This window comes from Microtus oregoni, unplaced genomic scaffold (genome assembly GCF_018167655.1).
Source record: "Microtus oregoni isolate MIOR12 unplaced genomic scaffold, Mior012 000008F_ref0000371, whole genome shotgun sequence".
NCBI lineage: Eukaryota > Metazoa > Chordata > Mammalia > Rodentia > Cricetidae > Microtus > Microtus oregoni.
In genome coordinates, this window is record NW_024543067.1 from 17,176,950 (window position 1) to 17,248,309 (window position 71,360).

General features: G+C 46.3%; 2 protein-coding genes across 2 annotated transcripts; both read left to right on the forward strand.

Moving 5' to 3' along the window:
• Positions 1 to 1,245: 1,245 nt before the first annotated feature.
• Cdh17 (cadherin 17) lies at positions 1,246 to 52,208 on the forward strand. Its single transcript, XM_041657359.1, has 18 exons — positions 1,246 to 1,374; positions 11,005 to 11,074; positions 14,721 to 14,819; positions 21,058 to 21,189; positions 21,976 to 22,114; positions 24,049 to 24,207; positions 24,305 to 24,504; positions 25,846 to 25,977; positions 26,259 to 26,406; positions 29,330 to 29,545; positions 32,872 to 32,948; positions 34,647 to 34,838; positions 38,043 to 38,287; positions 42,419 to 42,549; positions 44,872 to 45,111; positions 48,548 to 48,664; positions 48,796 to 48,909; positions 51,309 to 52,208. The coding sequence occupies exons 2-18, from the start codon at positions 11,027 to 11,029 to the stop codon at positions 51,407 to 51,409; spliced, it is 2,490 nt and encodes an 829-aa protein (XP_041513293.1). The 5' UTR covers positions 1,246 to 1,374; positions 11,005 to 11,026; the 3' UTR covers positions 51,410 to 52,208.
• On the forward strand, positions 39,942 to 40,538 carry LOC121451664 (translationally-controlled tumor protein-like). The gene has a single exon (XM_041657360.1). The coding sequence runs from the start codon at positions 39,957 to 39,959 to the stop codon at positions 40,371 to 40,373; it is 417 nt and encodes a 138-aa protein (XP_041513294.1). The 5' UTR covers positions 39,942 to 39,956; the 3' UTR covers positions 40,374 to 40,538.
• Positions 52,209 to 71,360: the final 19,152 nt, after the last annotated feature.

The following is a 71,360-nucleotide window of genomic DNA, read 5'->3' on the forward strand; positions in this document are numbered from 1 at the left end:
GCGTTCTGCGAGGGGGTGGGGGTTCTGACTGATTGATTCCAGGAAGTGAAACAGGCTGAGGCTTTTTGATTTTGTGGTCATTTTATCTGGCTGACAGGAGAGCAGAGATGGTAAAAATGTGAGAAGTTCTTGGCCTGCTACTCTGACTTCTCCAAGCTCAGCGAGGCTGAGGAGGAAGGGCCGCTCCTGGACCCTGAGCTCCTCCGCAGAGGCCGCCACTGCTGTGTAATGGAGTTCTTTCCCTTCTAGGATGCTCAGCATGTAGCGACTGTCCGTCAGCGGTTCAGCCGACTCACACAAGCTGCTCAGGAGATCTTAGAGAGAGGGGGCTTCCACCAAGAGCAGGCCAGGACTTTCAGGGTCCTGAACCCAGCAAAGGAAGGAAAAGGCAATGGTAGCTCAGATGACAACCAGACAAGCTTCAGAAGGTCCCCAGAAACATGACAAAGTTTGACATATGGGACCTCTGACTGGTATGGCTTCACATTTTCAGGATGACTTCCCGGAGGCACTGAAGTGTGGGAATTAGTCAGAATGAAGTCTTGACTTAAGACATCTGTGGCATTAGTTACAAAAACAAACAAATAAACAAAACCCCTCCAAACTATTCTACAGCATTTTGCCTGGAATATTTGGTAAGACTGGAAGAATCTTAGGCAAGACTCTTCTCTGATGTGTGTATGTGTGTCTGTGTGTTTCTGTGTGTGTCTGTGTGTGTGTATGTGTGTGTGTGCGTGCAGCTTGTGTTTGGGGAAAAGCTTTTGTTGTCTTTGCATGGAACCCCCTTGGCTTTCAGAAGTCTACAGCCATGTGCAGAGCATGCCATCTGGACCATCTACACTCTCTCTTGCCTGTGGCTGTTGGGGGACTGCATTGTCACCAGACTTGGTACCTTGCCTTTTGCATATGCAGGAAACCTATGCACGTATCTGTTGCAGCGTCTGCTTTGCAGGCACTACACTAGCGTTGGCGTGAAAGGAAAACGACCCTCTTGGATGTTGCAGGGATCTCACTCCAGAGACAGCTGAATACACAGCTTCATCCTTCTAACTTCTAATTTGCTCACGTATTAAACAAAAAAACCAATTACAACCCAGCCAAGCAGTCAGGAGGCATGCTCAGTATGAATGGAACTTTGAGGCAGATAAAGTAACTTCTTTCCTGGATTGAACGTAATGATTCCTTTTATGGTGCCCAGTGTCTCTCAGGGATCAATAAACATGTCTGTGGTTAATGTTTCACTGACTGGAGGTGAAGGGAGAGACCAGAGGAACAGAGGTAGAGGAAGTGTCTACAGCGCTCTCCAGCTCTCCTGGTGTCTACAGCTGGATGGAAGGCAACAACTTCTAGGCAGCATTTCCTCACTTACAGAAGGTAGGGTGGCTGGTCTTCGTGGCTGTGTCAGTGATCTTTTTTTTTTTTTTTTTTTTAAAGAAGGATAACTTATGTGGTGGGGTGGGGGGAACTTAAGAAGGACTGGATACATGTATTCTTCAAGGTGCAGAGCTACACCTAGAAAAGGCCCTTGATCCTACTGTCGTTAGCTTTTGGGGAGGACACAGTTTCTTTCTCTGACAGTCCCTTCTCATGACTATGAGGTGTACATGGATAGTAACAGCCATTCTTTGTAATTAGCGTCTCGATTACAAAGATTGGCTGTTAGGAAGTGGAGTTAGGATCTTAATCTCATAACTTGTAATGTCGCTCAGATGTCTTTAAAGATGGTTCTGTCGACTCGTCAGAGAAGACAAATCTAGTGTCTGATTCTTGGGACAGACGGGGATGTGGTGGGAAGGGGAGGCACGGAGGAGAAAGAAGGCTTTTAAAGAAAATTCTAGAAGAAGAATGAAAGGAAGAGAACCAGTCCTGCCACACAGTTGGAAAAGGGAGGCTGCTACTGTGTGTGTGTGAGTGTGTGTGTGGTGTGTGTGAGTGTGTGTGTGTATTCATGAGTGAGTGTGTTTGTGTGTGTGTGAGAGTGTGTGTGTGTATTCATGAGTGAGTGTGTTTTGTGTGTGCGAGTGTGTGTGTGTATTCATGAGTGAGTGTGTTTGTGTGTGTGTGAGAGTGTGTGTGTGTATTCATGAGTGAGTGTGTTTTGTGTGTGCGAGTGTGTGTGTGTATTCATGAGTGAGTGTGTTTGTGTGTGTGTGAGAGTGTGTGTGTATTCATTGTGTGTGTGTGTGAGTGTGTGTGTGTATTCATGAGTGAGTGTGTTTGTGTGTGTGTGAGAGTGTGTGTATTCATTGTGTGTGTGTGTGAGTGTGTGTGTGTATTCATGAGTGAGTGTGTCTGCGTGAGTGTGTGTGCATTTGCATGTGTTGCCTTCTGTTTCCCCTCATGGCTGATGGATTATTTGCTTGTGAGGGACTCTTGAGATGTCATGTGTCACTTGGAATCAGTCTTTGTAGTTTTGGCCATTGCCTGTGTTTCTTGATTACAGGTGACTTTATAGATATGAAACAGAGGCTCCCATAGTAGGGTGTGCCAACCAGACTGTTCAGGCTGTGCCGTCTCTGACACTTTCCTGTCTTTATTTTCCTATAAGGATGTAAGTTCAGCAAGGCATTGTTTAAAAGAAGCAAGTACACATTCAGATGACAAGAAAAACAGGCAACATGGAGGTTTTCTACAGAAATGAAAGGGATCTTTTCCGGGGAATCTACAGTTGACTGCGGGACATAGCTTTATGAGTCTTTGGGGTTGGCACGGTTGGGTTGGGCCAGTTTCATCCTTGATTGGCTAGAGCCCATGAGGCAGAGTCCTTATGCCCCCTGAACCCTGATCTTTTCCATTTAGATAACGTATAGCCTGTCTAAATGGGGGATCATGATCAGCAAATACTTAGGTAAAGTGCTTACTGCAATGGTAGACACTCCGTGAACAGCGGCTAGGTCTGGGTAACTGAGCCAGGCCAAGCTGAGGCATTACTGTTTGCTCTTTAGAAGACAAAAGCAGTAATGCCACAGAAAACAGTCTTTTTAGATGGCCACTCACTGCTGTGGTGTTGGCCACCCTTTAGCTTGTGATTCTTGTGCATGCTGGGATTATAGGAGTGCAACATCACAACCTTTCAGAAAGATCTTCCTACATTGTGCACACACACATTCACACACACACACATGTACACACACAAAGTTATGCTAAGAACATGGGATCTGACATAATTCAGATGATAAAGTGATTGGGTTCTGATAGTGCACAAAAAGGTTAGAAGTCCCTCAGCTGCTTCCCATGTAAGTCTTGAGGTTTGGAGATCGCTCAGACAAGCCCTGAAGGAAGCCACTACTGTTGAAGACGGGCCATCACGTGCACAGTAACTTCTTTCTCGTATGAAAGTCAAAGTATAACTAGTGCACTACCATCAAAGGAAGGACCGAGAAAGAAAACATGCTCCACTCTGTCTAGAGAGGTAACTCTGGAAAGCAAAGATGGGCATTGTTTTGTTCTGTTTTCATAAGGTCCACAAGTAAACATGGCATAGAGGAGGGGAAATACTTATTTGTTGGTATAAGATTGTATTCATTCAGAAATGTCTGGTGTTTAATTTATATGGGTTTAGCCTGTCTCTGGCCTAGCTATTGACTACCTAAACAAGGGACAAAAATGTAGAGAATTTTCTTGAGGACAGATATAAATGCCATTTGTAAGTTACAAGAGCCAACGGTAATGCTTACTTCGCCTTGAGATACATTAACTTAATATAATCAGATAGTCACCCAGTAGCTCAACTATTAATTGTATTACAACAGATATGTTTCATGTAAGCAATATGTAACAGATTAGGCTACACTTGGTAGTTGTTTTGGTGGTGAGAGAAAACCTTAATTTTCTTAAAAATATTCCGTAATGATGGCAATTTGAATTTTATCCAAGATATTAAGATTCAATAATTTCTTAGCACATTTAAAAGCCTATGACTTCTAGGTATGTTTTTTTCTCTGATGCCAGGGGTTATATCCAGGGCCATGTGCAGGCTAGGCAAGTGCTGCACGCAGTTCTTGAGCAGGAGGGAATAAGAATGCTAGCTCTGGGTTTTGGAAGACGTTTAGAGATGAACGTCTTCCTCCTATGCCTGCTGCCTAGTGTGTGGCATGACAAGAAGCGTGTTTCTATGCTTTGATGTGGGCATAGAAACACGCTTCTTGTCAGGCAGTGGTGGCACATGCCTTTAATCCCAGCACTTGGAAGGCACAGGCAGGTGAATCTCTGTGAATTTGAGGCCAGGCTGGTCTACAAGAGCTAGTTCCAGAACAGGCTTCAAAGCAGGAGGAGGAGGAGGAAGAAGAAGAAAAAGAGAAGGAGAAGGAAGAGGAGGAAGAGGAGGAAGAAGAAAAAGAGAAAGAAAGAGAGAGAGAAAGAAAGAAAGATGTAAATTTAAATCACTTTTGGCTTCTCCAAGGGAACTACCTATCCTCTCGTGAATTCACGTATCTCATCCCGAACCTGCTGATAAAACCATCACTGCCAATTTTGGATGCTTAAGTCCCGATTCTCATATTTAGAAACCAGCTTATCCACACTGTGAAGTTTAGTGAGATCAAAAAGCTTGTGTTTTTGTGGGGACCTGGGGTAGATGTGGTCACTCCCCTTTCTCCCTCTTTCCTCCTTTTCTTTTCCTTCAGCTCTGAACTCACCACACCGCCGATTCTGTCTCGGGAGCATGAGTCTGTAGCGTGAGGCAGCAGACCCCATTTTACACCTGGGCGCTTGATTCTAGTTGATTAAAAGCTGTGTTAATTGGGTCCCCAATTTGTCAGGGGTGCAAACCAGTCAGCTCCTACTTACTGATGTAACTGGTGCTGGTGATTTGTGAGCCAGGGCAGAAGATGGGCGTGGGTGACCTCGACATGGCTCGGTGAGCAATGGTGTGAGCCAGCTTTCCATCTGATCTTTATTCATATCTGGCCTTGCCCTAAAATTTATGCTGCTCTTTGCAATATACATTGCAGCTGTAAAATAAACGATACACAGGCTACACGGCGCTGCTCGGTCGTGCTGGTGTTATGAATCTAGTCACAACCTCTCCTGCCCACACCACCCTGTGATAAATTCATTTCGTGTCCTTCTAACCATCCATCCTTCCTTCCTCCCTCCCTCCCTCCTTTGTTTCTTTCTTTGTTTCTTTGTTTCTTTGTTTCTTTCTTGCATGGCTCATTCCTCAGAGTTGGATGAGTTATTCCAAAGTCCACTGTGTTTCCTCTTCCCCCAAAAGCCAAATGAAACAAGATGATTGACCTTATTTAAGATTTGCATAGCACTTAGCTTTTTACCAGGTGTGTGTGTGTGTGTGTGTGTGTGTGTGTTTGTATGTGTGCGCGTGCCAATGTTTGCATGTTGAGTTTCCACGGCTTTGGAAGTTGGAGACCTAGAAAGTTCCTGTCACTACCCAGAGAAGTAGAGAAACGACAAGAATGTTTCCAATGGACAGAAAGCCTTTTAGAAGTGTTAGAGACCAGCAAGAGAACTGCTCATGCGGTGCTCCTAGTGTCATCTTGGGGATGCCATGATGTGTATAGTAATGTATTAGCACTAAAAAGTCTCCTTGGAGGCCACCGTATCCTCAGATGGCAGCACCTTGTTCTGTCAAAGTTAGGAACGAGTGACTGCACCAGAATCCATGCTTCTGGAGCTCAAGTTGAAGACCTAGGTGTCTGCAGGTTTCCTTCTGAGGTCTGTGGAGGAAATTCTTCCCAGGTTACTCTCCTGGGCTTGTAGATGGTTGCTTTCATGCTCAGATGGTCTTCTTTCTTGTCCAGGAATCTATGGCCAAGCTCCCCATTTTTATAGGGACAACAGCCATCTTGGATTAGGACCCACCCTGACGTCCTCATTTTGACTTCATTTTCTATGAAGAATCTAACACGAGATCACATGTCAAGGAAGCTGGCTAAGTTAGCACTCTGATGTATGAACTTGGGAGGAAGATACACTGTTCAGAGGATCACATAGACTTGGTTAAAAATTCAGAGACTCCTGGAGTGAGGCCCAGAGGGGACTGAGGAGAGAACAACATACAAACAATGTTCTAGACAAGAACAAAATCTCTCAGATTGACACAACCTTGGCCTTGGCACGGTATAAGGTGTGTGTTAGGGTAGGGTGAGTCACGTCAGTGTAGGAAGAGGAAGAACAATCATGAAGTACAAGCAAAATCTTTTTAAATTTGTGGAAGGGCGTAGTGTATGAAAGTGATTCTCTTGGGTAGAAGAGTCCACAGTCAAGAGTGCAGGCCTGGAGATGAATGCGGCAGTGTGGTGGCCCTGGACGAGCTTCTTATAACCACTCAGACTTTAGCCTCTTGCTCTTCTCATTCCAAATGATGTGATATCTGCGTCATAGGGTTCCTCTGGGGGAAAAAAGATAATTCATATGAAAGTCTCAGAGCCGAGTGGTTTGTTTCCAGTAAGTGCCGACTGTCTTTGTGCTGTGATCCTGTGTAGTCCGAGGGGATGCCTGTGACTTCTGGGCTAAGCCGGACTGGTTCCAATTCAAGGTCAAGGTCCTGATAAGCCACCTGCTGGGCGAGGTGACAGAGGTCTTCAGTTTAAAACTCATTAAGAGCCCAGAGCCTTTGACCTTTGTCACTGCAAGTAAGCTTGGCCTTTCAGATAGTTACCATAGGAACTGTCTGAACCGGTCTTTGCACCTGAGGGAGACCCTGACAATAGCCAAATTTTCAAGCAGACATTCGGCCATCCCTTCAGAGGAGACACCACGGGGGACAGTCAACTAAGTCCTGTTCAGGTGGTCTCTCTGAGTGTCCTGTGAGTGGATGTCAGGCGGCTTCAGTGGTTTCCGGTCAGAGTCCTCATGACCCAGGGTCTGAGAGTCACCCAGTGAGTCATGTTCCTGCAAAGAGGAAATAGAGCAAGACCAGTGTGAGAGAACAAAGCTCTTGGCGTAGTTCGCTCCAATCCTCTGGGGAAGGCTTCCACTTGCAGTCCCGCTGGTCTATCTGGGGGCTACGAGGGGGCTGTTGCTTGAGGAGTGGGGCAACCAGAAAGCAGGCTGTGAGAGGAGGTGTTCAAGCCAAGGGCGTTTAAAGCTCTGACTGAGAAAGCCCAGGCTGCAGGATGGCACACCCTGTTCCAGGATTAATCCTGACTCTTCCAGCTCTCACTGGTGAGCGAGGGGCCAGAGCCAGTGCAGAAGCCTGACCCCAGCCAATCAGTCTCCAGACTCCACGCGGCTTACAACTTCAGGGCATGGAAGATTGTCCTCAGATACATCGTGACACCCCTTACAGAGATGTGGCAAGTGGTTGTTCCTCCCTCCACAGGAAACTGTCCTGGGAGTGGCACTGCCGTGTCCAAATGACGAACAGGTGTCTTTGGATCACTATCCCGGACGATGATAAGAAGTTCATTTTATTAATGTTGATTTTTTTTTGTCATTCAACTTGTATTTCTTTGAATGATTCAAGAATCCAAAAAAAAAAAAAAAATCAGTTCAGTGGAAGAGGACATATTCCAACTGTTCCTCAACCATTTATTGGAGCAAAAATTATTATTGCATTTAACAGAGAAATAACCCCTTTCATCAATAAAAAAGAATTAATGTGCTATGCCTGAAGATTAGGCTTTAAATTTCAAATTAGTGAATAGTTATTTTTATGAGAATAATATTTATTCTGAAGGCTTATAGATGAGGGCAAATTAATAGGCTTTCTGTGTTAGGGAGTGATGAATACTGTAGAACCTAACCCACATCTGTTGAGATCTCACTATATGTGTGTTATGGTACAGAGCACTCCGGGAGGTTAAAAAAGTAGCAAGATCTCTACTCCAGAGGTCTTTACTTTTTATTAGAGGCAGTATTACCATTACCAGTGAATAAAGGATAGATAAATCAATCAGTCAATACATGATAAATAAGAAGATGAGGATGTTTAGAAGGAAGAGGCCTCTGTCTAAAGATCAAGGGTGGCTTCCTGAAGGGAGGATGAGCAGGGCCCAGCTCTGCAATGGCAGACCCATGCGTCCTATCTGGCGCAGTGAAGAAGCCTGGCTGAACATCTGTCAGTACACAGTGAGCTGGACGCTGTTGGCAGAGGGAGGGTGAGAATGGAGCTCACAGAGACTTTGTTAAGCAAATCCTGCTGTTCATTGTCTGTGCCCCAGGCCTGTGGCAGGTGGGGAGGAGATCAGTGTGCAGGACACAGATCTGGGCAAAGGGCATGGGCTGCCAGGGTGTGGGGAGGGAGTGGCAGATAAGTGCAGAGAGCGGGCATAGCCTGTGAAGGCCCTGGCTGGGGAGGAATTTGAGGACTAGGACTCCACGTCTCAGCTCGGTTTCACTTGTATCAGGAAACTGTAGGTTGATAACTGGCTGTGTGCATTTTGCTCATGTTAAACAGGAAGTTAAGCTTAAGAACACACACCCCTCAGTACCCGTGAAGACCCTTTGTGTATCTACGACTTCTACACATACCAGATCCGGGCCCTTAGGTAACAGGGTGCCATGTAGGTAACCACCCGCCTCCTCCTGTACACTCCAAGCCAGCTTCTAGTACCTAAACGCACAATTGGCTTTCATTTAAGAATAATTTACTTTTTTTTTTGGTTTTTCGAGACAGGGTTTCTCTGTAGCTTTGGTGCCTGTCCCATAACTAGCTCTTGTAGACCAGGCTGGCCTTGAACTCCCAGAGATCCGCCTGCCTCTGCCTCCTGAGTGCTCTTTTAAGGTTGGCTCCCCTGTTTTCCTTTCCCCTTCCTGTTGGTCTTCTTCACTGTACCACTTCACTCTACCGCCTATACCCCTTAAATCTCTTCCTTCCTCTCTCATAATTTCCTTTCTAATTTCATGACTTGCAAATACAAATACAGAAATACAGACACACATATCACTTTCTGTTTTGTTTTCTGTCTCTATGTAGAACTCTCTCTGAAGAGCAGGTGGGCCTTGAACTCCCAGAGATCTGCCTGCATCTGCCTCCCGAGTGCTGGGATTACAGTGTGCACCACAGCCAGGCGCATTGCATTTTAATACTAGATTTTGCATATAAGGGAAAACATTCAGCATTTGCCTTCCAAGTCTGCTGTCCTTGGCTTGACATGATGGTTTCTTGTCACTCACTCATGGCAATCTTATTTTTCAGTACCACACTTTCTGTCTGGGACATCTCCCTAGCCTGAGTGCCTGGTTGGTTGTAATGCCATGGAAATCATTACATTGTCCGGCTTTGGGAATGATAAAAAACAACTTTCTTATGTGTGTAAGGCTGACACATGCCCCTGGCCACTTCTGGTATTTTTTTTTTCCCTGTGGCTAGTTGAATCTGTAGATTAGGAATTTGTGGATGTATGTATTTTCTATCTTACTATTTCTTTGTCTTTGTCTTTCCTATCATACTATTCTAGAATATGGAAGACTCTTAATTTGTTTCAATGTTTTCCCAGATCAAATAAGCAGTCCTCAATAGTTAAAGAAACACGTTGTTTGTATTTAATTATAATGAGTTTAATCTAAAATACTTGGCATGTCTACCAAATTTATTCTGTTAGAAAAGCTAAATTTTAAACAGTCAAGGAATTAAGGAATCTAAGACTCAAGAAGAATCATAATTCTAGCTTTTTCTTAAAATAGCCATAGGAACTCAGGAGAGGGTGTTTAGTTGAGATGGTGTGTGAGGACAGTGCACTGTATAAATGCCTCCACCTGTGTGGCTGTGTGTGTCTTTGCCTCTGCCGCGTCACATACACATAGAAGAAGAAACAGAAGGAAGCTCTGGAGTTTTGGAGTCTGGAGTTCACCTCTCTTGTGAGACGTCTGCCCAGGCCACTTCTGACCTAAGGGGCTTCGGGCAGATTGCTCAACTTTGAGTCCGATTTCCTCATCCTTAACATTCCGACAAGAATTCCTTATTATTTTTTATTTCATGCCTGTCATTATGTAATCATGAGGCATTTTCCACATGAGGAAACTGGGGTACGGAGCAGTGAAATTGTTTACTTATGGTTGAGATAGGGCAGCAGCCTGGGCGGCCTGGCTATATGCCACCATCTGCCCCGCTCTGGGCTGACTCAAAGGGCTTTTCAACAAGGAGGTCTGAAGGTGATGACATATGTTGTTCTTGTCTCGCAGGGCTCTGGTGAGGCTAAAATGGGATAGCATGTTCCTCTTAAGGCCATAAAGTTTTAATCATTTTTCTATGCAATTGATATTAGTAATACATAGTCAACATAGAAATCCATAAGCAGATGAACTAATCAGGCATCATCTATAATCCCGAAGTATAGCAATGAACTGGCTTGGGATTTTAGTGAAACGAATACATGCTTTGATTTCTTGTTTGTTCTTTCAAATTTTATTTATTTTGACTTTGGCCGTCTGGTATAGTCATAGGCAGTCACGCTCCCTAGCAGGCCAGGTGGGGATTTTATTTGAGTACTGGAATCAGTTCGTCATGGCACATGTCAGGTGCAAGTTAAATTTCTGTGCAATGTGAGCTTTAAGGAGGGGTGGGAAAAGAGCACGGGTTCTTCAGGAGCAATGAAGAACACAGGCTACATTAATAGTCAGAAGACCGAGGAGGCGGCTGGCGAGGTCCCGAGGGTTGCAGACAGCCTTGGCCTCCCTGCACTTGAGGCAGCTCACGCATTTGCAGCTTTGAACCGTGTATATTCTCTGACCTAGCTCTCCTGGCATTGGCTGCAGCACATCTTCTTGTTTGGGGGAACAAATAAAAATCATAAAACAAAACGTGGAGCAAAAATGGGTGAAAGAAATATGTTATGCCTATGATTTAAGACTCTCCCGTGGAGAAAGGCAATTACAGAAATGAAATCACAGAGCCCATCTGGGGCATTGGCTGGTGTATTGCTTTGGACAGGGCTAGAGAAGTTTCTGGAAGAGTGGTCATTCCACACAGTGGAGAGCTGGCCTCTTGGGATGCTCTTTTGCTAGGCTGATGACAGGATATCCCCCAAAGATTCTGAGTGTTGTATAGCTATGATTTGACAGTCTGGTAGCTAACGTCCTTTATCTCTGTTTCCCTCCCAGGAGTCCAAGAGAAGATAGCAAGATGGCCTCCACCTGGCTCCACTTCCTGTGTCTTCTCACACTTTATTTGGTAAGCACAAAGGGAGTTCTTAGGACGTTTTCTGACGTCCTTCTGCTCCACACCATGTAAAGAACAGTCATCCCTGCTTTTTTTAAAGGTAGCCTATCAAAATTAAGTCATCGTATAGAATGGGTACGATATGTTCTCACAGGCTGTGTCTAAGAAAGGGTCTACAAGCCCCATGGCTGCCCATCACTGATGGGGACACGATATCCTCACTTCTTAGAAGTCAATAAACCCTGCCATGGGCATGGCTTAGCTCAATGTTTGTGGCTTTATTGGTTTATTTTTATGACACTGAGGCCCAAACCCAGGCCCTAGTATGCAGACAAGCATCACTGAGCTACAGCCCAGAGTTTAAACCTGACACACCCTTCACCGTTGCCTCTGCCTGCAGATTGGAATGGCAGCCATGTGTCTACCAGTCTGTCACCTAGTCTTTAAACAACCGTGAAAACGAGTCACAGAAACACATCAAAAAATTATCCCCCCCGTTCTTATGTTTCTATGCGCTGTATTTTTATTTTCATAAGTGGCTCAGAGGTTCCTAGTTAAGCCTGTTTTTAGCCATGTCTTGTGCTGTTGTTATTGTCTGACAGGCTTTGGGCGTGTAACTGAAAGGAAGCCAGGCCTCAACCATTGAGCTTGGGAGACAGCAGGAGATGGTCTCTGCTTTACTCGCAAGGTCCCTGAGGTGCAGAAGTCTGTCCAAAGTTTCACTGTCTCATGAGCCACGATTTTTGGGGCACTTTTGCTTTTTTTTCTTCCATAAAAGGAAGTTTTAGATTGCTACACCTAAAATTTTGCTTCCTTTTTTCTGGCACCTCAAACCAATAAATCAAATTTTAAGACTTCAAATGCCTCCAATGGCCTATATAGTTTGAATGTTTAATGGTTTTACTCACATACATTATACATAATGTAGATGCACATTTTAACACATGTACATATGTCTTTCCAGCACTCCCCCATGCCTACTGTTTTTACATTGTGAAATAGAACCATGAGAGCTTTCCAGGACCTCCTTCAAGGTTGAGATGGGGACCACTGCTCAGTCCCCAGGAGAAGTCTCAAGGTCACACCAAACCCCGTTGTCTGACCATGTTCTTCATAGCTTTTCAAATGTCCTTTTCTACCCACATTATCATAGCGGGGCAGTAAAATATGAGCCAGCTTCAAATTCATGGCTGCCATTTGTCCATGAAATGAAATGGACTGAGTCACTTTGGGTATTAAACCTCAGTTTTCTGTCCTTTGGAATGGGTTAATCTCAGCATTTGGATCAAAGAGCAGAGCAGCCTAAGCATTGAATAGGTACCAGCCATCAGCATCATGACATTTCAACGTCCAGCACCTACGGCCACATGGACCCTGACCTTCCTGCTGAAGGAGGTCATTTTAGCTGCCTTTGCAGCCTTAGCACCTAAAGCAGAGCTGGGAGCTGGGCTGGAAATGAATCACATGTTACGAATTAGGAAGCAGCATTGAGGTCGGAGAGAGCATGACACTTGATGGTGATACTCTGAGGTGACTTGCATTTCTCCTTCGGGATGAAAACTGTCTTGTGTTTTTGCCACTTCCACCAGGCCATGCATCTCAGCTTGGCGGTGTGGTTTGTTGACTCATAATGTACACATTCATTTTGAAATCTTTATGGCCCCAATAATCATATTAATGGGAGGGAAGGCAGATTTGCTGCTCCGATACGAGGATGCGACTTTGAACCCTGGACCTGGCTCTCCTTCCCTGCAGTGTGCTAGCTGGTCTATATGTGGGAAACGGAACCCGGCCTGTGAGCTCTGTGGGCTAATGAAGTTTCCACTGGTATGGGTAATTGCAAGGCTGATTGCTTGCTGGGTGGTCTGAGTGGAGCCTCGGAGCTTGCTGGGAGAGCTGCAGGAAAAAAATGCTGCCCTTGTCTTAGACCCACCTAGGTGACAGCGGACAGCTGTGCCCTCCCTGTCCTCCTGTCTGCTTCACCTTCCCTAGTAATGGGGCTGAAGGAGACCTGAGAAGGAGGGAAAGGTTCCGAAATCTCATAGAGGAGGAGGCGGCTGAAAGTCTAGAAAATTATTGTGGAAGTTAAAAATGCTTTTAGCTGCAAATAACAGGAAGTTGGGCTTAAATAAATGGAGGGTTATTTCTCGTAGAAGCAGGAGGTCCAAGTGGTACATTCAGGGCAGGGCCAACCACACCTGGTGTATCAGAGGCGGGAGGCTTTTCTCTTTGGCTCTCTATCGTTTTAGCTGGTTTGTCTCCTCACAGCTCAGGGTGACTGCTCCAGTAGCAGATCCAAAGCCAATTGCCTCTCAGAGGACTACAGGGCAGGGCAAAAATGCCAGCCATATCTGTCCTTCCCACCAGGAAATGAACACCTAGCCTCTTCATCTCCCTCCCCACATCCCCATTCCTGTCAGGAACAGGAAGTATGGGACTCAGCTTCCATCAGGAATGCTTGACTTTCCTCTCTCTGTGGTGGGAGACAGCAGAGAGACTGGCGGTGGCTAAGGGCAGCTTGTCAGAGAAACTGCCAGAGAAGCAAAATTTAAGGCCCTTGCTTTCGTTTGCCTTTGTAAAATCAGACCAAGCTAGGACCCTGAAATTTGGTCTTGGGTATAAGACTGATTGCCTCTCTACCCACTCTACTCTGCCCCCATGTCCCTTCAGGAGCTGTAGTAAGGGACAGCGGCGATGGCCCTTTGGCCTTGGAAGATGCTCCAGGGTTTGGAATGGTGGGAATCATACCTTCAGGCCCCGCCTGCTACAGCCAGCTTCCCTCCCAACACCTTTTCACCCCCTGATGGCAATAATGCCTAGGGTTGAGAAGGCTGGTTCTAGAGTTATAGGTTCAAATCCAGCTTCTAGTTCCTCTGTGGGCACACAACTTTTCCATGCCTACATGGTTCACTGCACTACCCTTCCCCAGTAGGTCGGGTCATGGCCACTTAGCACAGACTCCCGTGAATACCAGCTGAGCAACGGTAGGCTTTCCTTACCCTCCTGGCCTGGATTCCAGTGACTCTGAAGGCTGCTAAGATTCCTGAGATCTTGGGACTTTAGAACCGTGAGGGACCACTGTTTGAAGTAAACACTTTTTGATTTTATTATTTTTAAATGAACATAAAGTTCTGGTCAATTGTGAGCTCGCTTTAAGCTTTCCTTAACACCGCAGTTCCCATTTGACTAGAATTTGCCATGCGACCCTGTGCCAAGTGACCGTTACGCTAAACTATCTAATACCCCTCCCCCTTAAAACTCAACTGTCTTTGAGATGACTACAAACTCCATTCGGGATGCTGGGACTATGGCACAAACGTTGTCAGAGAATATTAGACGTGGTGGGAGGTGTTCCAAACAGCTGGCAGAGCCGTGGGAGTGGCTCCTGGGAGGTCACAGACTTAAGTTAGGTCAAAGCGCTAAGTCCCTGCCTCTCACACCCGTGATGCACTCTGGGCTTCATTCTTGGAAGTCTCCTTGGTAACATGGGAGTTGAGATTCTTCCCCATGGGATGGCAGCTCTCCTGGTTAAATGGGAAAAGGCAACGGGAAGTTCGTGGCAGACTACTGTGACAGGGTAGGACAGTCCCCTAATGAAACCCCAGGTGACCCCCATACGCTCACAGTAAGCGCTCATTTTCTCTTTCTTTCCTAACAGGCGGGCAGCCATGGCCAAGAGGGGAAGTTCAGCGGTCCCCTGAAACCCATGACCTTCTCTATTTTTGAAGGCCAAGAATCAAACCAAATCATCTTTCAGGTAAAGCTGCGTTTGATCTTTGCCACCTCGGCTTTTCCTGCCCACAGTGGACCTTTGTTCCCAGCTCTCTGGAACATCGGGAGTAACATGGAGGCTGGCAGCGCTTATCAGCGGTGACTTTGGGAGCTGAGTTGCATAGGTGGGTGGGTAGAGCGACCTGTGAGTTGGATCCGGCATCCTCACACAGGCTTCCTTAATTGTACCTGCGGCCAGATCTTCTGTTCCTATCACAGGGAGTTGGCACTGTGGTTCTACCTCTGTCCTGAGTGGAAAAGGTACTGATTTGGGGCGGTGCTGGCCTTTTGACCAATAGGACATCTGCACAACGAGCCTGGCCCATGAGATGTTGGAAGGCGGTTCGTCACTATGCGGCCATAGCCTGGTGTGCCCCCTGTCCACCTCTTCTGCCCACAGGCTGATGTCCTGGCCTGTGGGTTGCCCGGGGCATGCTGGACCGGTTATTCATCCTTTCTGCCACAGTGGTACTTTTCATTTCGTTTTCTGTTGTGACAAATGCCCTGGCAATTCAGGCAGCAAGGGTGTGTTTGGGCTCACAGTGCAGGAGAGGACATAGCCATCATGGTACGGAAGAAGTGGAGGAGGATTGAGATCGTCACAACACATCACTCTGTAAGCAGAGAAATCAGGAAGCGGGATCAGGCTGTAAAACCTCAAAGCCTCATCCTAGGGGCCCAGTGATGCCCTTCCTCCACTGACCTCTACCTCCTGGAATTCCCCTACAGTCCTCACAATCATGAATTTGATACATGAGCCCTTGGGCAGCATTTCACTTACAAATAACAATGGTGACCAGCTAGAGGGTGGAGGGCAAATGGCTCAGGGGAGAACAGATTTTGACTCAAGGTTTCAATCCCTGGTAACTTGGCTCCATTTTCTGGACCCGTGGCAAGGTAGGGCACGGTGAAGGAAAACTGCTTGGCCTGTGGGGGAGGGAAGCACAGGCAGCAGGAAGGGTCCAGCGATGACCTGTGTACTCTAGAGGTCACCTTCCAGTGACCCATTCCTCTGAGTCCCCACTTCCCCAAATGAACTCATTGATAACTTAGTCTGCTAATGATGTTCACACCCTTACAATCAGCACCCCGAGCTGGGGACCAGGCTTTGGCACATGAACCTTTGGGGCAGGTGATTCATAGTCAAGCCATAGTCCTGAGAGGTGAGTAGGTTCCCATGGAAAGCAGCAGGGGCCAGGGAGACGGCTCAGTTGATAAAACAGAGCGCTTGCCACAGAAGCATGAGGACCTGAGTTTGGATCTTCAGCAGCCACACACAGACAAAGCCAGGTGGAGCAGCTCATCCCTACAATGCCATCACCGGAGAGATAGAGCTGGGACAATTCCTGGGGTTTGCTGGCCCAGCTAGTCTTGCCAAGTCTGTGAGTTCTAGGTTCAGAGAGAGACTCTGTCTTGAAAAATAGAGTGTAGGGGGCATAGGAAGATGGGTTTAGGGGTAAGGGCACTTGTTCTGCAAGCACGAAGACCTGGGTTTGAAATCCTAGCACCCACATAAAAAGCTGGACATGGTCACAGGTGCTTGTAACCCTAGATTGGGGGAAGAGGGAGGCAGATCCTGAGATTTCACTGACTGGCCAGCCTGCCCCAGATAGCAAGTTCTGGATCAGTGAGAGACTGTCCCAAGGCAGTAAGGCAGAGAGCAACAGGCAAAGGCACCCACTGTTCTTCCCTAGCATTCTTGTGTGTGTGCAGGGGCATGTACACTGTGCGCATACATACACACTCATGTACATGTACCACATACAACATGCATCATTGAGATAATGTGAATAGTAAGAGAGACTCCTGATATTGAACTCTTAACACACACACACACACACACACACACGAGAACACGAACACAAAACCATATACACATGCACACACACACACACACACACACCACCCGTACACACAGCATCAGATTGAGGGTTGACCTGAAGGTTGAGGGAGGAACCGAAGCTCCTCAGGTCACTGAAACACCCTGGAAGCGCATCAGAAGGTCCAGGCAGAGCCTTCTCTCTACAGATGGGCTCTGTCTTCTCTCCCCATGCAAGCATCTTTATAACGTGGGACAAACAGTAGTGACCTTGGGTGGGAACAGCTTGGCTCTTAGCCTTTCTCCAGGACACAGAGTTTTGACTCTTGTGCTATTCCGCTCTCTTTCTGCCTCCTTGTCACAGAGTCAAGAGGCCAGCTCATTTCTGACAGATCTTGAGGACACTTGACATAAACATGCTGGAATCTGGGACAGGAGCCCTTCTTGCTCCCAGAGTCCGTGTTCAACAAGCTTAAACAGCATATGGCAATTCATCAGTATCCCACACATCACAAATGGGCTTGACTAAAGTCTCTGGTCGGAAAGATCCCTCCTCTGGCTGCAAGCTGGACAGAGCTGGGGAGAAGGCAGGGGTCTGCAGCACACGGCTTCCTCATTTTCCACCCTGCCAGGGAAGGGAGCACAGGTTAGGGTCCCCTAACATCTCTACTCATTTCCTTCACCTACAGTACTCTATGATCTGATGAGACATTTGCACATTAGGCATTTTATTCATTTTTAAAATTAAGCGTAAGCAGAACGTCTATTGTACACAAAGCCCCTTTCCACACGACAGGAGCACCAAAGAGCTCCTACCCTGTGAGCTTCGTGGTCAGCAGAGGAAGTGAAACTTAAAGCCGTGCGTGGGACAATCTGATGAGAGGCTGGAGGTCAAAGGGCAGTGGAAAAAAGTGATGAGTTTAGCTTTGAAGTTGACAAACAACACAAATATTTGTCATGCACAAGTATATATATACACACACACAAGTATATATATTTGACATATATATATTCACATACATTGAATCGATTACTATATGTAATATGTATCAGTTCAAATACCATTTGCAGAATTGATTTTCAAGGTAGTGGGTGACCAGGATGGTTTCAGCATCTCTGAAGTGAGTGCTGGAGTCAGAAGGTATAGAAGGGAGTGGTCACTGGGTCAGCAGGGTTCAGATAGTAGAGATGTTTGTTGAGCAAGAAGGTGACAGGCAGCCCAGAGCTGAGCACGGAAGCTGGGGAACACGAAGCCTGCAAGCTGCTGACTCAGCATAGGTTAGATTGGCCCATCATCCTGTGTTCGTTGGAAAGATGTTCCCTACATATATTTGTGATGGTACAGGCTAACTCTGTGATCCCGATGAGCACAGGCTGAAGGGGAAGAGTGGGAGGGTCTTGGGTGACCAGTAGTCCAGTGAGGAGCAATAGGGCCCTGCTTAAGTCAGTGCAAAAATGCTGATGCTTCTCCAAATCCATCTGCTGAAACTCCGTTCCCATGCGATACCATCAAGAGGTAGTTTTCCTAATCTTTTTTTTTTGATATTTATTTGTGTTTGAGTGTGTAGATGATGTGGGGCTGATCCCTGGAAACCACACAGAGGTGGAAAGAGAGAATCAGCGCCCCAAAGCTGCTCTCTGACCCATGCAGGCATGGTGCTGCACCCGTATCCTCCATCTCATCATACAGATGCACACAAATAATAAACTTAAAGATGGGATTATTATTCAGTGGTTTTCAGTGTCACAAAGCTGTGCCTACCATCACACCGTCAAATTTCAGGACATTTCACCAGCGCCAGGAAAAGACCTTGTGCCATGAACAATCCTTCTCCAGCCCTCCCCTGCCTCAGCTCCTGAAATCATGAATTAGTTTCCAGTTTCTAGAGATTCACCTACTTGGGTCTTTTCATGTAAATGAAACCATACTACACGTGTGAAACCATACTATACATGGTCCTCTGTGCATGGTTTCTCTACATACCATAATGTTTTTAATGTTTATTCAAGTTTTAGCATATGTCTGAGCTTCACACTTGAATGGCTGAAGATTGCATGGCTATACCACAGTTTGAACATCCTCGTAACAGCTGATGAACATTTGTTAGGATCTTGCTTACAGCTGTAAAGGACAATCACTCGTGTGCAACTTTTTATGAGAACAAGTTTTCCATCTTTTGGGGAAACATCAAATTTCAGGGTTGACATTTTTCCTTTTATTAAAAGTAGATTTCCCCACCCCTCGGATAATATATCCTCTCTCTACCCTTCCAAGTTCCTCCCCACCTCCTCTCCCAGTCATCCACACCCTTCCTGTCTCTCACAGACTCTGACTTTCATTCCATTGTGTAAATGAAAATTTTTTGGTATGACTTGTATCCTTTGACATTTTTCAAGATTGTATCACCTGGCATAAGATTTACCCTGGAGAATATTCTCTACGGTTTGCTTTTGTCGGATGGAGTAAGCTGGTGTCTGTAAGCTTCAAGGCTGTCTGCGGTGTTATTCGAGGCTGTATTTCCTTGTCCATTCTCTGTTTGTTCTATAAATTATTGAAAGTGAAGTCTTGAAATTGTCGGTATGACAGTTTCGCTATCCTCACTATTTCTGTTAGCTCGGTCTCTGATGCATTTTACGGGCCGTCATCAGACATGTAAATGTTTGCCATAGCTCAGTTTTCTGCTATACTAGCTGTGTATCATTTTTCCTTTTGAACAGGATCTCATTCTGTAGCTCTGGCTATCCGTAACTCACTATGTAGCCCAGGTTAGCAAGCTCGTGGCAATCATTTTTGCCTTGACTTCACCAATGCTGAGATTATAGGTGTGAGCCGCCCTGCCTAGCTCTCCCTTTGATCTGTAACAGCAAATGCCTTCAGCTCTGTTTTGTCTGATTTCATGGCTTCACTCCGCCCTCACTTTGAAGAATTCTTTTATTGGAGCAGAACCCTTGCTCACCAATCTTCCTGTAGCATTTGGAGTGTGGACTTGACTAAGGAACTCTTTCATTTCACTGAGAAGTTCTTGTGTGTCACGTGCCCTCAATTTGTTGAGTTCTTCCTGCTGTTTCCGAGAGTTTTTGTCTTTCAAAGACTTGATCGTGGTGATCTAGGACCACACGACTTTGGTTTCAGCCTTCCAGAGTTCACTGGGTCCTTAGACATGTTTGTGGGCATCTTCTTCAAACTTGGGGAGTTTAGACATTCTGTCTTCAGACAATCTCAGGTCTTCCTTCACTCACTGCCCCCACTTGGGACTCTTACACACGCGTGTGCACTTGCTTGGTGGTGCCCTGCTGGCCTTTCCAGACATTCATTTTTGTTGATATTGTTGCTTTCTTTTTTGAAATTAAGGTAGATAATCATCCATTTTTGAGTTCTCTAGTTTTTCTACTAGGTCAAATATTCTCAGTCTCCCTCAAATTTTTATTCCTTCAAGTCCAGAATTCCTATTTTTTTTTTTTAAAACTTGTGTCAGTATTTCCTATTTGGTAAGATGTTGTTTTAATGCTTTTCCTAGTCCTCTAGAGATGACTTTCCTTGGCTCTGGATCTAAAATAGGACACTTAAGATCCGTAGTGAGTTCAATGTCACGGCTTCCCCAGGGACAGTTTTATATTTACAACACGCAGCAGTTACTTAGTTGATGCCACACAGTTGTTTGCTGCAGACTAAGTATACAATTCATGTTTAAAAATTCCAAGACAAACTTTTTATAGCATTGTTTACCGCCAAAGAACAGATTTTGAGCCTCATGTCATTTCCAGAGAGGTTATATAAATTACACTCCATCAATAATATATGTATTTCTTTATAGTCTGATACCTATGAGATATACTTAAAATTATTAATGAAGTCAGGCAACTTTTATATATTCTTAGTTTTATGTAAAATTCCTACTTTTTAGCTATCGCCCTGAAAGGAGCTACGACTACTTCATGAGTAGTGGCTGATGGCTGATCAGTCTTTCCACATCATAAGAAGTCACCGTGAGAACGGGATTGCTTTCCTTAACTTTACCTTGCATCTCCATCTTGGTCATAACTTGGAAAGAGCTAAATGACATCCTCTTGTTCCAGCAATAAGGCCGCATTAGCAGAGATGGTTTTAGATTCTGGTAACATCATAGCTCTCAGATACTCAGTGAAAAGAATCTTCACCTCAGCCACAGTTTACGGCAAGGCAACCTTTCTGCGTTATGTTGAATAGTGCGATCGTTTCCTGGGAGAAACGTGTTCTGAACGCTACGTAAGGAATGCACAGCAAGCTTTCGGCATACACCCTTGTAAAGGGCCCGGGGCTTCTTATTCAGCGTTTGTATAAATAAAATACTGAAACCAGCGACTTTCTGCAGATTCGAGAATATCTGTTCCCTCAGGGTCTAATCGGTGTTTTTCTTTTTCTCAGTTTAAAGCGAACAGTCCAGCTGCGAAGTTTGAGCTAACGGGGGAGACAGATGGTATCTTTATGATAGAAGATGGACTTCTGTATTGCACCAAAGCCCTGGACAGAGAAACCAGGGCTGTTCATCACCTCCAGGTGAGCAGAGGCCAGCGCGCTGGAACTTTAGCACCCGTGCTCCTGGAGCCCCCCAGAACCTCCTGAAGTTACGGGCAAACTGTGCAGTCCTCATATGACCTTCCTCCCTCCCTTACACCCTCCCTCTCTCCCTTCTTTCCTCCCATTCTGCCTTAAAACCAACTACAGAGGGGTGTGGCTTTTTGACTAGAGTAATCCAATTTACAGGGCCAAAGTCCTCAGATGACCTTACTCATTCAGGTCCTGGGGCTGAACCCCAGCGATAAGCCTCTGATATGCCCTAGCGCTTGGCCTGTGGCTGTGGTGTGGGATCCACACCCACAATGAAGACAGCATCAATGCTGGGCAGAGCCACTGGGGCCCCAGAATGCAAGAGGAATGGACAGTCAGGCCTACTGGAAATACCCTTCCTTCCCTTTCCCCAGAGCCTCCCAGTGGTTGTCTGAATGGCGGGATGGCAGAGAGATAACTGAAAAAGAACAAGCCGGCAGTGGTCTGTCACCTGCTACGGTTCTGTACGCTGACCACTGAAACAGCTCCGAGGAGTCATGGCACACCATTGTCTATAGCAGGATGTGCCCTGGGTCCAGGACTATCGCGGCTGGAAAGCCGCTGCGGTCCTCAGGCTGACTGAATTGATCGGACCCCTATTTTAGCAGCACACACTGTGGGCTTTTGTGGGGTCTTCTCTTCTGCAGTCACCAGACCATTGGTCCTGAGAGTGATTCTGGGCACGTGATCTGAAGCCCAGGGACACTAAGGCAGTTTTCTTTTCTTCAACAACAGCTTGCAGCCCTGGATTCTCAAGGAAACATAGTGGAGGGCCCAGTTCCCATCACCATAGAAGTCAAGGACATCAATGACAACCGACCCACATTTCTCCAGTCAAAATATGAAGGCTCGGTGAGGCAGAACTCTCGTCCAGGTAATAGACAGGAGCCTGACTATGTCTGCGTACCGATGAAAGGGCGTGATTGAAGAGTGGGGTTGTGTGACTGACAGTTGCCACTATCCCTCCTCAAGAACCTCCTGCCTTATGCCCATTCTGTGGCGATCTGAGTGTTGTGTGATTGTACCTCTTGCTCTGGACCAGAGTGCCATCCTTGGTCCTGCTGAGGCTTGTGTACAGTAGGATGGCAGAACACCCCCCACTCTACACTGTGACAATAAAAATGTCTGCAGGAGGGCTGGAGAGACGGCTCAGCGAGGGCCCCGGCTGCTCTTCAGAGGACCTGTGCTGAGTTCCAAGCCCTCCTGCTGGGTGTCTCACCATCGCCTGTAACTAGCTCCAGGGGGTCCAGTGCCTTCTGGCCTCGGTGGGCACCCACATATGTGCACACGTGCTCACCCTCCCCGCATAATAAAAACAAAGTAAATCCTCAAGAGTCTCCAGAGCTTGCCAAACGTACTGTGAGGGGCAAAAACATCCCTCTTTAGCCAACTTTCAGACGCCATACAGCCCTAGAATACCCGAGAATTGTCAGGAAGAAACAAGCTTGCTCCTCCACAGCTTGTGGGATGCTTAGGGCTGCTGTAGGTTCCTTTTCTTATGGCTGTCCCCAGCTGTGGCCTACTCCGTTTGATAGCTCCATCAACTCCTATCAGTTAACCATTTGTGTCCTCAATCTTCTCCTTTTCTCAGTCTTCAGTACCCACGAGTAACCATTCAGGGATAGCTGTGCAGTCCCCGTCCCTTGTCTCTGGGTGGCATACCAACGACTCACACATGCAAACTTTGTTACACCAGAATCTTCCAGACAGTAACATCCCTTTTATCCAAGAATCAAATCTTCTAGAGAAGTAATTTTCAAAATTTGGTGGCTCAGGACTTCTGTGTTAACTACAAGTCGGGGGGAACTCACACAAACTTTTGAACCTGTGAGTTACACCTCATGGTTTCCTGGTCCAGTGTTTAGTGGCTGCCTCTCCCGGGGTGAGTGAGGAGAGAGTGGTTTGTGGCATTTGCAAGGCTTCATGATACAAATCCTCTACCCTGGCCTTTTCCAAATTATTGGTGCTATCAATAAATGAGTTTTATAGACTTTGGGTCTAGTTAGTTTTAGTGTATGATATTTTTATTTGCACCATTTTATAAGCAAGTTTATAAAAAATTTAAAAGTAATCAGCTCAAAAATTTCTGAAAATTCAAAATTACGCTCTCACACGGTGAGTCCAGTGCAGCACTGCGTGACATCTGCCCGCACTTACTGCCTGGAAACAAAAACACTTGTTTATTAAATAATTAAAAAGAACACAGAGAGTTTAAAGAAAATGTATTTTTCAAGACAAAAATAATTTGGTGAGAAAAATGACATTGTTTGAATCTTTGCAAATTTCTTTAATGTTTGGATGAATAAAAACAATTGGGTTAATGGTGTGTTTCTACATTCATGCTGTTCCCATATGCTATTCCTGTTGAAGTCATACGTGACAAAAGTTAGCCTCATACAGATCTGTAGTTTAAGAAAAATTTTATTTCAGATATCGTGGACATTCTTTGATTTAATACTGAAACTTGAAAGTGGATGTTTCTTATAGATAATTAGCCCCATTAATAATCTATTTTGTTCTATTTTACATTAAAACCTATCAAATCATCTTGTTCTTAAATGGGTCTTTCTCACATATGATTTCTAACATCATAAACATCTTGAACTATGCCCAGGGACTCCTGTAGGCTTCTGGACCATACTCTGAGGAAACCCTACTGCAGGGAGAGGGAGCCACATGAAGATTAATGCCGCCACTCTTAGGGACTCGAGCACTTCCTCCTGTTTGATCTCTGCATCTCAGGAGGCAAAATTAGATACAGACGGTTTAGGCTTTAATTCTCTTTCTCTGTGTGTGCTTTCTCACCAGGAAAGCCTTTCATGTATGTCAACGCCACAGACCTGGATGATCCAAACACTCTCAATGGCCAGCTTTTTTATCAAATTGTCATTCAGCTTCCCTTGGTCAACAATGTCATGTTCTTTCAGATCAACAACAAAACTGGAGCAATATCGCTCACCCAAGAAGGTAAGTCAAGGCCAGCCCCTCACGAATCTCAGTCAGGGGAAGGCCTGCCACCTTCGGAGATGCATCCTTTCTTCTTCTCCTCCCCTACTTACTTTAGGATCCCAGGAACTGGATCCAGCTAAGAACTCTTTCTACAACCTGGTGGTCTCCGTGAAGGACATGGGGGGCCAAGATGAGAATTCCTTCAGTCACACCACATCTGTGGACATCACTGTGAGGGAGAACATCTGGAAAGCACCGGGACAGGTGGAGATTACCGAAAACTCAACGGAGCCGCACCCCATCAAAATCACCCAGGTAGCGTCCAGAGGACATCAACAGCTAACTGCTGACGGTGATCCATACCTTGTGGTGAACAGACCTTTCCTCACTGGCTTCTTGTTGTTTGACTAGATACATTTTACATCATGTAATTACAAAGAAAATTAAGTAGCCAAGGCCCTACATCTCTGGAGTTTATCATCACCGGCAGGAAACACACGCATACACACACACACACACACACACACACACACACACACAGTCAGAAAGGAGACTTAACTCATACTCACTTTAGAAGGAGATGTAGTGTTTTATTGTTCACATCAAGTAGTGTGAAATAGGACTGCTTTGTAGTGGGCTCTGTGGCATGTGGGAAACTCTCAGTGTGTGTTGTCAGTTAACTATGTCAGAGAAGCAGGCACTATCTACGTAAAAGGTCTTACTATAAGAGTACTTTTGTTTTTAGCCGGGCGATGGTGGCGCACACCTTTAATCCCAGCACTCGGGAGGCAGAGGCAGGCTGATCTCTGTGAGTTCTAGGCCAGCCTGGTCTACAAGAGCGAGTTCCAGGACAGGCTCCAAAGCTACAGAGAAACCCTGTCTTAAAAAAAAAGTACTTTTTTTGTTGTTTATAAAATAACTCTGGGGATTAGCAGTTATTTTTATTCCTGAAGTCTTCCAGACTTAAATATTTGTAGATATGCACCTCGTTTATGCACGTGTCTCTACAAAATGAATGAAGAGTCTAAGACAGTAGTTCTCAGCCTGTGGGTCAAGACTCCTCTGGGGGTTGGATGACCCTTTCACAGGGGGCACACATCAGATATCCTGCTTATCAGATGTTTGCATCACAGTTTATAGCAATAGCAAAATTATCATTTTGAAGTAACAACGGGAATAATTTTATGGTTGGGGGTCTCCACAACACGGGGAACCATATTGAAGGGTCACAGCACCAGGGAGGTAGAGAACCCCTGGTCTAAGGCATCTTCTATTGGTCTTAACTCATCTTAACTGTGGATTCTAGCAGCTCAGCATGCATCACGGTTTAGTCTTTGAGTACTCCAGCTGTGAAGTACGCTCTGCTTCACAAATGGATGGTACATCCAGTTAGAGTTCTAGAAGAAAACAACCCATAGATGCTTCCATGTGTTTGCAAGGATTCTTTCACGGAGGGAAGAATTCCCTTGTCTGCTTGTTTTTAAAATTAGTTTGGGTTGAAGAATTGTAAAAGTTCAACTCAGTTGTCCTAAGACATCACTGACATGCGGACAGAGTTGCCAGTGTTCTGAAGTGAGACCCAAGAAGCTGTTTGCATCCCTTCTCAGTGTGCTTGCCCGTACACCTCTTTGCTCACCGTGCACGTTGGCCACACAGGTGCAGTGGAATGATCCGGGGGCTTATTATTCCTTAGTCAACAAGGAGAAGCTGCCGCACTTCCCATTCTCCATTGACCAGGAAGGAAATATTTATGTGACTCAGCCCTTGGACCGAGAGGAAAAGGAATCAGTGAGTAAGAGGGAAAGTCTGGCAGGGGACGAGACAAATCTTACGTCTGCTCACAGTTGAGGACAAAGTTAATTGTGCACTGAAAAACCCATGCTCTAGACCCTAGAAGTTAATGGGCTCTCAGAGATTGGCTAACTTTCCCACAAGCCCAGCCCATTCCACCCCCTCCCCTCCCCCCACTTCTCATTGACAGTAACGCCAGTGGGGGTGAACGAAGTATCATCTCCTCTTCCTATTCAAGTGGACGGGGAGGAGTCTTAATTCTGCCCTTGGTATTGCAGCACCTTTTCTACGCGACTGCCAAGGACGAGAGTGGAAAACTACTTGCATACCCTGTGGAAGTTTATGTGAAAGTTGTTGACATTAATGACAACCCACCAATATGTCCGGCTACGACTGTGTTTGAAGTCCAGGAGAATGAAATAGTGGGTAAGAGACGAGAGCTGTCCATGCCCGAGGCTGTGCACCTGTCCTCAATTCTTCTGTGAGCCCTTTCTAGCCTCAGAACGTCAGGTAGCTGCTCGCTGCAGGCCACTGTTCACGGCTAGAGCAGCACAGACTCTGAAGGTATCGGGAGAGTCATGCAGGCACAATGGTTTGGAATAAGCAGGATCTCCAGTCCTCCAGTTGGGACTTTTATGACTGCCGTTACCTGCCCCCCCCCTTGTTTAATGGCAGTCACCCTCAGTACTGCCCATAGTTCCATCACTGTGTAGCAACATCCTGGTGCATCCCAGGAGCGTCCCCTTGCAAGGTTTTCTTTTCGGTTATCTTCTTTGACTGCTAAGCAACTCACTGTAAAGAAAGATAAAACCTCATCCAACTCACTAAAAAACTTGATCATTTATATCCCCGGGCCAACACCCCACAATGAGTAGGTAACACCAAGTTCAACCTGACCCTGAGTCTCCTGTTCTAGAAGACAATGGTAACCGAGGAAGCTGGCAAGTGAAGTTAAACCCCAGTCTTCTTTGTCCTTTTGATCTTTCTACATTTGAAAAAACTATCTCTCCTGACGGTGTTAAGTTTGTATGGGAACAACACTATAAGAATGTTAAAGGTTTCTGAGTTCGTTGTCTCTTCCTGGATTTGGGACTTTTGTCTGTTTCCCTCTTGGAGTTGAGCCCTTGAGTAGGCTGTGTTTGAGTGGTGTGCTTTCTAGGTTTGTGAGGTTGGCAACTTTGTTCTCCTCGTGGGCGGGGTCTATTTGTCTAGCGATGGACATTCTCACCAGTGTCCTGGATGCTTCCACTGTGGTTGCTCCACAGCTTTGACACAGCAGCTGCTCTCTTGGTGGCTTAGTGGGTTTTCCTCCCTTGTGGTCATTCTTTTCCTCCCGGGGTTAGATGTCACACAGAGGTTACTGTCCCTTTGTCCTGTGGAGGTCTTCTTTGTTTTATTTAGAGCAATTCTTGCTTCAATGGGAAGGGTTGGATCATAGCTCGATGTAAGGATGATTGTATAGTGGTGTCACACAAATCAGCCAACAAGTACTTGTGGGACTATTGCTCTAATGAAGCAGGGATGGCCTGCGGTGCTGAGCAGAGGTGGCAAACCCTTCACAAACCATTGTAGGTGACACTGCACATCTCTTCATATGGGGCTGCACATATATTTGTTATCTTTTGCCACCTAACAAATTGTCCCCAAATCTAGCAGTTTAAAATGGCAGACACTCATTGCATTGCTGTCTATGAGCATGCATCTGATTACAGTTCAGTTGGGGCCTCAGATTCAGGGTGACAGGAAGGAGGAGGGAGAGGAAGGTAGAACGGCGATGTGGAAGTTACAGGGTTTCTCTAACCTGAACTTGGAGGTGACGTCCCAACATTTGGGTCACATTCATCTCATCAAGATCAGGCACTAGGCTCCACTCACGATGGGAAGGCAGAAGTCACGGGGCACCGATCCAGGAGATGAGGAGGGTCAAGGCCATTTGGAGGCTGGCTATTTCAAGGGGGAAGATGATAGTGTAGTTTTCTTAGACCAGCAAAGTCATTGTTAGTAAAACAAATTGTTCAGGGTCTCAGGATGCTACCTGTTTCTTGAGAGGTAAGAATTTGTTTTGAAGACTTTTGAAGGAAGTCTTTGAAGGAAAAGGAACTCTATTAGAAATCAACTGAATATATTTTCTATGTGCAGATTGTGAGGGGCATAGACAATATACCTCCTTCAGTCCCTCGGAGGCAGGGTACTCCTTTCACTCTGGTCCATCCAGAGCCACCCACCTCTTGCCAAGGGATGTCTGTGATGTCAACAGCCCTCACTCTGCCTCTGGCAGATGGGAGTTTCCTGTGAAGAGAACAACACCACGTTCTTAGCATCGCACGTGCTTACCTAGAGGAAATGGTCAGGATACTTTCCTTGGGAGGATGTATGCTGCCACAAAGTTTTCTCAGTTGTTAGACAAAATCATGACGGTCCCTGAATTTAGGCCATGTGCCTTGTGGGTGCCCAGCACTACTCAGATACAGTACTTCCCTGTAAAACCCACCCCTTTTAAGAGTCTGCATATGTCAGTGGGGTAAACTGAGGTAGGAAGGGTGTAATCCAATTCAAACACGACATTCAATTCAAATAAACCTCAGGTGGAATTCTTGCTGCGTGTAAGGAAACCCATAGTTCCTGTTCCCACTTCATGGATCTGGATGACCCCAGAATCTATCAGAACTTTCCCAGAGCTGGTGGGACACGGAATCACATCCACTGACTTCTGGAGCCCCTGAGCATGGAATACATAGGGCCTTGGCATGTGGGATATCAGGTGTGTGTGTGTGTGTGTGTGTGTGTGTGTGTGTGCATAGAGAGAGCATTCCCTCTACTGTCTCAAAGCAAACAAAAGAAAAACAACTACAAAAACAAGGTGGGTAGCTTCTGAGGACAGATGCCAAGGTTGCCCTCTGACTGCCACATCCACACATATGTACATGTACGCCAACGTACACACAGGCACGTAAGGTGAGGACCCAACGGTCGGCCTTGATCTAATCTGACTGGAGTTCCTGTGATAAATTTGGATGCCAAGGTACAGAGAGAAGATGCATAGGGAGGAAGAAAGAGCCAGGGAGAGCAGCTTGGAGGAGAGCAGCCTTGCCAACACTTGATTTCAGGTTTCCAGCCTCTAGGACTCAGAAAAAGCAGGTTTTTGTTAATCCTCTCAATCCACAATACTTTCTGCCAGTACTGGCTAATTAATCCACCGCAGTGTTCAACAAAGCATCCATGAGAAAATGCGAGGAACCAAAATAATTCTAAATGCCTTGTTCACTCCCCAAAGTGTCCCCTGCGTTTTCTAGGAAGCTGCGTTAACCTCACAGAGCTGGTGTGAGTGACCTTCCTTTCCTCTCCACAGGTAGCAGCATTGGGTACGTGAGCGCCAGTGACATGGATGAAGCCAACACTGTCAACAGTATTTTGAAATACAAACTTGTAGACCAAACCCCCAAAGTTCCCTCAGATGAACTCTTTCTCATTGAAGAATATGAGGGAAAGGTCCAGCTAGGGAAACGCTCCTTGAGGAAGCAAGACAACCCTCAGTACAACTTGACAGTAGAGGTGGCCGACAAGGGTGAGTGCTGCCCCCGTGGTTAGGAGACAGTGAGTCGTCCTCTACTTAAGAGTCAAGAGCCCGTTCTCATGCTTCTAGAACTCTCTGCTTCCTTTGTGAATTCGAGAAACCCAGGTGTGGCTGTTTTTACATGAGCTAGAGGTGCGGGTCAGGCAACATTTTGTTGCTTTTGGTCCTTTGAGAGCCAGGAGTCAAGAGGGATTTGGTGAGCATCTCAAAGGAGATGCCTTTGGGAAGAATGGAAGGGAAGCTGTGAACTCTTGAAGATCACCAGACAGCAACACTGGCTTGACCGCGATGGAGGGAGCACTGACGGGGATGTTCTTGACCGTGATGAAAGGAGCACTGACGGGGATGTTCTTGACCATGATGGAAGGAGCACTGATGGGGATATTTTGGACCAGGGACCATCTGAGGAGAATTCCAAACGCTGTCAGTTCTGCATTAGCTCTGGGGATAGGCCTGTTTTTACATCAATGCTAGTTCAGGAATTGGCTGGGGGCAGCCTATGGGGATGAGGCCTTGGTGCAAATGCAGTGTTGGGCGCAGCATAACCGGGCAGCCACCAGGCTGTTAGTCTGGTTGTTACAAGTCCGCCAGGTACAGTTTCCTGGCTACCAAAACAGAAGTGCGATCTCTCTTTCCCTGTCCTTACTTTCAGACCTAAAGTATCCGCGTATAAAAGTGGTAGAGAAAATGTCTTTGGAGAGTTGTGCCCTTTCTTGTCTGCTTCTCGGTGCCTGCTGCACAATACCGGGAGACATTTAATCCTTGTAGACTCTCAAAATGGGTGGCTCTTAACCTCTGTAGGAGCAGAAGAGTCTCATGGAAACTTCCCGTTCCCAAACCTATCTCCACATCCACAGACAAATGTGGCACCATTTCTGGGGCTCTCAGACTCCTAGGAAGTAACTGTTCTATGAAACAGTTCTGTAATTGTTTTATGAGGACCACAGCTTACACAGGTGTGGGGAAGAAAGAACATTGGTTCATATGTAGGTCTCATCTTTAGATTTTCTATAGTTGTGGATATCCTGGGAGAACTTGAGTTTAGCAAGCTCCAGTACAAAATGCCTGTCTTTCAAGTTCCCAGGAAAGCTAGTAACTCAACTCATAGTGAGGGTCTGATGCTGTTCAGCACTATGTTGAACAATGCAGGAAACCCCCTATCCGTGGGGAAGTGGCAGAGTCACACTATTGGTCTCTCACACTTTCAAGTGTCTGATTGTTTGCCTTGCCAAGGTACCACACAAGGCATTAGCAGTGCACAGATGAGCAAGACCCAGCATCTGTCCTGAAGAGAGTGCTTCTTTTGTCAAGGAGGATGGACATCAAAGCCAGCAAGTTGTAGGGACACACATAACGGAGCCCACGGATGAGAGAGAGCAGGCAAGGCTGTCAGAAGGTTAATTTACCTCACCCCGAAAGTTTAGGTGAGCTAAGTTTTGGAGGATAAATTACAGAAGAGTGGGGATTCCATGTGCAAAGATATCAGACCCTGAAGAAGTTTATACATGTGAGAATATAGAGGCTGTAGAGATGGCTCAGGGGTTAAAAGCCCTGGCTGCTTTCCAGAGTGACCCCTGTTTGGTTCCTAGGACTCATAGTGGGTGGCTCATAACTGCCAGTTCCAGAGGATCCAACATCCTTCTCTGGTCTTTTTGGGCATCCATCAAATGAGCAGGGTTTTGTCTCATGCATCTGTGATCCCAGGACTGGGGAATTAGAGACAACAAAATTTTCCCCAGGAACTCATGCCCTGCCTGCTTAGCCTACTTGTCATGTTCCAGGCCAGTGAGAGACCCCATATCAAGAAGAAGAAAGTGGATAGCCCCTAAGGAACGACACTGGAGGTTGTCTTTGTGTGTGCACGAACACGCATACACACACACACACACACACACACACACACACACAGTATGTGTGCATGTGCACACATTAAGAAGAAAGAGCCTGGTAAGCAGGAAGCCCATCGAGTCCCAAACAAGGCTTTTGCAGAGACTAGCACTAATAGGCTCCAAGCCCTGCACCAACCCATTTCTATCTGCAAATGTTCTGGGGATCAGCTCCAACTCTCATCACTATCTGTTTGGTTATAATCAGATTAGAGATTGTATTCAGCTTCCTGGTTAATGCCTTAAGCACAAGCTCCGGGGTTGATTATGTGGGCAGATCAGCGAGGACGACAGCTGGAAGAGGAAGGTTTTCTCCAAAGAGGCGGCCAGAACAGTTTAAAGGATGCACAGTGGAGGGAAGCTAACAAGAGGCAGGATGTGGGGGAGTGAGGGGTGGGAGTAGGGGTGCTTCACCACCCCGAAGCCTGAAAGGACTTCAGGAGACAGGAAGAGGGACATGCCACCTTTTTCTTCTTGTCCTTCCTCCAGTTTCCAGCCTAGTCACTCTGGCGGAGACCAGCTGTTAGTGGAAGGACAAGGATGTCACCGATAAGGTTCATACAGCCTGGATCTGAGCATGGAGCAGAATAAAAAGCTAGCAGGGCACAGGGAAGACATTGCGTAGATGAGCTGACGAGGCACAGAGACACACAGTGACACTCTCATGCCCTCACATTTCTGGGGTATGGAAAAGCCAGAATTCAAATAATGGGGTGCCAGAGCCGAGCGCATTGTGTTAGAGTTCAAAAGATGTAACCCCGAATAAGTTACTCTCTTCTGTCATTCTGGCTTTCTCCCTAGATGGCCTCCCACAACACACTTACCAGCATGCTCATCTACTCATCTTGGATCTAGGAGCCAACTGCTGGTTCAGACTGGTCCTTGACCTGTCAAACCACCCTCAGAGCCTGTGCCATTTCCCCAGGGTTCTGTGAGCTACCTCTTAGCCTCCCTTGGAGGTGAATTATGCCACCTTTTCCCTTACTTGAAGGAGAGGAATGCTGGTGGCCTTGGACTGCTCTACCGTGCCGGGTGAGGCTGATGCTGAACAGATGTATTCAGAGAAGGGAAGGCAGCTCAGCTGCATCCCTGGAAGGACAGTTTTGATTTGGACTTCAGAGAGTACATAGCATCCACCTGTAGGGAAGGGAAGCTGCTTTATAGAAAAGCAGCCATCCTGTATGGTGAAAAGGCCCTCCCTTGGATGGGGCAGCAGGAAGCTCAGGGATGCATCTCAGGGCCCAGTCCAGCTTCCACATCCCCTTGATGACCTGCTTGTGGGTAAGGTAGTGAGCAAAGCAGCCTCCATTTTCATGAACTGTGAAACCGTCACAATGACTGTCACACCATTTGCCAATATTTCCTTGCCAAGTCCTGATGCCAGTTGTATGCTTTCCAGTGAGAATTCTGTGCTATGATTTTGGTTTTCAGATTTCCAGACCCTCTGTTTTGTGCAAGTCCACGTTATTGATATCAATGATCAGATTCCCATCTTCAAAGTATCAGACGTGAGTAGATGCCACCATTTGCTTTATCTTTGTTTTGATTGCTGTTTGATTTAAATAAAAACATAGACAAAGTGGCGGGTAGCCTGGCCAATGCACCAAGCAAAGTCAGGTACCATCTTTAGCATCTTTAGTCTCCAGGGACACTAGGAATGTCTGCTTACAAATGCCTGCCAGCAGCGTCTCATTCCAAAGGCTGCTCAGATGCTACAGCCCCAATCTTCAGATTGGAAGGTGAATGGCTGCCTGTGGCTTGTCACAGAGTCTCGCATGCAATAGACAGTAGTTAGAGAGCCACTTGATCTTATCCAAGCATTTGGGATAAAAAAAATAGCATCAGAAATTCTGGCAACTTTAACTCATTTTGTATTTAATCAGGCAATAGGAAAGGGGAAAAGGCCCAAAAAGAGTATGTTCCATATATTTGCAAGAATTAGAATTGGGCATAGAGTCAGAAGGATCAGTATAGGAAGGACATCAAGGTGAACGCTGTAGTCATGGTGTACATTACCATCGCACCCGTAAAAGGGATGTCCTGGTTTATTTAGCTTAAGGGAGACTAAAGACCCTTTGGCTAGCTTGTTATGTTAGAAGTCAGTTTTGAGGCAGCTCATAGCCCTCTGATGATGTCCATTAATCAACACAGGGACAAGGTTGTGACAAAGGAGGGAATTGATTTATGGTAAAGCTCAGCACCAGAAGAAGTGCGATGGGACCTAGCTTGTCTAAAAGGCACTGGGGTTAAGTAAGCGTGAAATAAAGGACTCATTTCTTCTCAGCCTAGATCCTCCAGGGCATTTTATTCCTTCCTAGTGTTGTGACTGCCCTGCATTTTACCAGACAGTGGTCAAGAAGATTGAGCAGAAAAACTCTGCAGGGGGAGTTTAAAGCTCGGAGTTGCACTCCAGGCTGGAGAGAAAGAGTTTGCTTAGGCTGCTGCCAGCATCCTCTCTCTGACCCTGGCTGTTGCCATTTTTGAGATCATGATGTGGGAAAGAGTGGATCTTGGGGCTTTGGGGGAGTCAGAATGCTTTATGGGAACATGGGCTTTGAAGCTCTGGGTATGGATCACACCATGTTGTCCTGGGTGGGGCTGACCATGCTGGCCCTTGGCTCCTCTGTCAAATGTCACTGGTAAGTTTGTGCCCTCTAGGGCATTGTGCTGCTATCTTTTCTACGCACTGGCATCCTGTCTTCAAACAGTGGGTTACATTTTCTCTTTAGACCAGCGATCAAGCCTGTCTAGGAAGAAATGTGATAACTCGCATTGTTCAACTGACAAATAGCAAGGTTAGGATTTGTAGCCAACTCTGAGGTCAGTGTTTTGAGCTCCTAATGTCGGTTACTTAATTTATTGAAGCATTAGAAGTACCTGTCACATCAGAGACATTTCACATGCTACAGCTATTTATATCATGATTATCCAAATAGTTATAGTTCTTAAGCATGTTGGATGTTGGAGGGGAAATCTGTTTTAGAATCCTCCTAGAATGTCTAAGATGGTATGTTCCTTGGCATAGACTTCAGTTCACAGGTACAAACGATGTTAAACCACCTGTAACATGTTCATCAGGGGAACCTGTGCTGGGTGTTAGTGTCAGCTGTGACCTCTGTTTTGGACCCAGAGACGCTTGAGTTTGGCAGTTGAACTCAGTGATAGCAGACATCCTGTTTCCTTTCCCCTCCCCATTTCTTCCTCAGTATGGAAACATGACTCTCCCTGAAGACACGGCCATTGGATCCACCATACTGGTCATCGAAGCCACGGATGAGGATGAACCCTTCACCGGGAGCTCTAAAATCCTCTACAAGATTGTAGAGGGAGACCCCGAGGGGAGACTGGAAGTCGTCACAGACCCCCAGACCAATGCCGGATATGTCACCATTAAACAGGTAGAAAGCCCACTTGATTATTTTTTATTAATTAAATTTATTCAATTGTTTTTACATCCTCCTTCTTCTCTCATTCTCTCCCCCACATCCTCTCTGAGCCCCCCACCTTCACTCCTCTGTTTCTGTCTAGAAAGGGGCAGGTCTCCCATGGGTATCAACAAAGCATGGCCTATCGAGTTGCAGTAAGACTAAGCTCCTCCCCTTGTATTAAGGCTGGGCAAGGCCAGTTATGAGGAATAGGTTCCCAAAAGCCAGCCAAAGCATTAGGAACAGCCCCTGTTCCCACTGCTAGGAGTCCCACAAGCAGATCAGGCTACACAAGGGACCAAGGTTGGTCCCATACAGGCTCGCTGGCTGTCAGTCCAGACTCTGTGAACTCCTATAAGGCCAGGTTAGTTGTTTCTGTAGGTTTCCTTGTCCTTCACACACACACACACACACACACACACACACACACACACACAACACACACACGTGTTGGGAGCAGTGAGACCCCAGATCCTGAATTTCTTGTAATCCCCTGATCTGAGTGCCTACAGCTGTTCTGAGCACGAGACCTTCAGGCGTTCCTGATGGCAGGAGAGTGGTTTCTGGTGGGTTTGGCTGGGGCATGGCTATCTCTATATAATCTGCTCCTGAACACAATAAAGGGGGCATTCTTGGGGAATTCAAGGATGACCCGTGTCGCTCGCTGTCTCTCTGTGTGTGTGTGTCTTTGTATTTTAACCTCCAGCTCCCTTGCCCGAAGCTTGCGAACTGCGTGCCAGCGCACAGAGCGCAGACACCGGGGCGCGGTGTGCGGCACGCATGCGCTTGCACAATTCTTCCTCCCTCTCTTCAGCAGTATTCCCTGAGCTTGGCCCAGTGCTTGGCTGTGGGTCTCTGCATCTGTTTCCATCAGTCACTGGATGAAGGCTCTCTGGTGACAGTTGGGGTAGTCACCAATCTTTGAGTATAACAGAATATCGTTAGGCGTCTTTATGTTGACTTTTTTCTCCCTCCAATAGTGTTTGGTTCTATCCTAGGTCTCTGGACTATCTAGCCTCAGAGTCTTGATACCCCAGGCACCACTCTTGTGGTGAGCAGTCATTGGTTGGCCATTCCCACCATCTCTAAACCCCTACCCAACTTAACACACACAGAGGCATAGGCAGCATGGACTGTAGGTCAAAGTTTGTGTGGCTGGGCTGTCATCCAAATCTCTCCACTGACAGTCCTGCCTGGTCACTGCAGAAGGCCAGTTGTTCAGGCTACACATCTGCTATTGCCAGGAGTCTTAGCTGTGGACTTCCTTGTTGATTTCTGGGAGTTTGGGAGTTTCCCTTGTACCAGGTTTCTACCTCACCCTAAATGCCCTCTCTTTCCAGTTGACTGACTCTTTTAGTACTCTCCCCCTGCCCCCCAACGTGATCCCTCATGTTCCCATTCCTACCTGCCCCCAGGCTACCCACAAAAATTCTTCTGTTTCCCCTTTCCTGAGATCCCTATGTGCCCACCTTGGGCCCTCCTTGTGACCTAGACTCTCTGGGTCTGTGGATTGTAGCATGGTGATCCTTTACAGCTAGCTAGTAACCTCTTATGAATAAGTACCTTCCATGTGTGTCTTTCTGGGCCTCGGTTACTTCACTCAGAATGATCTTTTCTAGTTCCATCCAGCTGCCTTCAAATTTCATGATGTCATTTTTTTAAACAGCTGAGTAATACTCCATTGTGTAAATGCACTACATTTTCTTTATCCATCTTCTCTGAGCCCCACAGGGTAGTGGATGGTCAGGCTCTCAGGGCTGAGCTGGTGTGTCAGTAATGAGGAATGGTGTTTGGTATTGTTTATTATATTAGTTCTTTCTGGTACATTAGTAATTCCCCCGAGACCTCCTTTCCTGAAATTTGGAGTTTGCTTTGGTGCTTATTTTGATATGAAAGTTCGCCCCTTCCCTACTGTAGGTAGTACTTTTGAATTCCTGTGTCACGGACGTTGTAACAACTCAGGCATCAGCTGGAAAGTCAGCATGCACAAGGTTTCTGTGCAGTGAAAATGTGATGTGTCCTGTCCCCGACCCTTGGTCTCGACATGCTGTCTGTTCCCAGATTGAATCTGAACCTGCGGCTTCACCTTTGAGGCAGTCGGTGCAGAGGGACTCTCTGGACAAAGGCAGATTTCCGCTTCTCTGAAGAATGTGTCCCCATAGGTCTCTTCACTTGGCTTCCAGTCTCCAGTGCTGTGAAAGCCCGCGTGGATGGACTCAGCAGGGTTTGCTGAGTTGCTAATTTAGTGCCCTCCATTTCTAACTTTCCTTGTTGCAGCAGGTCTGGTTACGTGGTCAAGTCAGGCAGATGTGCAAGCTGGGCAGAGAGCCCAGCTGCTCAGCAGTAAATCGCTCCCTTTGCTCCGGTCCCCCCCCCCCCCCCCGTGGAATCAGCATCGAGGGACCACTTCTGAAACACGGCCTGACCTTGCAGGTCAGGAATAAAGCCCTAGGTCTCCGGCTTGATGTCTAGCGTCTCTGTCATCTTTCTCTTTTTGCCCATGTGTTCTGTTCTAGCACCACAGTGTCCCCTTCATCTGCAGATACCAGGTCTCACTGCCTTACCCCTGTACCTCTAGGGCTGTAGTGGTAGATGAAAAAACTAGGCAGGGACTCAGGGCTGTGGTGGCAAGGATGACGGCTTCCTTTGCCTAGGTGTGTAGACACTTGTGGGGTTGTCCGCTAGAGTCTGGATTAGTGTCCTTGTCACGGCAGGCTGGCCCATCAACTGGAGTCCCATCTGTTCTTGTCGTCTTGTCCTGACTTTCTAGAGGGTTCTTCCTTCCTGCTGGGTTTCCTGGGTTCATACCTTGTTTGGACAGCACTATTGTCACCTTCTGGCATTCGGAGAGATTCCCAGGACTTCTGAGCACAGAAGAGTCCTATTAGGTCATTGATCATTGGCTCACTAAGTCGTTGAGAGCCCCTGCCCGGCAATCAGTGGGCACTAGTTTCTATGACCAGCCTCTCCTCTCACATTCGCACAGTTAAACAAACCTCGTTGCTGCTTAGGTTTTACTTCAGGTGACCATGGCTGATATGATTCTCTCTCCCAGGTTTCTCATTGTGCTTATGATTTAGGGGTTTCAGGTAAGACTATGAGTGTTTAAAGAATTGAATCCTTTAAGTGATCTGTTCACTCCAAGGTTAATTTCTCCTCTTTTTCTCTCCTCCACAGGCTCTCGATTTTGAAGCCCAACCGGTTGCCAACATTGTGTTCAAAGCGGAAAACCCTGAGCCCCTGGTGTCTGGTGTATCTTACAATGCCAGCTCCTATGCCTCGTTCAGGCTGACTGTGACGGATGTGAACGAAGCGCCTGTGTTTTCCCAACGTATATTCCAAGCAAAAGTCAGTGAGGATGCTGCTGTAGGCACCAGACTGGGCAATGTCACTGCCAGGGACCCCGAAGGCCTGGCTATGAGGTAAAGGATGGGAGGGCTGTGCAGGCCGACTTCCATGCTGCCAGCACAGCTGGGGGACTAAGGAGGGCTGGGAAGGTGGAGAAGCAGTGTGTTCTGGGTGCATGACTGAGCCATGGAGCAGAAATCAGAAGCAAGGTCTCTGGCGTTGGTTCGGTGTTTCAGACACATGGCATCAGGTGCCATTCACTTTTCCCTTGATGCAGGTCTCAGCTGAGGTCTGGTAAAGTCAGGAGGTTCCCCCCACCCTCCAACCAGTCACTGTGTTTGAACTATTGGGGTTCTGGAGAAAGTTTCTGAGGGAAAGTGGATTGGAGAAGTAAAAGCCCAATCGAGTAGAGAAGGCCACCTTACAGGCCGAAGGGATTGTCTTAGATGTGGGGATCTCTGGCACCCCTTCCCTCCAGAGAGCTAGTCTGGGGCAGCATTCCCAGGGGGACCAGTCAGTCCTCGAGGTGAGATGCTAAGCATATGGACATATTTCTATCTCAACTATTCTCAATCTTCTCTTTTCATTTTTGGTGCAACAACCCCCACATGCATTGGTCTCAATAATGTACAACGATTTACTTACTTACCACATGCACATATATGCATTTGTATAATATCTATATGATCTTAAAGACCACATGGTTAGTAAGCATAGATAGGACTTGAACCCAGTTCTTCTGCTTGTATTGTACAATATTGTTCAGAACATATACGGCAAATACTTCAGCATGACTTGACTGGTGCATATAGTATCTACAAATGGCCAATATTTAAGATTCTCTACAATTCTTCCTTCCTAGTGAGCTGTTCTGTGAACACTTAGGTTCAGTTGTGTGGGCTTAACTGATAGTCTTGCATGGAGTGTATTACTGGCTTGCTTACTATGATAGAAAGTGTGAAGCAGGTAACTTTATTCCAAAAGGCAGTTTATTTAGCTCATAGCTCTGGACACTTATGGGCACAACACCAGCACGGGAAGAGTGTGAAGGCCTTGCGTGGTTATTAGCAGAACAGCAATACCAGCAAAGGGAAAGAATCCTACTGCAGGCAGGAATCCGGAGCCGCTTGGGTCTCACAGTGCCGCAAGAAGGGCATATTCCCCATTGACCGAAGGACAGCCCATTTGGCCCTCCCTCTCAAAGGTCCTGCACATGACAAACTCACCACCTGAGAAAGAGGCTTCTAACACGAGAACTTTTGGGGGGGGGCAATGCTCACATCATCCATATCATGCTAAGGAGCCCTCACTACCAGCTAGTGAGGGCTACACAGCATTATTCATTGTGGAAACGAAGCCATTCTTCTGAGTCGCAAGTCATGAGGGGGTCCAAAGTACCTAATTCCACAGCCCATCATTGTCTAAGAGATGACTTACATCCTTCATGAGAATGCTACAAAAAATGATTGGTAGTAATTAAAAGATAAAATAAATTAATGTAATTACTGGTCAGAGGTATGTGCATGTCAGTACTGAGAAAAACACATTTTAAAGAAATTCCTCTGGTGGATCAATAACTGGTTTAGGGGCTCCCCCCTCCCCCCGAGCGCTGCACTGCGCTCACGCCGTGCTGTCAGGCTAGCGCCGCCGTCCCCAGACGCCACCTACCGGGACATCATCAGCCATGACGAGCTGTTCTCTGACATCTACAAGATCCAGGAAATCGCGGAGGTGGAGGGCAAGATGGTCAGTAGAACAGAGGGTAACATCGATGACTCACTCATTGGTGGGAATGCTTCCGCCGAAGGCCCAGAGGGCGAAGGTACCGAAAGCACAGTAGTCACTGGTGTTGACATTGTCATGAACCACCACTTACAAGAAACCAGCTTCACAAAAGAGGCCTACAAAAAGTACATCAAAGATTATATGAAATCACTCAAAGGCAAACTTGAAGAACAGAAACCAGAAAGAGTAAAGCCTTTTATGACTGGGGCTGCAGAGCAAATTAAGCACATCCTTGCTAATTTCAATAACTACCAGTTTTTTATTGGTGAGAACATGAATCCAGATGGCATGGTTGCTCTCCTGGACTACCGTGAAGATGGCGTGACTCCATACATGATTTTCTTCAAGGATGGCTTAGAGATGGAGAAATGTTAACAAATTGGATCTATCACCTGTCACCATAACCGTCTGCTGCTTCCCATCCATACAACACCAGGACTTAGGACAAATGGGACTGATGTCACCTTGAGCTCTTATTTTGACCATGATTTATCTGGAGTGGAGACATTGTTTTTTTCTTTTTTCCTTTTTTTTTCTTTAAAGAAAAAACATGTCATGTAGGTTGTCTAAAAATAAAGTGCATTTAAATTAAAAAAAAAACTGGTTTAGGACATAAAACCACAGAGTTGCAGTCAGAGGATGAGGTGGACAAAGGGAGACAGGGAAGGGGTGTTCTGTAAAGTCCACTTCTGGACAGCAAACGAACGAGGCTTAATCAAGTCAGCCCAGATACACACCGTGGGCAAGATCTAACTTTACAGATTCCAAAGCTGTGGACTGAGATTTTCAACTCTCCAGCTGGGTACCCAGAGAGCCCATCAGCACCAACAGACCCAGTCCAGCCCAGCTTCCAACATTATCGACCCCTTTGTTGACACGGATCCAGAACCCAAGTGTTTCTGACTACTTCCGGTGTGGTCCAAGGCGTTGCTATCTTTTCTAGAACCCAGCCTTTCCCACCAGCCCCTACCTACCCATCTGAGTCAACTTGTGCACCGCTGCCCACAAGGGCCTTTAAAACAAAGCAAGTCAATTGTCCAGCTGCTCTCCAGACCCTGGCTGGGGCTTCTGGCTTCTCTTAGGGAGAGGTCCCAACTACCAAGGAGCTCTCGTTTTTCACCCCCACACAAACATGAACACAGTACTTGACATATCCAACATGCTAAAAAATACCAAGGAAAATTAATTTGACTAAATATAAAATTAAGCATTCTAATTCCTGGACATGTGGGCTAACAGAATTTAAAAACGTAAAGAAAATGTTTTGAAGCCACACATGCATGCAATGCTTTAACTCCTATTAAGTTTTTATTGAGGTGACATTTCCAGGCCTGGGAGTAAGTGGCATAAGCTGTAGACGGTCGTGACATGACACTTTACAAAGACTACACTCATTGCTTCTCCTCAGGCAAGACTTGCTTCTCTCAAATTTATCTGTCTACACCTACCAGTGAGTTCTCTTGAAGACGCAGTTCCAGCCAGGTCACCTTCCACGCGACACAGCCTGATTGCTGCCTCTGCCTTCTACAGCCTGGCTCTCCCCACCTCTGTGGCCTCATCTTTCTTGTCCCTGCCTGCCCACGCTATCCACACACTGTGTATGGATCAGGATGGTCCTGGTCTCTCTTCCGTGGCTGACGTAGCTATGAGACAGCCTCTTGCCCGTGTCAGCATCTCCTTCAGAAAGGCTTTCCTCCGTCCAGTCAACCTTCTCGTGATTCCAATCTCTTACACGGTCTCCACTACACTTTACAGGAATTATCTGTGTGTCTGAAGTCCACTTTCATCAACTCTTGTCTTGGTCCTGCCTGCCTAAACTGATGTTTCTTTAGTGAGGGTTCACTGGGCCACCAGCTGTCCTGTCTCCCACAGAGAGCTGCTTAGGTTTCCTTGGGGGGGGGTAGGGCGTGGGTGTAGGGCGTGGGGGTGTTGTACTGAAAGATCTTAGAAGACGATTACTTGAGTTTGAAACCTTTGTTGCCAGGAAAATGTAACTTTTCTGCCAGTTTGTCACTCTGCCATACATAACAAAACAATCTCAGCACCATGTTGTAGAACAGGTGTGACTCCTCGTGTTGTGGTGACCCCTGACCATAAAATTATTTTCGTTGCTATCTCATAACTGTAATTTTGTTACTGTTATGAATCACAATGTAAATAAATATCTGTGTCTCTTGATGGTCTTAGGCGACCCCTGTGAAAGGGTTACTTGACCCCCAGGGGGTCACAACCCACAGGTTGAGAACTGCTGTAAAGACAGTTCTTCCGAAGAGAGACATGTAACGGAGATGCTGATTCGGTAACTCTGCCCCGCGGTACACCCAAATGCTAACGTTATATTGTCGTAGTATAAATGCACAGACTACCTTTCGTTTTCACATAAAGTAACGTGTTTTCTTCTGCTCTTCTCTTCATGGAAGATACTCCCTGAGCGGCGATAAGAGAGGCTGGCTTAAAATCGACTCCGTCACCGGGGAGATATTTAGTGCGGCTCCGCTGGACAGGGAAACAGAAAGTCTGTATCGGGTACGCGTGGTGGCCACTGAAATAGGTGAGCAAAACCAAGCTGAAACAGATCATCAGGGAAAATACCAATAAAAATGAGAGGGAAGGCAAGAAAATTGATGAGGTTAAAAACCACGGCTGAGTACAACCCTAAAGCCAGGTGAGACAGGCACAAAGGCGCGCGTGCACTCCTTAATGGCTGTGATAGAGAACGCCTGTGCTAATCTGCGTTTCTACCAGGTGAGTTACTCTGAGACTACCAGGGTAACAGGGATACTGCCATCTCTAGCTTCCTGCAGGGACTAGAGTCACTTCTAGGAAAGTTCTAGAGTTCTTGGCTAACCTCTCTCACTACCTCCTCAAACGGGATTGAGGGCTTCTACGAAACAGGCAATTTTCTGACGCGGAAGGTATTATACAAGGCTGTCCACCAGCAGTGACCTAGGAGTCCATCCTGGGGGATTCTGGACCACCAATAGGTGTCGGGGATCCGGGGATCTGCTCCTTGGATGAGGCAGGATAGTTTTGAGAGGGAAGGCAAGCGCACAGATACGGCAGATGTTTGAGCCATCCCTGCGATATCTTTGCATCCTATTTAATTCATTTGTGATACAAGTTGTCCAATCACTCTGGACATGGAGTGCCAGGAAAATTTTCCCAATTAAAATTAAAATCAAGATAACTCACAGGAATAGTAAGCTAACCAGGAAAAGGGCTGGTGATTAAAACATTGAGCATCTTTAAATGGAATTTTCCATCCTACAATAGGAGTTCTGTTGATCTTATGCTGGTCAAGGACTCTAATTAGCTGGTAATGTGTCTGCTTAGCTTATAAAAAAGATGAGAGTGGAACAAATTACTACCCAACAAACACAGTTTTAGACCAAAATAATAATAATAAAAAAACACTTTAAAAATGCAAAGCCCTGATCATGGGAGACAGTAGAAGGGGATGGGAGAGGAAGGGAGGAAAGCATAGAAAAATATATAGCTCCACAGAAACAATTTAAAAGAAAAGAAAATGCAAAACCCTAAATTAGAGGCAGACACAGGGAGCAGAGAAAGGAATCATTAAAATGTATGAGAAAAGCTGGAGAAGCCAAAATGATCACAGTCGCATTCAACCACAGCAAGGACACAGAAGCGCTGGCTGTTGTTGGAGCAGAAGTAGGAGCGGATGGGTGAGAGCTTCCTGAGAGGCAGCCCTGTCTCTGTGGCCGCTGGACATTCTGCTCTCAGGTTGTGTACGTTCAACTGGTGATGTAAGAGCTCCCAGGAAGTCCGAGGGGGGTCATGGCCTCCCCGTGAACCCACACAGATCCACGCTGCACTCTGCCCGTGTTCCCTGAGTGACTCTCACCTTTTACAGGTTTCATGGGTTGTGACCGTGAGCCAAAGCCCGATTCCGGTTTCAGTTGTTGGCACTGAGATCAGACCAAACAGACCAAACAACTTCAAGGACATCAGGGACTCGTCTTTGGCTTAATGACAATAAGTCATCTCTGAGGAAAAGCAAGAAAACAGGGCTTCCCGGAATCAAAGCAGGAGTCAGAAAACAGCTTAGGGGAATGGACGTAGACTTCAGCCATTGATGCCATGTCTGCGTGAGGTTAGGCCAGGACAGTCCGGGTCGGCTGTGCCACGGGGTGCCTCCTGTGTGTGTCTGTTATTGGCCATACTCTGTTAAAGAAACCAAGGCACTGAGAAATTGGTTTACCCAAGAGCACATAGCTACCAAAGGGTCATACAACAGAGGACATGGTTTTCACTAGTCTAGCATGACAGACATGTGTGCAACCATTGTTTACACATGAGAGCACCGCAAAGCCACATGCTTCTCAGCTGAAAATCATGAAGCTTAGAAACTGAGTTAGGATGCCTAAGGCAGAGGTAAGTGATCGAGGGTTCAGCTGGTGGCTGGTAGCCTCGGACCAGCGCCGTCTCCAGTGGGCACTAGCTGTGTGAACTTAGCGGAGTTATGCAGCTTCTGAGTGACACACACACACACACACACACCCCTTGTCAGTATTACCATTTAAACATTGAAAACATTTTATTACATTTTGTGTGTATACATGCCAAAATCAATTTTTGGGGGTTAGTTCTTCTTCCACTTAGCTTTCACGTCTAAGTTCATGTCACAGGTCTGACAGGAAGTACATTCACTCCCTGAGTCATCTTGTAGGTTCTATTTAAACATTTTAACCAGTACTAAAATTAGGTCTGTAATTCTAAAGGCTTTTTTTCTACTACTTTAACAGACCTGACTGTTTAAATATTGATTCTTTTTAAAGGAAAGAGAAACATGCTTCCTTCTGCAGGATGATGAGAAAGCTTGACATTACGTTCTAACCTTTCGCTCTCTCAGGTGGGTCCGCTTTGAGCTCCGAGGCAGATTTCCACCTGGCCCTCACAGATGTGAATGACAACCCCCCACGCCTCGCTAAGGAGTATACCGGCTTGTTCTTCTGCCACCCCCTCAGTGCTGCAGAGAGTCTCATCTTTGAGGTCACCGATGACGACCAGCAGTCACTTTGGAGGTCCCAGTTCACATTCGCTCTTGGCAGAGAAAGCTTAAAAAATGACTGGCAAGTTTCCAAAATCAATGGTGAGTTATCAGATGTACAAGGAGAAAAGTCAGTGGTGGATGGGGGAATAAAGCTTCTTCCCCCCTTGATCGGCTTTCTAACTCAGGACGGAAATTTCTTCTTGTTCCAAGAAAGCCGTTCACGCTCTGGGAACACACAGGAAAAGTCTTCAAAGCCCCAGGCTTTGTGGGAAGGGAAGCTTGGCACCGCGTACATCCTGGCTGGGGTACATGGATAAATGAACAATTTGAACATCAGTTGTAAATTTCCAGGGAAGACTGAGAAACAGATTTTATTATAAATTTTATTGAAACATAATTCATGTACAGTAAATCACATCTGATTAATGTGTACAACTTTACAAGAATATATATATATATATATATATATATATATATATATATATATATGTCATCATATATATAAGATCAGCACAATCAAGTGAATATTTTGCCACTCTCAAGTTTGGTCTTACCTTATTTTTTTTATTACCGCTGCCTACTCCATTATGCCCACCCCATTTTCTCAGCCAGCGACCGATCTCTCTGTGGCTACAAATCTGTGTGTATTTTTGTAACGTCATAACGTTCCTTCCACTTAGTATGATTAGTTGGGCTGCATTCCCGTTTTGGGTTCCAGAGTTTCTTTTCTTCATTGTGCCCTAGTGCTATGACAATTTAGTGTCTGTTCTCTTGACAATTGTTAGCTTCTGGGCACGTGTGTGGACAAGTGTCTGGTAGGAGCGTGCTCTTTCTTGTGTCTTAGCTGAATGCCAAGGAGTTGGATGACAACCTCACATAGCAGGCTAATGCTTTGCTGGTTAAGCAAAGGTCAAACCATTTCCCAATTTGTTCTTTGCATTTTACATTCCCACCAGAGCGTGAGATCCTCAGCTGCTCAGCACCCTCTCAATGCACCTGCTAGGCTTAGTTCATTTTAGCCTCTAGTGGGTGCGCATCAGTCTCCTATTATATTTTTGATTGGTGTTTCCTTAGTGACTAATGCTGCAAGTCTCTTCTCTTTGCATGTGGTGAGCTGCCGTCCATACATCAGTGAAGCAGCTGATCAAATATTGTTCCCAAACTTAGGTTCTTCAGCATCCGTTGAATTGTAGGTGTGTGTGTGTTGTGTGTGTGAGTTGTGTGTATGTGTATTGTGCGTGTGTATATGTGTGTGTATGTGTGTTGTGTGTATGGATGTGTGTGTTGAGTGTTTATTATGTGTGTTGTGTGTGTATGTATGTGTATGCGTGTGTGTATGTGTATGTGTGTGTGTTGTGTATTGTGCGTGTGTATATGTGTGTGTATGTGTGTTGTGTGTATGGATGTGTGTGTTGAGTGTTTATTATGTGTGTTGTGTGTGTATGTATGTGTATGCGTGTGTGTATGTGTATGTGTGTGTGTTGTGTATGTGTGTGTGTATTGTGTGCTTTATCGGGAAATTGAATTTTTATAGCAATGCCTTCTCCACGTTTTTAAAGATTCACTTTTTATTATGTATGTGTGCCTTGGGACTGTGCACCCTGCCGGCGAGAGACTGCAAGGTCAGAAGAGGGTGCCGGGTCCCTGGCCTGGAGTTAGGGTAGCTATGGCTGATTTGGTGAGCTGGGAACTCACTCTGGTCCTTTGCAAGAGCAGTGAGCATTCTTAACTTCTGAGTCACCTCTCCCTCTCCCATTGCAATATCTTTTAAACAGAAAACTTAAAAAGAATCAGAGTCAGAGTTATTGGTTTCTGGTTTAATCTATGAGTTTTAAAAGTGCCTGCTCTTCTCTGTAGAGAAACGGAGGAGGAGCGGAGGGAGGGGAAACTGCAGTAAGGATGTATTGAAAACAAAAAAAAATAAAAAAGCCAAAAATGAAAACATCTTTACTTAACACAAGGTCACTAAAAGAAGATCCATTTCATGCTATTATTTATGGAGGGCAAGTGGCTACAATCAAGGCGCTGTGCTTTTACTATGGATACCTAATTGTCCTAACACCATTTATTCAAAACACCTCTTCAGCATGGATAATCTTGAAAATTTCAGAAAAATTCACATGGAACCCCCCCCACCTTACAATACTATATCGTTATAGTATTGAATATCCATAAAAGACGAAGATCAGGTGCTGTCACTTTCCAAAGCCGTTTCACCTGTTGTAGGTGTTTTGGTTTCAGTACCCAGCCACAGCTGAGGCAAGTGACCCCGTCCTTTTGCTTCAGTCTCTTAGGATGTAATGGGTGTTCTTTCTGTCGTCTACTTTGTGTTTGCCTGTTTGTGCTTTCTACTGGTGATTTTTTTCTGTAGATAGTGCTTTTCCCTCCTTTGGGGCCATTCTAGTGTTCCTAAGAGCAAAGCTGTTGTGATATCCCAGATGCATTTTGTGCAGACATAGGCTATGGTGCTGCTTGCCAGGAGTTCAAAGTCAGTGACTTCATACTTGTTAATAAGGTAGCTTTCAGTAGAAGCAGAAAACAAGTTTATGCATTTATCTTGATTAAAATGTTGGGGTTAAAAGTCACAGAAGCTTAAACCTGAATTTCTCTGAGGAGCAAATTTTCAATACTTATTATTTCAGTGTTTGGAACAAATTTATAGAATTGCTGTTCTATCAAGAAATCATTTATTCAAAACTCAATGAATGGCTTTACTTTTTAAAATTAGTTTTTTGAGAATTTTGTGCAATGTGTTTTGATTGTATAATTTAATGCTATGTTTATTTATAAAAATAATAATGTCAGGTTCTCCCCTATAATTCATGACATGTTTAGCCATAGGGTCTTAGCCCCAGGACCCAATAGTAGTGCTAGGTATGGGTTTCATCTCATTAAGTGGCCTTAAATCCAATCCCAATCAGAAAGTGTTTGGATACTCCTCTGATATCCATGCCGTTATTGTACCAGCGAGTATGCCTTGCCAGGTTGGTTGTTAATTCCAGAGATTTGTGGATGGTTTCACGGATGTAAATTAATAAACATCATATAAGTAGACCCAGAGACAGAAACCAGCAATTGTCTCATTAGATGCAGAAAAGGCCATTGACAAAATCTAGCGTCCCTTCATGATAAAAGCTCTGGGGAGTCTAAGAATACAGGGGACACAACTCAGTGTAACAAAGACAATATGTAGCAAGCCCAGAGCCAGCATCGTGCTTAGTGGAGAAAACCTTGAATCATTTTTACTAACATCAGGAACAAGACAAGGAGGTCTCACCCTCCCGACTCTTGTAAAGTCTTGGGGCAATAGACAAAAGAAGGAGAGAAAGGTGATACAAATAGGCAAGGGAGAAGTTAAAGGATGCTTTAGTCTATTTTTAAAGGTAAGCAACATGAAAAAAAATAGAAGTTAAATTACTCAATGTATCACCTATGTCAGGCTATGTTCCAGCCCATCTCATTACAGACAATGCAAAAGTGAGTATCATTCCTGCCAAGCAAGGGTTCTGAGTCCGTTTTCTCCCTGTTCTGACAGGTACTCATGCTAGACTCTCCACCAAGCACACACGCTTCGAGGAAGGTGTTTATGAGATCCCGATTCTCCTGAGCGATGAGGGGAAGCCACCCATGCAAGGCACTGTCTCCTTATCAGGTAGGGGCTTCGTATATGTGACGTGGAATACCTGTTGCCATGGGCAGTGTGAGGAGTGCTTGTCTTCACAGTGGGATTCGGCAGCTAGTCCCTTGAAAACTTACCCTACCAAATACTGTTCTGCTCTTTAGTTACTTTCTGCCAGTGTGTGGAAGGAAGCTGTTTCCGGCAAGCAGGCAGACACGATGGGATACCCACGGTGGGCATGGCAGTCGGTATACTTCTGACCACCCTCCTGGTCATTGGTGAGTATGACTTCTTGGCTGTAAAGTGAGCTCATCATATCATCTTACTTAGGGGTTTCCTGGCTTGGGTACTAACCAAGGATTAGTACTAGATTAGTATTAGTATTAGATTAGTAACAGAGGCACCAAGCAGTCAGTCCTGTTAGTGTCCGGATTGGGAGATACGCTGTCAAAAGAAGCCCTCCCTCCTCCCGTCATTTCCACCCTTGGATTTTCACGCTGGCATTTTTACCATGCAACTCTTTGTATTAATCAGTCTTTATTTAAGTAAGCAACACCTAAGATAATCAACTCTAAAAACGTGTTCCTTTTTGTGTCATGGCTTCAGAGGTTCTGATCCATGACTGGCTGGCCCATTGCTTCAGGGTCCATGCCAGGGCAGCTCTTTACTGAGTACAGCTGCTTACTTCCAGATGGGAACAGATGAGAGAGGAAGGGGCTAAGGTCCTACTGTCCCCTTGGAGGGTACGTCTTCAAAGAGGGCTGGGGGAGACTCCTGCTCACTATAGTTTTCACCACCTGCTAGCAGTGCTGAACTGGGGCCCTTCGGAGGACATGAAAGATTGAACCATATAAAGCTCTGCATACAAATTGCTGTGTTTTGAGCCTAGTTAGCAAGCTTTTCTGAAGGGGAAAGAGTTGTGGTCTTTGCCCTCTGCAGGGCCAGGCACCGGACTCTGTGGATTGGTACTGTGATGGGCAAGGCCCTTTGCTCACAGAGGCCCCAGGCTCTCCTGCCCATGGTGGAATAGGTAGGGGTGTGGACTTCGAAGCAAAGATACTGCAACACCTGAAATGCTGCCGAGTTTCCCTTTGCTTTGAGGGTTTTTTTTTCTTTAATGGCTCTGGACCTTGGTTCAGAGTAATCTCACTGCAGCATAGCCCTGGCTCTCCTCCTGGCTGGGCAGCACTCCTCTCTTGGAGGGCCTTCCCCCCTCCTCCAATAGTCATCTCTCCCTACCACTGTCCTCACAGTAGTTGATTAGAAAGACACTTTGGTACTCATGGGCACATGACTGAGGGTTTAACACAGTCTCACACTGTCTCCCAGAATAATCCACATCTCCTCCTTTCTCTAAAGTCTTCTCAGCCATTCCCTTCATATCTATACTATGCTCTCCTGTCCCAATCTGTCACGCTGGACTTGAACACGGGGCCCTGTAAGGACTGCCCTCTCCCCATGCTCTTCAGTGCAAACTCCTCACAACATGGATGAGATGGGAGGGCTTTGGCAGCCTGGCTGCCACTCCCTTTATCACGCATGGTGACTAGGTGACCTCCTTGAGAACCACTGTCTGCTGCACATGCTTCATGCAACAGAGATGAAGTTCCTTTCTTTTGAGAGAGGGACCCTCTTTGTAGTTAATTCTGGCCTTGAACTCAGGTCGCTCCCCACCTCAGGCTCAGAGCGAGGTATGAGAGCTATCATCCCCTCAACGCCCTCTGCCTTTTCACCTCTCACTGTTTTCCCACCTTGAGAGGATTGAGCTCGTGCACCAAGTTACAATTTCCTCCCACGGTCTCACTTCCACGATCCAACTCTAAGTTAAAGAGTGCAGAGTTTTGAGGCTATGCAGGAATAGAATTAACAGGGCCTTTCATTTCAGACCTTTGTTCTTTTCAGACGGGGTGTGTGACTTATCACAAGATTGTTAGTGAGTGTCTGAGCATCTTGTCTCCTCCACCATGGTGCCTCCTGTAACTGCTGATGAGCAATTTTTTTTTTAAGTAAACCCCCTTTCCTTTGGGCTCTGATAGTTACAATTAGGGCCTAAAAGCATGGTGTGATCTTGCAACAGTTCAGAGAGGTAGGAGAAGTCAGAAAGTATAGAAGCCCACTCGAGGTCCCTCGGGATGGCTGGCTTTGCTAGGAAGGTCCCCACGGTGTGTCTGACAAGTGTCTACCACTGGCTGCATGCCAAGCCCTTACTAAGAAATTAAAGCTGTTTTTAAATCGTGAAATGATGCAAGCTTTGTAGGTAGAATGGAAGAGGGCTCTAGGTGGGTGGGCAGGTGTGGTCGCTCTCTGGTTCTGATTCAACTCCTTTCTCTGGGAAAAGAAAACTAGAATAAACATTTGGGTCCATACAAAGTTCAGACACTCTTCCACGTGCTTTTCTGTCAGAGGAGTTAGGATACCAGCTTCTCTATTCCCAGTAGAGAACCTGTCAGAGTCCAGATTCATTATAAATCAGGGCTTCCTACACACTGGGAGCAAGTGATCTGGTTACTTACGCCGGAGAGCCAATGCCCTGCGTTCTCACTAGAACATCAAAGCACCATTAAATCCCCCAAGTGGAGGCTCACAAGTCTTTGCCCACTCCCACTGCCAAGACACTGTGACTGCGGTCGCCCATCTAGACAGGGCACTGGTTTGACCCCGAGCTTTCTTTTTTCAGCTGGGATTTTAGCAGTGGTGTTCTACCGCATGAAGAAAGACGAAGGAAAGGGAAATGTTGAAAACCCTCAGTCCCCTGAAGCCAAACCTCTGAGAAGCTGAATCGGAAAAGAAACGGTCAAGTTTATGCACCAAGTGCTACATCAGTGCCTCAGCTGTTTAATTTTGTCCAAAATGTGAAGTATAATTGTAGAGTTTATGCATCGTGTGCTATATCAGGGCCCCAGCTGTTTAATCTCACAGCGTCATCCAGAATGTGAGCTATAATTTCTTTGATAGCACGCCACTCTTGTCCTGTAATATTTTATACTGCTGAGATATTTTATGTGCTGTAGACACGAGAGTTATTTTCCATTTTTCCCATGACATTTTCCTCTTCCACTAAACCCTTAGCCACAAAACCTAAACTTTGTACTCTGAGACAGATGAGCTGATTGCACTTCCTGTCCGCTGGTGCTTCAGAGACCCGCCACAGCCACCTCCAAGCTTTCCAGACTCCGTTTCTTCCTGTTCTCTTCCACCCTGTGTCTCTTTATATTTTGGTGTTACACCGAATTTAGAATATGTCACACAAAAGAACAAAGTGAAGTCTCGGGGAAAAGAAAAGCGGGCAGCTTCATTCCTTAGCCATCTTGGATGGAGATCCTCCAGCTTGACCACAGTGCAGACCATGGGGAGGTATCAAGACAGTTGCTCCGTTTCCAGAGTGATAGGCTTCATGAACCTGGGCACAGGACTGAAGAGCTGTCTGGGTTTCCTCGCTACTACACACTTACATACATGCTGCACATGTTTTGTTTGTACGTTGAAGTTTTGTTTTATATTTATAATGTGGCAGAAACAAGGACGCCTGGAAGTGGTTAGGAAAATCAGAAATAAATGTTGGTTTCAGTTGTTTTTATTTCTCTGACCTCTCTGTTTCATTTAGTGTGTGTGTGTGTGTGTGTGTGTGTGTGTGTGTGCGCGCGCGCGCGTGCATGTGTATGTTGGGGGAGCAGGTAGGTTCAGAGAGCAATGGTGGTTGTTTTTCACATGTTTCTTTCATATGGAGTAAGGATAAGAGGAAGGGTGCACAAACCTTTAAACCACTACACGCCTTGGCTCCCAGGTGCCTGGAACCCTGACAGGTCCTGTCCAGACTCCCCAGAGATGCACATGGGCCTTGGGGAAGGCACTGTGACTCGAAAAGCCATCCCTCCACCTGAGAGATCCTTCATCCATGGCATCCTGGATCGTGCTGCCGCCTCCTCACCCGCGAACCCTGTGACGAAGCAGAAAAGGCAGGGGCTCTCTCCCATCCCTGATATTCCCTGGGAGGTCAGAGCCAAGCAACGCGGGGGCCATGTCCCTCTTCATCAGGAGAGACTCTCAGACAGGACCCTCTCACATGTACTTGGAGAAGTGGCTCTTTGTCCTGACAGGGTTATAAAGAGGGTAGTTTTATGATACAATCGCTTCCTATTTTATAGATTTATCCATGTTTGGATTTTCTCACCCAGCACGGAGCAGCTCTATTTAAGGTTTCTAAATGGCTTGCCGAGGACCTGCGAGTGTCAGTCATGCCAGGAAGACAGCTTTCTGAAGTGATTTTTGGGGCCAAGGACTCAATAGTGATGGCTGAAATACAAACTGTAGCTCTGATTTCCACGTGTTACCTGTCCTGAAAGTCACTAATTTCTTTGGAGAGAAACTAAAGGTCCCCTTTCTCGGGAGTTCCTCACTCTAGGAGTGCCCATGGGGAAGATAGTGAGACAGGAACGTCACGGGAAGGCAGGCTCCTGCAGCCAGTGTTCATCTGACCCAGGAGAGCATTTTCAGGTTTCTCATTGCAACAGCTGGGCTTACATGGGTGGCTAAAATCCAAGGCTCCATGTGGAAGAGAAGGGGCTGTAGGTAGGGGAGGTGGGAACAATAATAGCACAGTGCTTACCATGCATTTGTAGTTCCTCTTAAATTAAGCCCAAGACTGAGAGGCAACATCGGTGTTTAGGATGGCATAAAACACCACTGCCTCTCTGGAACTTGGCCAAGAGTAGATCCCAGAGGCAGCATTTCCTGAGGCCTCTGCTCATCAGAGCCCAAGGGGGCCACTGAGAATCGGGGAGGTTGTTGGAGTCGCTAGGTCAGGCACAGGCCAGAATGGGAAGGCCCTGGCTAACCTTCTCCCTTCTGCAAGGAGATTGCCGATGGCTTCATGGAGCAGAGGAAGGGAAGAGGGATTCATGTGTAAACAAATATGACCAATCAGTACCTGCCAAAGTTCTAGTCTAGTTTGTCTTGAACTTTGGCCCCCAAATCTCCCATGGTATTTAAGTTCTTCACGGCTGTCTGTTTCTCTTCTCAGGCTGGCTTCTTTGGCAGGGCCAGCCACACCCATGAAAGAAACTTTAATATTGTTATTTGGACTCCAGGAAGCACCAGTGTGTGCCAGGAGTTTCTGTAATAGGCCGGCCTGGACCTTCAAGCAGCGGAGGCTGTGGAGAACAAGAACCTGCAGAGAAAGGACCAGTGAAGACACATAGGTCTTTAGGAGGAGGTGGGAAGAAGGGTCATCGCGAGTCTCAGGCCACCATATAGTTCTAAGACTGAGCTAGATGGATGGAGAATCCACTATAAGATGGTCTGTTATGGGACCACTGCCGGGAAGAAACCATTCAGCTGCAGGATGACCATCATTGTTACGGCGTGCGGGAACGCAGCCCGCCGCTACCTACAACACATCATTGCTGCAAGTGTGCACAGAATTGTGCAAGGAGCACAGAATCGAACTTGCGTGAGATCCTTGCCACAGGAGAGAGAATGTTCTGGAAACACGGTTATGGATGTTCTCCCTACCCTTATGTCACATGACAGAGAAAGTCCCTGAGAGCAGAAAAGCCTCTCAAGCGGTTGTATTTTGGAATTCATTCAAGGTTTTAGAAATATCGCTAGACTTTGCCAATTATCGTCTGTGCCGTGAGTCCTTTGTAAAAACTCGACACAGAAACGTGCTTCTGCTACCCTGGATTTCCCATATCATAGATTTTGAGGGTAAGAAAAAGTCAAGGTTTGTCTCCTGTGCGTGTTCTGGTTGGTGCTCAGCACTCATTTCCCTTAATTATTGGGGAGACGCCTCTCTACAGCCCCTGTCTTCCCATCACGATGTGTGCATGTGCTTGCCTCCGCTGCACGTCCATCAAATGCTTATCCCGAGCTTGTAGGGGTAGGGTCATGCTTCATCATCTTTGTGGGCTTTCCGTGGACTCCTTGTGAATCTTTATTTGGTTTTTCAAGACAGGGCTTCTTCGTGTAGAACTGGCTGTCCTAGAGCTCACTCTGTGGACCAGGCTGACCTCAAACTAAAGAGATCTGCCTGCTTCTGCCTCCCGAGTGCTGGGATTAAATGCGTGTGCCATCACTGCCCCATGGTTGAATCTTTAACAGCTGCCTGCTAAACACAAAATAAAGCTGGAGAATTCCAAGCCCTTCGAGAAGCTCCGTGTTGTGCCCTGTGAACTAAGGCAGATCGTTTCTAGTCATCTGAGTTCAAACTTGTCATCCTAACCATTTGCTGTATATAGTTTGAATCTGAAGTGTCCCCAAAGGCCGTGAGTTGAAAGCTTGCTCCACAGCTGTGGCACTAGTGGGGGATGGCAGATTAGGGTGGGGAGCCTGTTGGAAAGACTCAGATGTGTGCCCTTGAAGGAGGGCCTCCGCCTCCCATTTCGGCAATTCCTCACCCCCACAGGTGAGCAGCTTTGTTCTTTGTTCCACACTGCTTTTCCAGCTGGAGACCCCAAACATGAGAGCCAGGGGACAAGCATGGAGTCCTCAACAAGCCAAGATGAACCACTCCCCCTTTCAAGTTGATGTCCTCAGTTATTTCATTACTCGATGGAAGACTGGTCAAAACACCATCACACCCCAAACCTGCCATGCCTGTCGAAGATAACGAGAGAAGTCTTAACTGACTTGTGGTTTAACTTCGGCATCCTTTCCTTATCCCAAATTAGACCTGATTGGATGAGAGCAGAAGGAATGTGTCCCAAATAACTTTCAGCTGGACTGAAACAGTTCAAAGCTCCTAACAGACTCTTACCACTCCTCGGAGCTTCTGGCTGTTCCAAAGTTTGAAGGAAATATATTGACTGCTACATTTTGGCCTTGACAAGGTCGTTTGACAGGGCTAGGAATGAAATCATTTAGGTATGTTTTCTGGAACTCTACCCGGAATGATTTTCCTTTTGACATTTGTTTAGCTCCTTAAAACACCTTAGTGTTAGTAACACCCATAGGGGTTTCCTTAGTTAAATAGTATTTAGGATACAGAGGGAGCATGGCAAAATGCTCAGGGTGAGGAAAGGAGAGACAAGAAATCAAGGAGTGAGCAGTCTGTAGTGGAGGGGACGCCTGCTGCCAATGAGGCCGTACCCAGCAAGCTCTCTCAGCAGGCAGGGTGTTTGCCCCAAGTCAGCTAAGAAGCCTGTTCAGATTTACACAGCTTGACCCACAAATGACCTTCTTTACTTTCTTATCCCTAAGAAGCAACCTCAACAACGTCTGCTTTTAATGCTCTCTCTCCATGTACCCTGTAGCCCTATCTGGTCTTTGTGTACTCTTTTGGATGTACCTAGATTCTCATGTCAAGGATTCTTCCACTAAATAATCCGTTCATATTTGCTGTGACGTTTGCCCGTCCTGGGCCACAATCAGAACCTCATTCTGAGACCAACCACTAAACACCATTATAAAAGCCCATCTCTGTGAGGTCCTACTTCGGGACTGCAGAGGGGGTTGGGAAAGGCTGCTCAACAGCTGGGAACAGACAGGCGAGGGAAACCAAATTCATAAACCATGTTAAGAATTTTAGTGCCCTGGAAAAAACTCCCAAATGTTCCGATCATTAAATTATTTGCCTTAAATCACTTTCAGATGAACAAATTTGGGACAAACATCACCAATTTTTCTAAACCGAGTCATATGTTCCAAGAGCAAATGGAAAACAGAGAAAATATGAATGGTCCATCCCTCCCCGCCTGCTTCTGAAGATGCTGTCAGGTTGGGTAGTGGCAGGATGGGGCAGCAGACATCTCCGGTGTGTCCTCCCTTGAGGGCTGCAGTCTGAATATACACAAACCTCAGACCACTGATCCAAAGGAATCTAATCTTTAAGATGGTTGTGTCATCCAGAGGAATTGATTTCAGGATCTCTACTCTATGTTATATGATCGGTAAGCGTTCATTTAATCGGTAAGTGGATCCATGAACCATAACTTCCGGTGAAGAGGACAGTGAGGACACACCCTGGGAGTTCGTCCTGATAAAATGACTTCGCGCATGGCGGGAAACGGCGACTGAGGGCGAGCGCTCACACTGTAGCTCTGCTGTCATCCAACAGCACCGAAGGGTGGGCTGCAGGCTTAAGGGAGGTGCAGAAGACAGCACCGCCTGAAGGACTCCCGAGATGGGTGTCTCCGCAGACTTAATTCATACTTTGGTCTCTTGATTCACGACTTTAATGTTTGGTAGGAAAATACCAATCTGGAGCTGGCTGTGGTGGTATAATAGTGATCTCAGTACTTGTGTGGTAGAGACAAGAGATCAAGATCAGGCCAACCACACAGATACTTCAAGGCTGCTCTAGACCACATGAAACTTAGTCTCAAAAACAAAAATAAGGAAAATTCTAAGAAACTCCAATCTAGCTTGAGTAAAGAGGCAGGTTGTCAAAACTCAAATAATTTTCAAACCGTGATCTCCCACCCCACCCTGTGTGTCTCATTTATCTTATTTTCCTTTATCTATCTCTTTCTTTTATATATATATAAATTGAGAATTTCACACAGGAATAGGTGTTTTGATCAAATCCACCCCCATGCATTTCCCTCTGGTTCCTCCCCTCAGAGCTTCTTCCTCCCTTCATGCCTACTCGCCCCACCCACACTGAGCTGGCTCTGCCGTCTGTGTGTGCACATGTGTGAGATCGCCTGCTGGAATATGTGCAGAAGCTCGGGGGCGGGGGCACATCCCTGAAGAAAATTCACTCGTTTTTTATCACTGCGTAGTACTTTAATGCATAAATGTGCCACATTTTCTTTATCCATTATTCCATTGAGGGGCTTCTACGTTGTTTCCAGGTTCTGGCTATTACAAATAATGCTGCTATGAACATAGGTGAGCAAATGTCCTTGTAGTATGATTGATCATCCTTTGGGTATATGCCCAAGAGTGGTATTGCTGGGTCCTGAGGTAGGCTGATTCCCAACTTTCTGAGAAACCGCCACACTGATTTCCAAAGTGGTTCTATAAATTTACATTCCCACCAGCAATGGATGAGTGTTCCCCTTACTCCAATCCTCTCCCCTATAAGCTATGATTGGTGTTTTTGATCTTAGCCATTCTGACTGGTGTAAGATGGTATCTCAGAGCTGTTTTGATTTGCATTTCCCTGATAGCTAAGGATGTTGAAGGAAACAGCTTAGGTCCAAACTAGTCTCTCTGAATGTGGGTGACAGTTGTGTGGCTGGGCACACTGCAGGGCCACTGGCAGTGGCACCAGGATTTACCCCTACTGCTTGTACTAGCTTTTTTGGGAACCTATTTTCTTTGGATGGAAACCTTGCTCAACCTAGATATAGTGGGGAGGGCCTTAGACCTTCCCTCAAGCAATGTGCCTCACTCGCTCTGTGGAGTAGACAGGGATAGGGTGTAGGGGTAAGTGGAGGAGGGGAGGGAGTGGGAATGGGGATTGGTATGTAAAACGAAAAAAAAGGTAGTTTTCTTTTTTAAAAAATGAAGAAAAAAGAAAACAAAAGAAAGTTGATTAAGAAAGGAGGGATGGGGATGGTGCCGTTGGATAGCATGAACTGCTGAACCTGTTATGTGGAAAAGGTTCCATCTCTTTAAATAGTTTTTATTTATTGCAACCACCTACACTCATGCTAGGAGACCATGTCACAAAGTATCTCTACCTCACTGATGAAAAGAAAAAACCATCAGACAAGGCAAGGGGTTATATTCATTTAGCATTTCCCTTGACTGATGGTGATATCTTAGTGCCATGTCTTAGCATGAGCGAAGCTAGGTTTTGATATCATATAGGACCTACACTGGGGTGGAGTCAGCTCTTCAAACGAGGGGAGCATGCCACTAGACACAGTGTGTTGCTGACAGGAACCTAGGTCGGTGCTTTATTGGTTTGTGACTCATTTGCAAATTCTGTGACCCATGCTGCATTTTATATGATAAACCGCTGAGAAAATCAAGTTACTTAGCAGATATTTGTGGTCAAGGTTTAGAGATTTTGCCCATAAATGGCTTCTACTCTATTTATTTAGGAAGAAACAAATGGTCACAAAATTCCACAGCCATGGCCACCCAGGGAATGGCAAGTCCAAAGAGCGAGCTTGAATCACCGCCCCCCCCCCACACACTTGCAGTAGGGGAGGGTGAGCAAGGGTGACGCTCATATATCCTGGGGACTCACTTTTCTCTCTTGATGCCTGGAGCATTTAGCCCATCGTTCCAATTAGTTTTAAAATAAAAAGACAGTCCCTGACATCACCCAGCCCTAGCACTTTTTATCTAACTGGGTTAACTAACACTAGTGAAGGAATTTAAATATGCAAGTTCCTATAAAATAAACGTAATAGCCCCTTGGCAACAATGATGAACCAGTAAGCATTTATTGCGAGCTTACTGAATGCAGACTATTGTTTTAAGCACTTTCAGTGCGTTCAGTGTTTAGCCGCTACAGTTCTGCAGCAGAGAGCCCTTTCCCATCATCATTATCATTGTTCCGACGTTAAATAGAGAAACCCAAGAAAGTGTGGGAGAGACCAAGCAGTCCACGCAAGCTCGACACTGGGGTCTACTGTGGAGAGCGAGGTCAAGCTGAGGAGGGGAACAAGAGCTGAGTTCTCCTGCTGCTAAGAGGAGCTGGGGTGCACCGGGAAGAGAGTCCCCCATAACAGGATTTTCCCCAAACAACCCACGGTGCTCTAAGTCTGCTGTTTTTGTTTCATAACCCGAGAGGCATTCGCTATCCTCTCGGTTGCAGATAAGTCTACTATTAATACGGTTCCATTGCCCTGGATGTACTTAATGCTAATCCCACTCCTGATTTCCTCTTTCGCTGAGCTGAATTTTATGCATCTGAACTTGTATGGCTGCCAATCCTGTTTGAAGCTTTCTACTGGGTTCCCATTTCTTCAAAGATATTTCCTGCAATCAAAGAGATTTATTCTCCAGATGAACTTCTACGGATATCATTTTAAAAGAGTTTTCCTTTCTTTTGACCACAATCCAGCGCAGAGTTTTGTACGCCACTGTTAAAAATGGATGTCATGGATGTCTGATTCACACAGTCTTCCGAGACATGACTCCTCTCTCTCCCAGAGGCCTCCTTCCTCCAAACCAGGTTACAGCTCCGTGGGTCCTCTCCTCATCATTCCTTAGTTCTTCCTGTATCATCCAGTTCACTGGCTCCTCCATCCCTTCGTCCCATAATGTCACAACCCCACTCCTCGTTGTGCTGCTGATGTCTCTAACATCCATCCCATGTCACGCCCTGCAGTGGTGCATCCTCTCTAGTGTCATGGCTTGTAGTTTCCACTTCACCTCTCCCTCAGTCCTATTAACCTCAAGAATCCCCCATCTCTGGTGATGTATCACCCATTTGTTGCTCAGTGGCCCTAGCTCTGCCTTCATCAACCAAGTAGCATCTGGTGTGGACTCTCCTCTTCCTTTCTGATATTACCCCCCTGAAAAAGGTGGCTCCTTTAGGCAGGCATCCTGGATATTCCGGATAAGAGGTAGTGTCTTATGCCCTGCAATTGCTTCTGTCTGCATCATACTTGGGTCCACCTAGCAGTTTATCTCATGACATCTGCCTCCAGTGAACTAAAAACTCACTGTGGCCAGCCTGGGGGCCAACCAGATTCACCAAGCATTTAGGTAATACATAGACCAGACCTGCTGTGAGACCTCGCTCTCTGTCCACTGTCTGGTCATGTGGGTAAAATATGCAAGTTAATCCTCACAGAACCCTGAGTTTTCTAACTCAGACCTACTGTGGTTCACTAAGAAAGTCAGCCTGGACTTCAGTCAATCTTTAGGAAGCTTCAGATTCCTCAGAAATCCATTGCAGGCACCGACAGTAAAGATTAAAGACTAGGCTGGAGTCAGCACTTGGTATTTTAAAAATAAAATGTCCTCTGAAGAAACTAAACCCTCTCTGTAGCTCACCCGTATAGAAGCTGGGAAGAACAGCTCTCACCTCCTATCCAAGAGTTTCTTCTTGCATCAGATAGAGAGCATTAGACACAACTGGTCAAAAGTGGGGTGCCCAGCTCCAACGGTTACAGCTATTCCACAGTTCCTCCACCTGAGGCTCAGGGGACATCTGAGAGGAGGAGGAAAGATCAGCAGGTCTGTGGTGAGATTAAGTCTTCTAGATATGATATGGGAACCGCATCCATGAAATCTCAACAACATGGCTGCATACACAAGACCTGAACAATGACGGTATCAGATGACATGCCTGTGACAATGACGGTATCAGATGATAAATAACCATCTAAATAAATAACCATCTATTTCTCAATTCTGAACTAGTGTGGGATTTCTTTTAAGCGTCCTTCTTCAATTCCCCCTGCATGGTTATCTAGGACCAAGTAATCATCCCTATAAACATATACATATAGCAATACTAAGTATATTCAGCAGGTTGCACTTATATATTTACACACACACACACACACACACACACACACACACACACACCCCAATAGCAATTAGAGATTAAAAGGCCATGAGTTTGAGAGGAATTTGGGAAGGGGGATAGGGAGAGGTGGGAGGAGAAAGAAGTGGGGAAATGATATAATTATATTCTAATTAATTAAAACTACAAGAAACACAACAGAAAAATTTAAGAAATCAAAAAACTAAAATCTCTTCAGGAATGTCAGGGAGGAGCCTCTCCTGGAAGTATGCATTGCTGTTAATCAGGACAAAAGGCTGGATCTGTGGTCGGTGCACTCCCTTGAGATAATCCCATTTACAACCACATCACAACCCACCAAAAAAAAAAAAAAAAAAAAAAAAAGCCCCAGCTAGTGCTCAGGGAACCAACAGCGATCTCTCCATGAATCCATGGGGAGAGGTTTCCTCAGGAAAACTGTTTTGCTGCTGGGGACGGAGTGAGGGGGACAGAAGAGAGACAGAGGGGCCCTTCCTCTTCCCTCTGACTCTTCCCTCATACTAACAAGGAACTGGTTGAGAGAAGGGCTTTTAGTGAAAGGTCTGTCTGTGCCACAGGTTCTAATCCCACAGGCGGGTTGATCAGCAGGTTTACCGAGTTTTCCCTGGCTTTGGGGATGGGCAATGCTTGGGAACTGTCAAGGCAGTTGGCACATTTTCTACCCCTCAGAAGGGTGAGATTTGACCACGCCAGTTTTTTTAAGCTATTTTCCTTTGAGCATGTGGCTTTCAGGAAGACAAGTCACATCCACAAACACAGCCACAAGGAAAGGACAAGAAGGTCAGAACCTCACAAATCAGGTTCCCAGATCTGTCACTTAAATGCAAGACTTGGGACAAGTCCTAAACTGCACAGAGCCTCAGTTTCCTCATCCGTAAAATGGGGACAATTTAGACCTCAACTGGATTATTCAAAGAATCACAATGACTAAGGTCATATCAGAAAAGCAGTTTGCATATAGAAGAATGCCGTGGAAATGTGTTGTTAATATTATGAGTGGTTAATGTCCCTTTAAAATACTGGTTCTTGGCCTTCCTAATACTGCAACTCTTTAACACAGCTCCTCATGTTGTGGTGACCCCCAATCATAAAATTATTTTTGTTGCTACCTCATAACTGTAATTTTGCCGCTGTTAACGAATTGCAATGTAATATCTGATATGCAGGGTGTCTGATATGTGATCCCTGTGAAAGCATTGTTGCACCCCGAGGTGCTCTTGACCCACAGGTTGAGAATCACTGCTCTAGAAGGCCCATAGGGATCTTCTCCATTACCTCCTACCCAGAGGTCAGGACAATGTGTCACCTCACTGCTTAGGGGGTCTGCCTCAGGCTTCCCATCTGACGAGAAGTTAGATCCCTCCTTTTGATGTTCCAGGCCCTTGTGTGTCTGGACCAGGATTCTAATAGCTTGCCTTCCCGAGACTAGGCTCCTCTCTCAGATTCAATAGTAGGCTAGAACTTGTCACGGCAGCAGAGAGACATGACCTTGACCTCTGTCCTCACTCACTGGCAGAGGACACTTTGCACAGGTTACTCAGCTGCCTGATTTGATCTCCAAGTGAAGACAGGGATAGCACTGTCTCATCAGGCAGAACACGTTTGCCGCTGAGCAGTGGAACAATTCAACTCAAGTTGTCTTCCTCAGGAAGAATACGAAGTGACGAAAGTAGACATCTAGAACCCAAGGCTACTAACTCAGTGGCTCACCTGTGTGGCTCAGGAGTTTATTCCTTTCTTCTGGCTCTGTCAGGTCAAGGCTGGCTCTACTTAGCTGACCAACTCTACGGTGAAGCTCTTCCAGACACCAGAGAGAAAGGCAGCTTTCTGAGACAAATCCAGGGGCAACCTCCTCCTCTCATTCACTGTGAGATGTGCTTGCTCTCGAGCCAGCCACCAGGATGCAGGAGAGATTGCCCTGGGTGAATCAGGCATAGTGTGGAGCGGGGAGACGTGTTTACCCAAGGCTACTCGAAGAAGGAAACCGGGGTTCAGTCAAAAGTGTTAAATTCTACAAGCAGGAGGCCATCGTCCTGTGAGGTGGGCTGCAGAGTCACAAACCACAACTTAGCTTAGCACATGAACTAAATCTAATCTAAGAGCATATTTGGTAACACATGTCCAACTGGCGAGAACATTCCCATATAAGGCGAATACTTAGCAGAAGTCAATCACTCCAGTCGGCAACTTGACTCCAGTGCCCAGTCTATAAAAGCTCTCTGCCCACCCTGCTCAGCAGAACTCAGGGTTTCCTTTGTTTTGAGGCAATCTGGAATTGCCTCAAGTTTTTCCCTTAACAGAAGAACGGGCAAAATGAATTTAGATGGGCAACTGAGACTTCCTTGGGCCACTATTATCAGGTGTTGGTTTGGGGTCACCCAATAGTCACCCAAAACACACACACACACACACACACATACACACACACACACACACGGAAAACACCAGTTACTCCAAACTTTGTGTATGGGGGTCAGAATTAGAGGGAGAGGAATTCTCTACTTGTTTCTGTCTTGCCCATGATCATGTGACATATAGTATATATGGAACAAAAGTCAGGAGACAGACATGTGTAGATGTCACTGTGAGTACTGGAACCCAGAGCGAGTGGGAAAACCTTCTCCAGGGCCAGGTCTCTTGGGAGAGCCATTGCTTATCCTAGCTCGGTAGCCTGTTTCCTGGGGCTCCGTTATGAGCGCTCCGTCAGGCAGGGACAGAGGGAATCGGATGGTGAGGGCTCGATAAATAACTTAATTGTAGTATTGGCCTCCTCCTTTCTCACACCAAACCCTCTCCATCTGGGCTCTAGCTCCTTTAAGACTCAGGCAGGTGACCATGGAGTCATTACAAAGAATAGCAACTTCCAGTATCAATAAGAATTGCAGGACAATACTTTAAAGAAAAAAAAAAGATTAAAAAAGAGAGAACAAAACAAAAAGGGCCAACTCCAGCTCACAGCCATCCAGAACTTTCTTCTGCACCAGGGCTGATCACAGGTGTCCTCCCAGCAGCTGGGTAGGCTCTGGCTCTGGCTGCCCCATATGGGAGAAGGATAGCACCTGTTCTCGGAAGTGACTGGCTAGCAGAAGCTCGCTCTGCTCTCTCCTCCACTCCGCTAGACCCTTCCTGCAGCTTATGTGTGGGCACATGCAGCCACCTGCCATAGTCCAGTCTCCTTTTGGACAGAGCTATTTTGAGCATCGCAGTGAGCACAACGGAGATAACATTGCGGTTTTTATTGGCTTTCGGTTCTTGAACCGTTAAGTCTGGGTGTCAGGGTCAGGCCCATTATTCCAAGAGGAGGAGAAGGGAGAGGGTGGGTGCTCTAAAAATAGCAGTGATGCTGTTTTCACAGCTCATTCTTGGATATTGGTTTCCACATTAGAGCATTCCAAAGTATAGACTGCATCTTTTTTCCTTCGTGAGACCATCTGGATCAGAAGTCTATGTTGAAGGCCACACACTCTTAATATTTTCCAGGGTCGGGGTGGGGAGGAGCGTCAAGAACAGCATCATGGAATAACCCCTTGATGACATCAAGAATGACCCTTGTGGGACACACACACACACACACACACACACACACTTGAACACACACAGCCTGTTTCAAGAGTACCAGAGGAAGATAGCACTGAAGAACTATCCACACTTCCAAACCCTAATGAAATCAGGGAAGACAACTGGTTGGTTTGGAAACAAAGGAATCCATGCCAGACACAGGGATAAAGTGTTATTTGGTTATCTGGGACTTCTACTCTCCATAAGTCAAGAGTCAAATTAACATTCTCACTATTCGAAACAGACAGATTTGGAGAATTAACACATTTATTTCCTATTGAAAAGGAAAGTGAGAAATTACCAACAGCCAGGTTATATGACGTGTCAGGCACTATGCTAGCTATTTTACTCAAAATATTTCATCATCCTAATATTCACATAGGCAGAGAGTCAGACTGTATCCAAGAGAATTCGAAGCATTTCCACTCAATGCTTCACACGTTTTTAAACTTAGAAAGTGTACGGTGACCAGCAAGGAGGCTTAGCAGGTAAGGATGTCTGGGGCCAAGGCTGAGGAAGAAGGAGAGAACTGACTCCTGCCAGGTGTCCTCTCACCTCCACCTTTGAGCCTGTAGCATCATGCCCACATATACACACACACATAATTGCAATGATTTTCAAATTTAAATGCCCATCCCTGTGGTCTTTGAGTATAGAGTGAAGGGTAAAGGCTATCCTTGTGCTACATGGGATCACAGAAGGTCAAGCCCAGGGCACACAGGTAAGGGGAGTGTCCCAGGCTCGCCCAGTGCACATAGGTAAGGAGAGTGTCCCAGGCTTGCCCAGTGTCACAGTTACTCAGCTTAGCTACAGTAAGCTCAGGTTTAACAGAAAGCTCAGAGAAACAACTGGAATGGGAGCCACCCTGAAGCAGAAAAAGACAAAAAGAGAAGCCTGCTTTTCTAGTCAAGTTCCAGAGCCCAGTGGCTGCTGGCTTCAGGCAGACAGGGCGACAAGCTGGTGATTGACAGATGTCTTTCCATGCTCTTGCTGACATTTCTCAGTGAAGACTCACTTATGACTCTGAAATACAGGCTCTCTTTCTCAAATGCCTCTCGTGGGTCCCAGAGCTTTTGGTTGGTTAGAAGCAGTATTATTTCCAGTTCAGAAATAATCTCCACACATCGTAATACCTACTAGTTGCTGGCAGTTGACTTGTGAAGCAATCTTGGACTCCATCCTTCTTCTGGAAAAGTTTACCATAAAGATATTTTTCTTGACACTGTCTCTGACATTTTTTCTTAAAAAAATACATGCTTATTTCACAAAAATTAAAAATGAATAAAGAGAAAATACTCATCATAGGAAGCAAAGCTTAGAGCAAGCATGGGAGAAGCCAGGACTGTTAATCACGTGGGCCTATTTTCTTCACTTAAGGAAATGAATGATGTCTGGTCACCCAGAAGGCTGGAGTGGATGCTGGAAACCTGATCATCTTTTGCTATGCTGTGGAGCCGAGCCTTCCTAGATCCCCCAATATCCTCAGCACTGCTCATGCCTTAATACCAAGCCTTGTCCCCCACTGAATGAAAGAGGTCCCCATGTACTCTGCTTCCTCCATCAATAGAATCCATCCTTATGCTTATCACAAATCCTTCCTCTAGACCCCAGCCCAGAGCGTTCTTTATCAGCCAATAGAAATCATTCTTATTGCCAAGGTCCTTTGCTAGGGAGTTTCCATGGAGCCATGCCTCAAACCCTGCCGTGGTCATTGTCATGTGGAAACCCTCTAACAAAGTTCTGCTGTGTTTAAATGTATAAGAAGAACAAACCATGGCATTTTGATGCAGTCTGACAGACCGAAGCAGTGGCAGCAAGCGTACAGGACCCCTGAGGCAGGTCTCGCTCCTTTAATGGACGGTCCTCATCTGAAACCATCCTTGGTCACCTGTGAGACTTCTGTGACTGTTCCCTGCTTTCCTTCCTCCTACATTTCAATGTCTTGTTAATCCCAAAGATTCAGAAGAAAGAGCACCAGCCCAAATCATTATGGCAAATAAATTAAAGCAAAGAATTAATTAAAGTAAGCTTTTTCTTTTTTAAAATTAGTGTACACAGGCTGCCTCCCCCTGAGGCAGGGTTCAATAGGTCAGCATCGGATATTGAGAGGACTAAGCAGACTCTGACCCCTCCCCACCCCGGTACATATTTTTAAGAGAAGTGAGCAGCTGGGCCACAGTTTTCCCTAGTCTTGACCCCAATGGAAGGATTATCTTGCTCTGTGTTGGCGCTTAGCTCTCTGCCTGATGCCAGGACAAAGCAGTTGCTGAGGAGTTATGTCAGTGCTTGGGCTTCTTGTAGTGCAATAGACCAGTCAGCATGAGCCTGCTTCTGTTGGTGGGAAAGCTAAAACATAAATGCTTAGGAAGAAGGGAAGCAAGGGTTTGTGGTGCTCCTAGAGCTACGAGTCTTCAGAGACCTGCCCTGAGTTTCTCGCGTCTGTCTGCAGGCGTGAGAAGCCTTATTATCTCTGGCTTGACCTTCATTCTAGCTAGAATGCTTATCTTTGCCCACAGTCATTACTATGTATGCACACGTGTGCTGTACACGTGTGGAGGATGGAGGACACCTTTGCGGAGCTCTCTCCTAGGGGTTGAACTCAGGATGGAAGTCTTGTGTTGTTGGTGTGTGTGTGGTGTATATATGTATGTGTGTGTATGTGGTGTGTATGTATGTGTGAATGTGTGTGTATGCGTGTGTGTATGTATGTGTGTGCATGTGTGTATGTGTGTCATGCGTGTGTGTATGTATGTGTGCATGTGTGTATGTGTGTGTATGTGTGTGTGTATGTGTATATGTGTGTATGTGTATGTATGTGTGTGTTTGTGTATGTGTGTATATATGTGTGTATGTGTGTGCATGTGTGTATGTGTGTGCGTGCATCTGTGTGTATATGTATGTGTGTGTATATATGTGTGTATGTGTGTGTGCGTGTGTGTATGTGTGTGCGTGCATCTGTGTGTATATGTATGTGTGTGTATGTATGTATGCTGTGCGCCTCCCCACATTTTTAACCTCCATCCTCTCCATTCGGGAGATCTGTTTTGACTCTGCCGTTTCCTGAGATGAATGATATTTTAGCAATGGCTGTTGACTTGTATTTGGTCTATGTCATACTCGGCTCTTGTCCACCTTATCTGCCACCCTAGGCTGCACGTCTACCCCTCCACCACCACGCAGTCGCGGGCCTAAACAACGCGCTCTCTGCCGCCCTCTGGCCATCCAAAGCCGCACTACAGAATTTTAAGGTAGTAGTCACTTCTGGGGGCTGGCCTTCCTTTTGAAAAGGGTTGCTATCCAGGCCCCTATCCCTCCTTGCTCAGCTGCTTTCTTTTAGGGTTGAGATCATCCTACACATATTCTCCAAGCCATCCCAGATGATCTAGACTTTTCCATGGAAATACTAACAGTTTTGCAGCTGATTTTCAAGTACCCTACTCACTTTGTAGTCCAAACCTAGTGCTCTTAAACTTTAAAGACTCCTGGAGGCTGTTAAAACACAGATTCCTGCTGTCCACCCACCAAAATATTCTGAGTCAGTAGGTCTGGGTGGGAACTTGGAATCTGCAGGCCTGACAAGTTCTTGGGAGCCACTGCTGTCTCTAGAGCCCAGAGCGGTGCCTCCATTGCCCAGCTACTTAGAGAAAGGGGGTGGGATAGATGAGCATTTGTCCCCAAGTGAGACAGAGATTTCAGTGTCATTGTCCAAAGCACAGAGTACAATTCTGTAACAGGCAGTAAGTTGTCTACTGTCTTGAGAAATGTTTTTCTGTATCTAGAAATCTAGCCCTCTTTTTAGTAAATAGGGAAGACAGTTCAAACTTGAAACACTTAGCAACAGGCTTGTCGGCAGAATAAAGGAATGTTCCTTCCTATGGTCTAACCTGTGGTTCCCACGAACTTTGGGATAGCTATGAGTGTGGCATGATGCAAATTGTAATCTTACTTAAAACACCAAAAGACCCCTCCACCGTGTGTGTGTGTGTGTGTGTGGTGTGTGCATGTGTATGTGTGGTGTGTGCGTGTGGTACGTGTGTGGTGTGTGTGGTACATATGTGGTGTGTGTGCATGTGTGGTGTGTGTGGTGTGTGTGAGGTACGTGTGCGGTGTGTGTGGTGTGTGTGTGGTGTGTGTGTGGTGTGTGTGTGGTGTGTGGTGTGTGTGGTGTGTGTGTGTGTGTGGTGTGTGTGGTGTGTGTGGTGTGTGTGAGGTACGTGTGTGGTGTGTGTGTGGTGTGTGTGTGGTGTGTGTGGTGTGTGTGGTATGTGTGGTGTGTGTGGTGTGTATGTGTGTGTGTGTGGTGTGTATGTGTGTGTGTGTGTGGTGTGTGTGGTGTGTGTGTGTGTGGTGTGTGTGTGGTGTGTGTGGTGTGTGTGGTGTGTGTGCATGTGTGGTGTGTGTGGTGTGTGTGGTGTGTATGTGTGTGTGTGTGTGGTGTGTGTGGTGTGTGTGTGTGGTGTGTGGTGTGTGTGGTGTGTGTGTGTGGTGTGTGTGGTGTGTGTGGTGTGTATGTGTGTGTGTGCATGTGTGGTGTGTGTGGTGTGTGTGAGGTACGTGTGTGGTGTGTGTGTGGTGTGTGTGTGGTGTGTGTGGTGTGTGTGTTTGTGTGGTGTGTGTGGTGTGTGTGGTGTGTGTGGTGTGTGTGGTGTATATGTGTGTGTGTGTGTGGTGTGTGTGGTGTGTGTTTGTGTGTGGTGTGTGGTGTGTGTGGTGTGTGTGTGTGTGGTGTGTGTGGTGTGTGTGGTGTGGGTGGTGTGTATGTGTGTGTGTGTGTGCATGTGTGGTGTGTGTGAGGTACGTGTGTGGTGTGTGTGGTGCGTGTGGTGTGTGTGTGGTGTGTGTGGTGTGTGTGTGTGTGTGTGGTGTGTGTGCATGTGTATGTGTGGTGTGTGCGTGTGGTACGTGTGTGGTGTGTGTGGTACATATGTGGTGTGTGTGCATGTGTGGTGTGTGTGTGTGTGTGGTGTGTGTGTGGTGTGTGTGGTGTGTGTGTGTGTGTGGTGTGTTGGCAACTCTAGTGTGACAATATTGTGTTAACTTTATAGATGGAAACATCGTGTAGCAGAAGGTGAAAAGTTGAGGTCTGATGGAATTGGAAGCAAGAACAGGATAGGGAGGAAGTTTCACGGTTTTCTAGACCTAGGGACTGTATGAAGAAGATATGAGAGAAAAGAAACATGGGTTCCTGCTTCCCCTTTCTGAGCCGTGGCCTTGGGTGCAGGATAAGTTGAGAGACAGGCCAAAGGCAGAAATACTTGCTTTTACAGAACTTGAGGAAGGTCAGGGTCTGTCTGGAACAGTCTGGGGAGCAGCTACACCAACTTGGAAGCCTGCCACGACTCTTTGTAGTTCTGGGGAACTAACCTGGAACTTTGTAAAAATTGAAGTCACTGGTCACAAGAACAGAATCAAGGAAGTATTTATTTAAAAGCCACCACTGATTAGACCCCATAGGGTGGCCCCAGTTGAGGGCCACTGATGGCCACCTACAGTGTCACTTGTACCCGAAAAAGCCGATGGAGGCTGATATAGGTCCCAGGTGCTCCTGATTCCAGCAAACTGTGGGAGGCTGATGGATAACAGGGAGTCTCTGGCCATAGAACCTCCTATAGATACAGCCAGAGCATAAGGTCTAGTTCCCAGGGGTCTAGGGGAGGTGGGGAAGGCTCTGGTAACATATTCAGTTTCTTCATGGTATCAAAATAAGACAAGAGATATCTGTCTAGACCGGCCAGTGGGAAGGGGTGCCTCTTCTCCAGATGACTCAGCTCTAGCTGGTCAAGGCTGGGGATGCAAGACTGAAGGTCCCACTTCAACAATGTCACAGCAAGTTCAAGACACAAACAGACAACCATGCAGCATCAAGACTAGACGCTAGACATCTTTGTACATCGCTAATCATAGGAAGACCAAGGGCTACACAAGCACATTCTCATTCCAGAAAGACCCTTTCTACCTGAGTGGACTGTGGAAGTGACCAACCAGAGTGCAGCTCAAGTCATGTGATCACTGTCATATGACCACTCCTGAACCCCCCCTTGGAGAGAAGGGCTTGGGGGTCACACCGTGGATGGAGAAATGGTGGCATGCCATTTGCCAAGATGACTACCAACCTTCTGACCTCATGACCTTGGTGCTCCTCTCATCGCACGCGAAGACTTCTCTCCTGCTTTGAAGAAGGGGGTGGGCCTTTGACCCTTTTTTGTCCAATGAGATGTAAGTAAACATGAAGGCAGCAGGAATTTGTCTCTTTCCCATTGACCTTCCTTGAAGGCTGCCTTTTGCCTCGTTTTAATGGGCATCAAGATGCTGTGTGTGTTAGAGCATGTGCAAAAGGCTTGAGAAGGCAAAGGCGCAGCGCGACCGCATCTGCCTCCTTGGCCGCCTTCGCCCTGGAAGACCTGAGCTGACTCCAGCACAGCTGCTCCTCCCGCCACCCGAATTCTCATCTGGACAATGCCAGGTTGTCCAGGGGTTCGCGGGTGTTCCCACTGCCCTGCCTTCAGGGAACCAACAGCTGCCACCCCAACTCCAAACACCCTGCCCACTTAAAACTTCTTCCTCTGTCTCTTTGAGAGGCATTCTGATGCGAAAAAGGCCACGACATGGCCAGGAGGACAGTGGCCCTGCTTCCCAGTCTCCGAGTTATGAATCTAAACAGCCCCCTTAGCTGGCAGACAAGGCCCCACTGTGCCTGGCATTGATCCACCCTCAGACACGCTTTATGTAATTCCCCCACCTCTGGAAACAGAACAG

What these genes read in the sequence shown, in the direction of transcription:
- LOC121451664 (XM_041657360.1), top strand. Translation starts at nt 39,957, where the DNA reads ATGGTCAGTAGAACAGAGGGTAACATCGATGACTCACTCATTGGTGGG.
- Cdh17 (XM_041657359.1), top strand. Translation starts at nt 11,027, where the DNA reads ATGGCCTCCACCTGGCTCCACTTCCTGTGTCTTCTCACACTTTATTTG. An exon ending in GTCTTCTCACACTTTATTTG is followed by an intron (nt 11,075 to 14,720) that starts GTAAGCACAAAG and finishes CTTTCCTAACAG; the next exon opens with GCGGGCAGCCATGGCCAAGA. An exon ending in CCCGAAGGCCTGGCTATGAG is followed by an intron (nt 38,288 to 42,418) that starts GTAAAGGATGGG and finishes TCTTCATGGAAG; the next exon opens with ATACTCCCTGAGCGGCGATA.